Below are 72,089 nucleotides of genomic sequence, written 5' to 3'. Positions count from 1 at the left end.
GTCAACTTGAGATCTTTCTAGCTTTTTGATGTGGGCATTTAGTGCTATAAATTTTCCTTTTAACACTGCTTTAGCTGCATTCCAGAGATTCTCGTGCATTGCCTCTTTGTTCTCATTACCTTTAAACAACTTCTTGATTTCTGCCTTAATTTCATTATTTACCCAGTAGTCATTCAGGAGCAGGTTGTTCAATTGCCATGTAGTTGTGTGGTTTTGAGTGTGTTTCTTCATCATGAGTTCTAATTTGATTGTGCTGTGGTCTGAGACACTGTTATGATTTCTGTTCTTTTGCCTTTGCTGAGGAGTGTTTTACTCCCAATTATATGATCAATTTTAGAGTAGGTGTCATGTGGCAATGAGAAGAATGTATATTCTGTTTGTTTTGAGTGGAGAGTTCTGTAGATACCTATCAGGTCCAGCTGATTCAGAGCTGAGCTCAGATCCTGGATATCTTTGTTAATTTTCTATCTTGCTGCTCTGTCTAATATTGTCAGTGGGGTATTAAAATCTCCCAAAGGAGATTAGATAGCTTGTCTTAGGTACATAACAAGGGAAGGGTCCTGGAGAGCCCATGGCCCATTGGTCAGTGTCTCATTCCCACATAACATAAAAAGCAGCCTGGGAAAAAAATTCAAGCTGCAAGCACAGATAAGGAAACTAGCACAGCGTATTGTGCCTGGAGGCATGCCCATGGCTGCAGATAGAAAAAACCTTTAGCCCATGTGGATAAAAACTTGTACAAACCTCCAGAGCTCACTCAGATAAGGGAACAAGGCCTGGTATAGAAATGCCTTTGTCCTTTGTATAGTCAGTGGAATCCCAGGAAAAGTTTCTTCTCCTTTTGTGGGCATGGGCACAGTGGGCTCCAGTGGGTTCCGGTGGGCACTCTACTTTCCTTTGTTAGGACTATAAGTCCGGCTTCTGTGAATCATCACTTCAGCTCCTGATTGTTCCTGGGCCAAGGTCCCAGGCCAAGCTGAGTCATGTATTTGCCAAGGCAGCCCGCAGACTAAGCACATTTTTTTCTCTTCCCAGTCCATAAAATCCCTTGACCCCAGCCTCATAGTGGGTATTCCCATTTGAGACCCCGTCTCTGCTGACATAGAGCTTTTTTCTTTCACTTATTAGACTTTCACTCTAACTTCACCTTTGTGTCCACTCTCCTTAATCGTCTTAGAGGTAGGACAAAGAACTCCAGGCATTATCTCAGACAACGAAAGGCTTACATCTTGGTGTATTGACCGGGAAGAAGAGAATTCATCAGAAGGGTGAATAAGAGCGGACCTTTAATGTTAACTCTTTACTTTCATTTCTGAGACTTCTTGTCTATTCCAATCTAGTTTCCCTCCATGGAGGGCCTAAGTTGTCATGTGGGATTGGAAGAAGGTCCTAGGGCAACTGAAGATTTCTGGCTGGGGCTACACCCCAGTGTTATCTGAAGGTCTGTAGACTAACTCCAGTCCTTGACAGCCTGTCAGGGTGTCAGCACAAGGATTTCCAGTCTTTTCCTATCGCATTTTCCTTGTTTCCTCTCGCGGTTATCATGTCTCCTATCCCATGGTATACAATGTTGCAGGTGTTTTTGCAACCTAGAAATATAGTCTTGCTGGGTAGAGTCAGTTGGTTTCTTAGTAATAAGGTATGTAATTCGAAGAGTTATTGTTTTTCTGATTTCCTAGAAACAGGGGGAATTCAAGATTTTAGTTTAAGCATTTACCTAGTAAGGTCCCTTTTTTATCCCTCAATGATGGACATTTTATAGCATCATATGGGAGATATTCACCCCGAGTGAATATCCCCCTCTCCATTCGGATTGTTTTTCTCTTCGTATAAGAGTTCATCATTTTCCAAAAATTTAAACAGTTCCTTTATGAGATAAGTTAATTTTCTTATGCTGGGGGGCATGCTATAGGGACAGCCTATCAAACCCCAAAACTATCTTTCTAATTTTTGCCTGAAAAGAATTCGAAGTGTTTACCTAACATTTCTAACCCTACAGTGCCACCTAGGGGAATGGGATTTTTCTCCGTGAGGAGCCGTGTCCGCTCTCTGTCCCAGACTTCTAGTCTCCCAATTCTTTTCCATTTTGGGTCTTCTATCAGTGATCAGACCCCATGTCCTATTTGTAGACAGAAAAACTCCACTTTCAACAGTCAGGAGGAAGACATTTTGATAAGACAGATTTTAGCTTCAGTACTGTCCCCATCAAAGGAGAGGCAGCCATTCAATTTTTACAGCGGTTTTGCATTCAATTACATTGGAATTTAAACAGAAAATGAATTTTACATTTAGAATTTATTCAGTCCCATTCTATGGGATTTTGATTTTTTGCTGGAGCCACCCATAGCAAGGGAAGCCAGAAATGGTGTTAGGACACTCCCTCCATTTAACACTCTTGCCCAGGTCCAACTACTACGTAATCTCTCCCAAGCCTCTGGGGTACCGTGGGAGCCTTCTGGGCTAGGTGGATCTAGGAATCCAGCAGGACAGAATGGTAAGGTTTTGAACAGGTAAGTGTGAATAAATCCTACTGACTAGCTTTTCTGGGACCATGGATAAAAGGTCACACTTGTATCCATAGGGAGGCACTTACGATGGTCGCTGAGACCCAGAGGAGAGGGGGAAGGAGGAGAAGGGGGACACACTTTCTCTCTTTCCCTCCACCCTGGGTCACACAAATGGGAGGAAGAGGAATAAGGGACACCTTGTCTCCCCTTCTCCTTCTAGATGAGTAACAAACCATCTGCAGTTAGTACTCCCCTTGAGTGCATTTTGAATCACTGGAACCCCTTTGACCCTGAGACTCCTGGCTTATATTCTATTGCACAAGGGCATGTCCTTGTTCCCATCTTGGGGATGAACAAACCTGGCTTTCTGAGGGAAGTCTTGATTTCTATACTATTCAACAACTAGATATTTTCTGTAAGTGGGAGGGCAAGTGCTCCAAGGTTTCCTATGTACAGGCTTTTTTTGCTTTTTGGGAAAACTCGAATCTTTGTAAGTATTGTACAGTTGACCCTGCCCTTTTGGCAGCCATGTCAAGCAAGCCTACAAAGGACGATTACCCAAAGTCAGAGAGACAAACCATTGGGGAACCCTAAAATGCAACTTCTGGGTTCCCTACCTGCCCCACTTCTTAGGGGCTCCCAATAGCCAAATCATTAGCTCCTCTGGTTGTGTCACTCAAGAAATTGCCAACTTTGCTGTTGCCCCTGTAGGAAATGTCTGATGGGCATGATGTCACTAGGATTCAAGTTCCCTTCTCATTTCAGGACCTTAGGGGGACCTAGGCAAGTTCTCTGATGACCCTGATAAATATAAAGAGGCTTTTCAAAATTTAACCCAAGTGTTTAATCTAACATGGAGAGATGCTATGCTACTTTTAAGCCAAACCCTAACTGTTGCAGAAAAGCAGGCAGCCTTACAGGCAGCAGAAACATTAGGTGATAAACAGCATATCTCCTATAGCCAGTCTAAAAGTCTTAAAGGAAGAAGTCTAAAATAAAAGAAGGTGAAAAAGAGACAGGATCCCCATTCCCAACAGAAAGAGAAACAGTGCTCCTTGAAAACCCTAATTGGAGCCCTAGTAATCACATAGATAAGTGGAAAAGAAACACTTTCTGATTTGCATTTTAAAAGGCTTGCAAAGATCCAGAACCAAACCTCTTAATTATGCTAAACTGTTCTTGTTGAACCAGAAACCAGATGAAGATTCCCCTGCCTTTTTGGAAAGGCAGAGAAGAGCTTCAGTGAAACACTACTGTCTCCCAATTCAATAGAAAAGAAAAAAAAAAAAAGATTCATTACTCAGGAAGCCCCTGATATCAAAAAGAAGTTGCTGAAACAGGTTCTGTGTAAAGACATTTCAAGTTTTCTCACCCTCAAGTTGAAATTTTGCAATATCTAAATAATACTTTCCTCTGTACCCCAACTGAGGTGGTCTCAAGAAGGTACTAAGGCTCTCAATTTCTTAGCTGACAGGGAATATAGGGTCTCAACATCTAAAGCTCAGTTTTGTCAAACTTCAGTAAAGCACCTAGGTCTAGTCTGGTCAGAAGGAATCAGAACACCAGATGAGGAAAGAATTAAGCCCATTTTAACAGTTAAGGGGATTCTTGGACATTACTGAATTTTGCAGACTGTGGGTACCTGGGTACAGTGAAATAGCTCATTCTTTACAACACCTCATAAAAGAAGCTTAAGCAGCTAGAACTCATTCCCTAACTTGGGAACCTAAAACATAAAAGCCTTAAACCAGATGAAGCAAGCCTTACTTAAAGCATCAGCCCTCAGTCTTCCCATAGGGAAGGTATTTAATCTGTATGTATCAGAAAGGAAGGAAATAGTCCTGGGAGTTTTGGCTGAGGCTTGAGGTCCAGCTCAACAGCCAGTGGGTTAACCATGGGTAATAACTTAACTGTTTGCACCCCACACAGTATAGCAGGGCTGCTGTCCTTTAAGGGCAGTCTCTGGCTAACAAACAATTGCCTCCTCTAATATCAAGCTTTGCTGCTAGAGGGATCTGCAGTCCAGTAAAAGAAAAAACCTGCCCTTGCCTGAACCCAGCCACTTTCCCAGAGTCAACTAGAGAACCTGAACATGATTGTGAACAGGTAGTGGTGTAAATCAGTAAAAGAAATGATAAGAAACACTGTTTGTCTTCTCTGTAAAGTTTTAATTAATGAAAAAGAATTTTCTCAAAGTGTGCTCAGCTTAATTAAGAGTGGATATCCAAGCTATGAATATATTCAAAAGTCCTGTATGTTTTTCTCTTCAAAATCTTGTTTCTCTGGAAGAGGATTTTTTCTAAGTCAACTAAATTACTTTTCTCCACTCTGTCTTGCCACTCTCAGTGCATGCATAAAAGGCCCCAGAATAACTTCTGGTGGCCTGGGACTCCTTGGGAAAACATAAAAGGGAGAAATATAGAAGTATCCATGCCCCTGACTATGCTGGAAAGAGTCAAACTTTATCTGCACCTAGCACATAATTAAAACAACTTACCAGGTTTTACAATCAAGTGAAGAATTGCTAAGAATTACCATTATAATATGTAATTAAAACCACTGGAAGTAAATTTACCCCCAAGGTAAGCAAAACAGTAAAAAGTGTTCATAGTAAAAGTTTATAAAAAGGCATGGAAATATACATTTTGCTTACAGATGAAGAATTGTCCTTTTTTTTTTTTTTTTTTTTTTTTTTGAGCCAGAGTTTTGCTCTTGCTGCCCAGGTGGGAGTGCAATGGCACGATCTCTGCTCACCGCAACCTCCACCTCCCAGGTTCAAGCGATTCTCCTGCCTCAGCCTCCCAAGTAGCTGGGACTACAGGCATGCACCACCACGCCCGGCTAATTTTGTATTTTTAGTAGAGACACGGTTTCTCCATGTTGGTCAGGTGGGTCTCGAATTCCCGACCTCAGGTGATCCGCCTGCCTCGGCCTCCCAAAGTGCTGGGATTACAGTTGTGAGCCACTACGCTTGGCCAAGAATTGCCTTAAGTTAGATAAAATAAAGAAGGTTTAATCAAATTGTGAAAAAAAATTGTAAAAATTAATCTTGCAAAAGAAGTTCTGCGTGTGAACATATTGACTAAATTCAAGAGGGTTATAAAAGGTTTGTGAAAAATCTTACTTCATGATCAAACTGGTTAAGATTCAATAGAATTTTATATAAAATTTCATTAAAATTGAGGTTAACATTAATAGTAAACTAATGCAAGGGTGAAATTTAGCTTTCTCTCTCTTGAGCAGGATTTTCATGTAATAATAAGGGCTAATGAAGGCTTTTGCTTTTTCAAATTCTTAAGTCATCGTTTTGGCAAAACAAGTGACTTATGGTAATCTAAAATTCTATTTAATGATATCAAGTGTTTTAAACCTCCAACATATTCTCCCAAAATCAGATTTCAGTTTCAAGGTTATCTTACCTTATGCCTAGCTTTTGTATGCTGCAGAGGGCCCCTGGAACATCCGGAAGAGAGGTAAACAAGATTATTTAACATGTTTAGGTGCATGGGATTGCCAAGGTGATGTCTAATATTCTTCAGGTTATATTTTAGTGACTAATATTAACCTATGTTCCAAAACTATATGGGATGTCTAAGGCTCTAATGTCTAAATATGTGCTATCAATCACAATTAAGGTTGTTATGTTGGGTTACTGTAAATCACAAAAATAACCAAATTTCTTTGTCAATTGTGTTTCTGACTATATCCAAATTAGGCATTTTGTCATTTAGAGACAATCATTGTCTTGTTTTAATTCTCTTCAAAAGATGGTTTATAATCAAACGGTGGGATTTTAACAGGTTCTCTCAAATGCAGGTTTCTCATAACAGAAAAATGTACAGAACTCATGAAAAGCTAAAATGTTTATGAATATCAAGCAAAACAAGTGTTCATGAAATGGACTAAACTAATAAAAAGCAGAAGCAAGTTTTTGACTTTTGCTTGGAACACTGCTGATCCTTATTTTATTTTTCAGAGTCAAGGAAACTCTTAAAAGCTTTTAACAACTAGGCAAGTTATACTCCTGTGATCAAGATTTGGAAGATGTTTGTTTTTCTCTGCCTAGTTCTTCTATAATTTGGAAACTAGTTATGAGTATTCTTGAATTAAACAATATAGTTGTTTGCATCAGTGCAACAAGAATCCATTTTCTTTTGCAACAAAACACAATTGGAAAAACTGGTTGTTTTTCTAAGGCTTTGGCTAGAAAGGTGTATTTCCCTTGAAGCAATTAACCTGGACTTGCAGAGCCAGTAAAACTCCCTTGAGAAAACTGGCCTCATACCTGTCTATATAGTCCTATCATAAGTTTTTTTTTTTTTTTTTTTTGAGACAGAGTCTCGCTGTTGCCCAGGCTAGAGTGCAGTGGCAAGATCTCGGCTCACTGCAAGCTCTGCCTCCCAGGTTCACACCATTCTCCTGCCTCAGCCTCCTGAGTAGCTGGGACTACAGGCTCCCGCCACCATGGCTGGCTAATTTTTTTGTATTTTCAGTAGAGACGGGGTTTCACCATGTCAGCCAGGATGGTCTCGATCTCCTGACCTCGTGACCCACCTGCCTCGGCCTCCCAAAGTGCTAGGACTACAGGCATGAGCCACTGCGTCCGGCCCATAAGTTGTTTTTAACAAAAATGAGGACTGGAGAGAGAGAAAATTGTGTTTTAAAACTTATACATCTATCATTAACTTCCAGTCTCATTAGTTATTTTTAACTTTTTGCTTGCATTTTAAAATAACCATGCTTCTTCCTGTGAGCCAACCAGCAATCTCCAGTTATGGCTCAGAGGAGACAGAAAGAGATGGGTAATGTAAAAATCTGGATCAATATTCTAGTCTAAGCAATTATCCTGAAGATCCTGCTGGGTCATAGCAATAAATAGAGTGCCCATAACCCAAAAGTCTCTTTGGAAGGATAAAATTAAGAAATCTGACCAAAGCTAAGTCCCATGCACCCAAATCTTAGCAAGCATAACTGTAGCCACTAGTTATCGAAATGTATCAGCAGCTTCAAGATTTTTAAGCTGTCCTTACCCCCCTTGTCTTATTTTAATACATGTCCTCTAATAACCCAAATTGTTTCTTTTCACATACAGGCTGTCAAGCTCCAAATGGTGATGCAAATGGAACCATGCATGAATGCACCTTTCTTTGGAGGACCCTTAAACCAACCTCAAAAACAATCCTAGCTGCTATTCCCTACACAACTCCCCTTTCCAGCAGAAAGTAGCCAGAAAGATCAATGCCGAATCTCCCTAATAGAAGTTAAGGTCTCCACTCCTGAGGGGGGGAATGAAAGGAGTTAGGTAGCTTGCCTTAGGTAGACAACAAGGGAAGAGTCCCAAAGAGCCCCCAGCCCATGGGTCAGTGCCTCTTCCCCACATAACATAAAAAGCAGCCTGGGAAAAAAAAATTAAGCTGCAGGCACAGATAAGGGAACTAGAACAGGATGTTGTGCCTGGAGACATGCCCACAGCTGCACAGATACAAAAAACCTCAGGCCATTCTGGCCCATTTGGATAAAAACTTGCACAAACCTCCAGCTCACTCAGATAAGGGAACAAGGCCTGGCATAGAAAATGCCTTTATCCTTTGTATAGTCAGTAGCATCCCCAAAAAAGTTTTTTCTCCTTTTGTGGGCATGGGCACGGTGGGCTCCAGTGGGTTCTGATGGGCACTTTCCTTTCTTAGGACTGTAAGTCCAGCTTCTATGAATCATCACTTCAGCCCCTGATTGGTCTTGGGCCAAGCTTTCACTTCAGCTTCTAATAGGTCCTGGGCCAAGCTGAGCAGCCTCTATGATTTATCATTTCAGCTCCTGATTGGTACCTGGCCGTGGTCGTGGACTAAGCTGAGTTACACGTCACCAAGACAGCCTGCAGACTGAGCACATTTTCCTTTTCCCAGTCCAGTCCAGACCACCTGAACTCTCCAGAGCCAGCATGATGGAAAGACTAAGTTGGCTGAACCACAGAAACGGCGGCCACCTCTCCCCTCCAGGGGCTCCATCCAAGGGAAAGATCAGAGTTCTGTTGTATAACTCTGGCTGGTGTTGCTGAAATTCCCACAGGGAGGTCTCGCCCAGTGAGAAGGAATGAATCAGGGTCCCACTTAAAGAAGCAGTCTGGCCATGATCTGGTTGCATTGTGGGGAACTCCTCCCAATCTGGACCACCTGGACTCCCCAGAGCTGGCAGACTAGAACGGCCGACTCAAACCACAGAGATGGTGGCCACCCCTCCTTCTGGGAACTTGGCAGTCTCCAGCTGCTGTCACTGGCTGGCTGGAATTCCAAGCCAGTGGTCCTTAACTTTGCTAGGTGCTATGAGAATGGCACCCATAGAATGACACCACTAGGCTCCTGAGATTTAGCCCCCTTCCAAGGGGAATGCACACATGGATCTGCCACCTTGACAGAATTCTTAGGGCCAAAGTATGCAAACCAATTCCCGGGTCTCTGTGCGTGCCCAAGTGGCTGCTCTGCTGAGACTGCACAGCTCTGTCTTCGGATCCAAGACCCTGATGGTGTGGGCTCACGAAGGGATCTCCTTACCTGCATGTTGCAAAGATCCGTGTGCTAAGTGTGGTTTCCCAGGTGGGGTCACACAATCACTCACTACCTCCTTTAGCTGGGGATGGGAACTTCCCTGGCTCTGTGCCACTCCCAGGTGGGCCATCGCCCTCCTCTGCTTTTCCTCATTCTCCATGGGTCAAGCTGTCTGATTAATCAGTCCCAATGCAAGAGCCTGGATACTTCAGTTGAAGGTGCAGAATTCACTTGCTGTTTTTTTTCCTCTTCGTGAGAGCCATGGACTGTAGCTGCTTCTAATCAAGCCATTTTGGCCAGTTGTTATTTTTGTTTAGAGTTTGTTGAGATTCTTTGATCTCTGAGAGTAGAATTTGCATAAAATTTGCAGCATTTTAACCATTAATTCACCAAGCAATTTTTCTGCCCTAATTCTTTTATGGACTCCATTTGCACATTTATTTGGCTGCTTAAAATTATGTCACAGCTCATTGATATTGTGTTAATTTTTCCATCTTTTAATCTCTTTTATTTTTAATGGTTTCTATTACTATGTCTTCAGGTTAACTAATATTTTCTTCCAAATATTAATATACATTCAACCCCATGCAGCATATTTTAATCATTTCAGACATTGTAGTTTTTATCATTAACAGGTCAAATAGGGCCCTTTTAAAACATGTTTCTTCTATTTCTCTACTTAACATATGCAGCCTTTCCTGTAACTTCTTGAAGATATAGAGTAGTCTTGTTAACTGAATATTCTTATCTGCTAGTTTTATCATCTGAGTCATTTCTGGTGTGGAATTGATTGTGTTTTATCCTAATTATGGGTTATATCTTTATATTTCTTTTCATATCTGGTTTTTATTACATGTCAGACATTGTTAATATTTCTTTTTAATGATGTATACTTTTGTATTTTAAAAAATATTATTAAGTTTTGGTCTAGAATATAATTAAATAAATTAGACACATTTTGATCTTTTGGGGTCTTGTTTTCAAGCTTAATTAGGCAGAACTAGAACTGTGATTTAGTCTGGGATTATGTTTTTTCTTTTTTTCCAAGTACTAGGTAAGTCAACTCTTAGTATTGTAATCAATGTGCCATGACTGATGTGCCTTTTTACTCTAGCTGGTAGAAATAGGCAAAATAACTGACTCTGCAAGAACTCAGTACTGTTCCCTATCATCCTTTTATCTTTCTCCTCACCAGTACTCTGCATTGCAAACTCTAGCTGTCTTGGTTTTCCTGGACTCATTCTTTGTCTCCTCAACTCAGGGTATGTATTGGATTCTGATTGTGTTCCCCTTCCCTGTACTTCCCTGTAAAGCACTAGACTGGGGCAATCACAGAGCTCACTACATTTGTAGAAACCACTGTCTTTCAGTACCTGATGATCAATGCCTTTCATTGTCTCTGTTTTACTTATTTTGTTAGTTTTTCAGTTGTTTTAGACAGAAAAATGAATCTAATCCTTGATATTACATTTTGATTGATTAAAGTTTCCGGTTTGATGTTTAAATTCTTTATTTTTTTCTTTTTTGGCTTTGAATACATTTAATTCACATGACAACTTTGTGATGGAGGAACTGTTATCTGTACTCTGTTTTTATAGAAATGGAAACTAAGGCTCACAGGCGTTAGGTATCTTGTCCAAGATCGCACACACAACAAGAAAGGAGCAGAGCCAGGATTTGAATCTAGGCTCCATTAGCCCCAGAACATTCCACAACCTTAGCCCATCCATGCTGTCAAAGGACAAAATTGGAAAGCATGAATGTGAGTAAAGAAGGAGTTGAAGGAACAAAGACAGGAGAATTGCCCCATGAGCTCAGTGCTCAGTGGTAAGCTCAAAGAGGAGACTAGAAGTTATATTACCACACAGCCATGTCCAACTCCCAGGACATTTAATCCAAAAGCATTCAGATTTCTGGAGAAGCTGAATCCTAGGATCTTTGTAACCAGGGCCATGACTGAGGGTATTTCCTTCATCCTGGTGCCAAGAGATGAGAGGTCTTCACCCTCTTCCTGTTTGCCATGTGTTTGTGTTGGTGATTCTTCCCGTCTGGAAGCACATGAACAAAAGCAACAAGATGAACAAAGGCATTTATCTCTGCTATGAGAACCTCTCTGGAATCCCAGTTCCTCCTCCCAGACTTTTATAATGATGAGTCCATTAGCTGGATACCAACTCTTATCTTTGCAGGGTTGTTTTTCTTTTGTTTCCCTATCAGTCCTAAGTTAATCCCTATAGCAGATACTGTTGTTGTTCTTCTACCTCTATTTGGCCCTTCTTTCTTTAGTAATAAAACCCCTAAATCTAAGCTGAGATCAGGAGAATCTCAAATGAAGACTACATTTTCCAGCCTCCTTTGTAGCTAGGTGTGACATTGAGACTGTGAGAAAAAGAGATTTAAGAGGAAGCAATGTGGGCAAATTCCAGGTTGTGCCTTCCAATCCCATTCTCTATTGTCCTGCTGGCTGGAATACAGATCCAGCTCATGAGGTCTTCATCTATGAGGGTCAGGGAAATGCCTTTAGAAATGATGGAAGTAAAGACAGAAGAAACCTGCGTTCTTAGCACTGAAGCTGCCCTATCAGCTTTTGGTTGCTTTTACTCAGACTGGCACATCAGAGTTAAACTACTATCTTGCTTAAGCCACTGTAATTCTGGGGTCGCTGATATTAATGAATACAACATCTTTTCCTCTTATGACTTTGCTTTTTTAATTTTTGGTTTTCTTATTTCAATAGGTTTTTGTGGAACAGGTGATGTTTTTTCATGTGTAAGTTCTTCAGTGGTGATTTCTGAGATTTTGGTGCATTCATCACCCGAGCAGTGTACTATGTACCCAAAGTGTAGATTTTTTATCCCTAGCCCGCCATCACCCATTCCTCTGAGTCCTCAGAATCCAATGTATTATTCTTATGCCTTTGTGTCCTCAGAGGTTAGCTTCCACATATGAGAGAACATACAATGTTTGGTTTCCCATTCCTGTGTTACCTCACTTAGAATAATAGTCTCCAGTTCCGTTCAGGTTTTTGTGAATGCCATTATTTTGTTCCTTCTTATGGCTGAGTAGTATTCCATGGTGTATATATATCACATTTTCTTTATCCACTTTATCCATTTTCTAGATCCACTTCTAGAATCTGCTTTATCCACTTGTTGATTGATAGGCATTTGGGCTGGTTCCATATTTTTGCAATTGCAAATTATGCTGCTATAAACATGCGTGTGCAACTATCTTTTTTGTGTAATGACTTCTTTTCTTCTGGATAGATACCTAGTACTGGGATTGCTGGATACAATGGTAGATCCACTTTTAGTTCTGTTTTTGATAGTGTTTTTACTAGTTTCCATTCCCACCAACAGTGCAAAAGTTTTCCCCTTTCACCACATCCCTGTCAATGTGTATTATTTTTTGATTTTTTGAATATGGCCATTCTTGGAGAAGTGAGGTGCTATCGCTTTGTGGTTTTGATTTGCACTTCCCTGATAATTAGTGATGCTGAGCATTTCTCCACATGTTTCTTGGCCATTTGTATATCTTCTTTTGAGAAATGGCTATTCGTGTCCTTAGCCCACTTTTGATGGGATTGTTTTTGGGGACTTTTTTGTTTGTTTTCTTGCTGATTTGTTTGAGTTCTTGTAGATTCTGAGTATTACTCATTTGTCAGATGTATACATTGTGAAGATTTTCTCCCACCCTGTGGGTTTTCTGTTAACTCTGCTGATTATTTATTTTGCTGTGCAGAAGCTTTTTAGTTTAATTAAATTATTGATCTAACATTCATTTAGGCATTGCAAGTGAGTTAGAGATTCAACTTTCCATTTTTTCTAAGCCCCAAGCCAGTTGTACCAATACTACATTAAGGTTTTTAACATTAAAATAAAAATCATTGTTCAAAAGATAGTTATATGAATGGAGGTAAGGCAATTTAAAAAGAATGTCCATTACAATAGTAATAAAAATGATTGCCAACCATTTATCAACAATCACCAAAGACAGTGAGAAGTCATAGGCCACTAACACTCAAGTCAAATCTCAAGCAGCATTCTGACTGGTGAAAGGAGAGGAGTGTGAAAGTGAAATGGAGAAAAGTGCAGGGCAATCTGGTAAAAATGGCTATGGTTAAAATTCCCCCAAAAGAGGAGGTTAACATCAGAGCTACACAAAACTCTCACTATCCAGGCCATTTTTTTTTGTCTTGGGCGATATGGTCAGACACATTATGTGGGTCACACTGATAATGGTGAAACTGGACTCAAAGTCAGAAACTACAAGTCCAGGGGGGCTGAACTCAGCTCATATGCTCATATGTGTTTTGCTTGGACCTGAGAAAATTCTTTTTTCTTTTTATTTCTGAATTCATTCACAATATTTTATTGATACATAATAATTGTACATATTTGTGAGGTACATGTGATAATTTGATACATGTATAAAACATGTAAAAATTAATTGAGGGTAATTTGTATATCTATCCCTTTAAAAATGTATTTCTTTGTGTTGGGGACATTTTGAATCTTTTAGAGTTTTCAAAATATAAAACACATTATTAACTATAGCCACCCTAATATACTAGTAAACAATAGAGTTCATTCCTTCTATATAACTGAATTTTTGTACCCATTAACCAACCTTTCTTCATTCCCCTCCCCATACATATTTCTTAGCCTCTGGTAACCATCATTCAACCTTCTATCTCCATGAGATCAACTTATTTATCTCCCACATATAAATAACAACATGTGATATTTGTCTTTCAGTGCCTGGCATATTACACTTAATATAAGGACCTCCAGTTCCATCTATGTTGGTGAAAATGACAGGATTTCATTCTTTTTACGGCTGAATAGTATTATATTGTGTATGTGTACCACATTTTCTTTAGCCATTGATCCACTGATAGACTATTTGCCATATTTCTTAATGGGATATTTTACCTTAAAAACATCTTAAAGTCTTACTACTCTTGAAAAATAAAATTTATAATACTAAATTCACTTTCCCACATGAAAAATATTTGGATAGGCCTCTGCATTTTAATTTACTAAATCCTGTTAGGTTCCTGGCCTTTATGGGCAGTTGAACTTGCACCACTGGGCTAGTGAGGGAAAGTGGGTTTGAAGTGGGTTAATCACAGAGGTAGAGCAGAATAGTTAGAAATAAGACTGGAAAGAAATGACTGACTCAAAGTAAAAAGGTACATATAGGGGGTAAAGGTAGATTAGCATGTATGAGTGACCAACTTATGTAAAGTGCTGTGAAATTTAGTCATTTTAACAGCATTATGATGTAGATATCATTGTCACCATCATGAAACTGAGGCACACAGTGGTCACATAACTTACCCAAAGCCGTCCAGATAGCAAGTTTCTAATGAAGAATTTAAGTACTTGTATAACAACACCAACATTTTTCACCTTCCCATGGGGTCCCAAATCTGGTTATGGCAACAGATTAATCTGTGGCACTTTAAAAATACAGATTTACAAGTACTACTCCCACAATCTGATGCAGTTAACTCAGTAGATCTGTGCAAGGATTCTAGAATCTGCTTTTTGCAAAGCTTCATAAATAATATTGATGCAGCTAGTCTACAGACTAATATTTGGAAAGCATTTACTCAGTCTTTTTTTTAAATTTTAATTTAAGGGCTTTATCTTTTTAGAAATATATCCATACTATTATTTCTATAATTTATTTTTGTGTATGTGTGTTTTTCCTTTTTTAACTTTTATTTTAGGTTCACAGGTACATGGGCAAGTTTGTTACATAGCTAAACTGTGTGTCATGAGAGTTTGGTGTTACAGATAATTTAATCACCTGGGTAATAAGCATAGTACCTAATAGGTATTTTTTCTGATCTTCCTCCTCTTACCACCATCCACCCTCAAGTAGGCCCCAGTGTCTGTTGTTCACCTCCTAGTAGCCATCTGTTCTCATTGTTTAGATCCCACTTATAAGTAGAGCATGTGATATTTTGTTTTTTGTTCCTGTGTTGGTTTACATAGAATAATGACCTCCAGCTCCATCCATGGTGCTGCAAAGGACATAATCTTGTTCTTTTTATGGTTACATAGTATTCCATGGTGCATATTTATTACATTTACTTTATCCGGTCTACTATTGATGTACATTTAGGTTGATTCTATGTCTTCACTATTGTGAATAGTGCCACAGTGAACATACACATGCATGTGTCTTTATGGTAAAATGATTTATATTCCTTTGGGTATATACCCAATCATGAAATTGCTAGGTCAAATGGCAATTCTGCTTTAAGTTTTGGAGTAATTGCTACACTGCTTTTCACAATGAGTAAATGAATTTACACTCCCACCAGCAGTGTAGAACTGTTCCCTTTTCTCCACAACCTCACCAGCATCTGTTATTTTTTGACTTTTTAATAATACCTATTGTATTATTCATGTATTCTGCTTGATCTCCCCAGACATGCAGAACTGTGAGTCAATTAAACCTCCTTTGGGTATTATTAAATGGGTATCTCACTGTGGTTTTGATTTTCATTTCTCTAATGATAAGAGATGGTAGGTGTATTACTCTGTTTCCACAGTGCTATAAAGATACTACCTGAGAGTGGGTAATTTATAAACAAAAAAATGTTTAATTGATTCACAATTCTGCATGGCTGGGGAGGCCTCAGGGAACTTACAATCACGGCAGAAGGTGAAGGGGAAGGAAGGCACATCTTACATCGCCACGAGAGAGAGAGAGAGAGCAGGGGAAACTGCCACTTTTAAACTATAATATCTTGTAAGAACTCCCTCACTATCATAAAAACACCAAGGGGAAAACTGCCACCATGATCCAATCACCTCCCACCTGATTCCTCCCTTGACACAAGGATATTACAATTCTAGAGGAGATTTGGGTGGGAACAAAGAGTCAAACCATATCTTTCTGCCCTTGGCCCATTCCAAATCTCATATCCTTTTTACATTTCAAAACCAATCTTGCTTTCCCAACAGTTCCCCAAAGTATTAACTCATTCCAACCTTAACCCAAAAGTCCAAGTCCAAAGTTTCATTTGAGAAAAAGTCCTTTCCACATATGAGCCTGTAAAATCAGAAACAAGTTAAGTACTTCCAAGATGCAATGAAGGTACAGGCATTGGGTAAATATTATCATTTCAAACGGAATAAATTAACCAAAACAAAGGGGCCACAGGCCCCATGAAAGTCTGAAACCCAGTGGGGCAGTCATTAAATCTTACTGCTTTGAAATGATTTCCTTTGACTTCACATCTCACATCCAGGGCATGCTGATGCAAGGGGTGGGCTCCCACATCTTTGCACAGCTCTGCCCCTGTGGCACTGCAGGGTACATCCCCTGTGGCTGCTTTCATAGGCTGGCATTGAGTGCCTGTGGCTTTTCCAGGTGTGTGATGCAAGCTGTTGGTGGATTTGCCATTCTAGGGTCTGGAGGATGATGACTGTTTTCTCACAGCTCCACTAGATAGCGCCCCAGAGGGGACAGAGGGGACACTGTTTGCGGGCTCCAATCCCACATTTCCCCTCTGCACTGCCCTAGCTGAGGTTCTCTAGGAGGGCTTCACCCCTGCAACAAACCTCTGCCTGGACATCCAGGCCTTTCCAAACCTCCTCTGAAATCTAGGCGGAGGTTCCCAAGTATCAATTCTTGCCTTCTGTGCACCCACAGGCCCAACGTCATGTGAAAGCCACCCAGGCTTGGGGCTTGCATCCTCTGAAGCAACTGCCCAAACTGTACCTTGATCCCTTTTAGTCACAGCTGGAGCTGGAGTAGCTGGGATACAGAGGCTGCACAGAGCAGCAGGGCCCTAGGTCTGGCCCAGAAAACTATTTTTACCTTCCCTCCAGACCTGTGATAAGAGGGGCTGCTGTGAAGGCCTCTGACATGTACTCCTTGTTACTTATGCAAATTTATGCAGCATGTTTGAATTCCCCCCTAGAAAATGGGTTTTTTCTTTTATAGTACATGGTCAGGCTGTAAATTTTTCAGGCCTTTATGCTCTTCTTCCCATTAAAACATAAGTTCCAGTTTCAAACCATCTTTTTGTGAATGCATATGACTGATCACTTTCAGAAAAAGGTCACATCTTGAACACTTTGCTGCTTAGAAATTCATTCTGCTAGATACCCTTAATCATCTCTCTCATGTTCCAAGTTTGACAGATCTATAGGGCAGGGGCAAAATGCCACGAGTCTCTTTGCTAAAGCATAGCAAGAGTCACTTTTCCTCCAGTTCCCTAGATATTTCTCATCTCCATCTGAGACCACCTCAGCCTGGACTTCATTGTCCATATTACTATCAGCCTTTCAGTCAAAACCATTCAAGAAGTTTGTGGGAAGTTATTTTCCAGTGCTTTTATAGAACTGACCAAACAATGAGACACAAAACAATACTCAATAAATGAAAAAAAAATTATAACAACTACACTGTTAGACCATGGCACAATATAAATAGAAATCAGCACTAAGAAAATTACTCAAAACCATACAATTACATGGAAATTAAACAACCTTCTTTTGAATGACTTTTGGCTAAATAACAAAACTAAGGCAGAAATCAATAAATTATTTGAAACTAATGGGAACAAAGATACAACATACCAGAATCTCCAGGACACAGCTAATGCAATGTTAAGAAGTATGCTTCTAGCACTAAACGACCACATCAAAAAGTTAGAAAGAGCTCAAATTAACAACCTTATGTCACAACTAGAAGAACTAGAGAACCAAAAGCAAACCAATTCCAAAGCGAGCAAAAGACAATATATAACCAAATTCAGAGCTAATCTGAAAGAAATTGAAACACAAAGAACCGTAAAAAGATCAATGAATCCATGACTTCATTCTTTGAAAAAATTAATAAAATAGATGGCTAGCTGGACTAATAATGAAAAAAAGATTTAAATAAATACAATTAAAAATTACAAAGGGGATGTTTCCACTGACCTCACAGAAATACAATTAATTATCAGAGACTGCTATTTTTACCTTTATGCACACAAACTAGAAAATCTAGAAAAAATGCTATGCCTTTCATGAAGAGATCTGATTGCCACACATCCTTTGAACTTAATCCTCTGAGGAACTGAAGGAGTGAGTGATGTGAAGAAATCTGTATTTCAGAAATATCCCTCTGGCAGTGGCAGAGTTGAGGATAAATTAGAAGGGAGAGACTGCAGACAAGATCAATGAGAAGATTACGGTAATAGTCAAAGCAAGAAATCATGAAGCTTGAATTAAAGCATTAGCAGTAAGCCTCATTCCAGTACTGTTTTCAGAATCCATGCCTTCAGAGGCAAGACTATGTTTGGGCAAGTTTCTTTTGATACTTCTACTAAAAAACCTGAGCTAGTAGTGCACAGGAAGTATCTCATATTAGCTTGCATGAGCCCAAATGTACACATGTGTTCTCAAATTTGTTTTTTGTGACAGCTTATGGTTAGTCTGAAATCAACCAAGGTGGAATGCAAATCAGAAATCAGGGCTTCATTTTTTTTTTTTTTTGAAAAAGTGTTGGTTGTTAGAGATTTCTCAATTCACCACTGAATTGAAATTCCCTTGGAAAGGGGCTCAGGTAAACTTTATATACTAAATTCTCAACTGTAATGAGTAATGTTCTAATGTGGCTCCTGTATTCTCTTCGATAACAATCTTGTTTGGGTTCAAAGCTCATCATGCACAAAAGTATTAATTATTTATATATTTAAAACTCTTTATGCATCTAAGTTTATGTATGCTCATTCATGTTTCATGTTCATTCTCATCTTCTTGTAATGTAATTTTATTTATAAATTTATAAAGCATTGAAAGATTATAGTTTTTAGTATTATAGATAAACTTTTGTCCAAAGAAACTCAGAAAAAAATTTACTTATATTTCTTTTCACTCTTTTTAAAATATCTGTTCTAAAACAGCACATTTTATAGCAGGGGAAATGCTAGTATTCCATAACATAATGGCAAGGCACTCCTATGTTATAGAGAGGGCAGGCTGTTAAAAAGTTAGTGGTATACAAACATTTTCAGTGGAAACAACACTTATTGCAAATAACACCTTATGTAAATGAAATAAAAGATTAGTATAAGGTTGTCGTGAAATATCCTCAAAATTGGCAAATATTGCCAGTTTGCTCTCAGAGAGTTAACAGCAAACTCATTTTAACAGCATCTGCACTCTTTCTAAACTATAGTTCGTGAGAAATGATGTTTACAACTTTTTAGTTTTAATGTGTAGATATGTTGCAGTCTCAGAAGTAAATGAAGTTTAAGTTATTTTTTGTTCCTCTTGCTCAACAAAATCACTCTCAGTGGCATGAGTTAAGAAATAATACATCAAGGGATCTTGTACAGTGGACTATCCAACTTCTTTCACACCAGGCTTGTTTTATTTTCTCCTTTAAACCAATGTGACTGAAAATTCTAACTATGTAAAAGGTGTTAGGTGATGGTGAAAGTTGTTGCTTTTAGTAAATTTTCTATTGGAAAGCCCTACATAACTGCTTTTTATTAGCATATCATATTCCTGGAAAACCATATATTTTTTCAACCTTTGAGATTCCTACTTTCCTACAGGAAGTAAGTGTCTCTGCTCAGTAAGTAGTAAAAAGAACTATATGTCTCTTATTTGGGCAAATTCTGTAGATAATAAATATTCATAGATAATGAAAATATCATTAACCACATTTAGAAATGAAGGGTTTTTGGAGAATCTTTGGCCAGACTCTCCTTTTCAAAAAAAATTAAAAGAGAAAATAACATTGGTGATACGACAGTAGGCTCTTGCTTCTCTTAATAAACCTATTTCCAGAGGGGACAAGATGGCTGACAAGATGCAGCCAGGAAGCACCGTTCCCATTGAGAGAGACAAAATTATTGAGTAAACCACCATTATTTGGGCAAATATTCAGAAAAAAAAGGCTCAGAGTGGATGAAAAAGAAATACTGAGGCCAACAGTGAAGAGAGAGGAAGCTGGGAAACTTCCATGGGGTGCCTAAATGCCAGGGTTATTTCCCAGCCTCGAATGGCTCAAGGGTAAGGAGTGAGTGAGTGAACTGAGAAACAGTTCAATCTCACCATATACCCATGAGATCCTAGCTACAGGAGACTCCACATCTCTCATGGATGTGTGAGCTGGCAGTGGGAGCTCTTCTGGAAGCAGGTAGAGACAGGCCTTCAGGTGGCATAAAGCCTGGGAGCTTTTGTGTGCTGAGAAGCTTGAGTGGAGAGCAGCCACAGATGCTCATCCCCTAGGTCTCCCCATCTCCCTCTGGGAGGCGTGGGCCCCAGCTGACCTCTGAGCCAGGATAGAGTGGAGTCAGCTCCCACCAGGACTGTGGCACAACTGCTCTGCAAGCCCTCCTGCCCACCAGCCCCTCCCAGGGCCAATGCCTAGCCACCCTACAGGAACAGATGCATGGTGCAGGTGGTAGCCCAGCCTGAGTCATTGCTGCACCTGAGAACTGTCTCTGATTACCTGGGAGCACATCAGATACCTCACCACAGCTGGAACCCAAACCCCAGCCATGGGAAGCCCCAGTACCCCAGAGCTACAGTATGCAGCTCAGGAGTATAGAGCCAAGATCTGTGGCTGGCACTCCAAAGGGGGTTGAGCCCCCACAATCAGAGCACTGAGGGGGATTAGATGTGTAGGCCTCTGGGCTAGCGCAGGAGTGGGGTGTGCCTTCCTCCACAGGGCCAGTCCAGAGAAAGTGTGGCATATCTCCCTACCACAGCCTCTGACCTAGGAGGCACTGTAACCCAGAACAGCTAACAACAACAACAACAAAAGCCACTGGCACTATGCCAGTAATTGGAGGGGCCCCTCCAAGGCCCAGGGGCATACCTGGTGAGGAGGCAAACTCTGTCCTACTCAATCACAGAGCATGACTGTGAATATAAGGAAGTACAACAGTGCCACACATTTGGTTGTTAAAATAGTTACCAGTTATTACTCAAGCCCATCTACTGGATTGCAACGCAAACTATAATACCAAAAATTTATCCCACTAAAACATACACCTGTGAAAACAAGTGCAAAAACTCACCCACACATACAGATTCTATTCAGGGCCCAGGCCCTCTGAAAGCATCCAGAAATGAAGCTAACTAACTAACTATACTCAATGTATACCACAGTTAAAGAATATCAACACTCCCAGATGAGAAAGAATCAGCATAAGGACTCTGACAATCCCAAAACCCAGAGTGCCTCCTTATGTCAAAACAAGTAGACTAGTTCCCCAGCAATAGTTCTTAACCAGACAGAAATGATCAAAATGACAGATAGAATTTAGAATCTGAACGGCAAGGCAACTTATTGAGATTTGGAAGAAAGTTTAAGCTCAATACATAGAATCCAATAAAATGATCCAAGAGATGAAAGAAAAAGTAGCCATTTTCAGAAAGAACCAAACTGAACTTCTAGAGCTAAAAAACTCACCACAGAAATTTTATAATACTATCACAAGTATTAATAGCCGAATAGACCAAGCTGAGGAAAGAATCTCAGAGCTTGAAGACCTATTCTCTAAATCAACTTCGTCAGACAAAAATAAAGAAAAAAAAATTAAGAAAAATGAACAAAACATCTGAATAATAGGAAATTATGAAAGAGACCAAATCTATGATCATTGGAATTTCTGAGAGGGAAGGAGAGATAATAAGCAACTTGGAAAATGTATTGGAAAATATAATCTACAAAAATTTCCCTAGTCTTGCTAGAGAGGCTGACATGCAGATCTGACAAATACAGAGAACCCCGGCAAGATACTACACAAAAATGACCATCTCCAAGGCAAATAGTCATCAGATTCACCAGGTCAACATTAAATGTTAAAAACTCTTAAAATAAACTAGAGAGAAGAGTCTAGTCACCTACAAAGGGAACCCAATCAGGCCAGCAGCAGACCACTCAGCAGAAAATTTACAAGCTGGAAGATTCAGGGCCTATTTTGAGTATCTTAAAGAAAAGAAGTTCCATCTAAGAATTTCATTCCTGCCAAACTAAGCTTCATAAGTGAACCAGAAATAAATTCCTTTTCAGATAAGCAAACATTGAAGGAATACATTTCAGCTAGACCAACATTACAAGAGGTCCTTACGAGAGTGCTAAACATGGATTCAAATGAATGGCATCTGTTACCACAAAAACACACTCAAGCGCATAGCCTCCAGGCACTATAAAGCAAGTACACAATCTAGTCTACATAACAAATAGCCAATAACATGATGACAGAATCAAAATCACACATAATACCCCTAACATTTTATGGAAATAAGTGAAACACACCACTTAAAAGACACAGAATGTCAGGCTGGATAATAATACAGCACCCAACCATCTGTTGTCTACAAGAGACCTATCTGACATGTAACAACACTTGCAGGCTCTAAGTAAAAGAACAGAGAAATATCTACCTTACAAATGGAAAACAAAAAAGAGCAGGAATTGCTATTCTTACATTGAATAAAACAGACTTTAAACTAATAAAAATGAATAATCATGAAGAAGGGCATTACAAAATGATAAAGAGTACAGACTCTTTTATTCCAATGGGAAGCCTTAACTAGACTAAATATATATGCACCCAATATTGGAGTACCCAGATTTATAAAACAAGTTCTTCTTGGCCTATGGAAAGACTTAAGACAACTACACAATAATACTGGGAGACTTCAACACCCCACTGACAGCATTAAACAGATCACCAAGGTGGAAAACTCACAAAAAAAATCTGGATTTAGGCTGGGCGCGGTGGCTCACACTTGTAATCCCAGCACTTTGGGAGGCCAAGGCGGGCGGATCATGAGGTCAGGAGATCGAGACCACGGTGAAACCCCGTCTCTACTAAAAATACAAAAAATTAGCTGGGCATGGTGGCGGGCGTCTGTAGTCCCAGCTACTCAGAGAGGCTGAGGCAGGAGAATGGTGTGAATCCGGGAGGCGGAGCTTGCAGTGAGCCGAGATTGCGCCACTGCACTCCAGCCTGGGTGACAGAGCAAGACTCTGTCTCAAAAAAAAAGAAAAAAAAAAAAAAAGTCTGGATTTACAGTTGACACTTTATCAATTGAATCTGACAGACAGCTATGGAACACTACACACATCAACCACAGATTGCACCTTCTTCTCATTTGCACATGGAACATTCTAAGGTTGACCACATGCTTGGTCATAAAGTAAGTCTCAATAGATTTAAAAACCCTGAAAGTGTACCAAGCACATTCTTAGATCACATTGCAATAGAAATAAAAATCGCATACCCAAAGGAATATAGATTATTCTACCAAATAGACACATGTATGTTCATCCCTGCACCATTTGGAAAGCACAGATGTGAAATCAACCTAGGTGCCCATCAATGGTGGATTGGATAATGAAAATGAGGTACATGTATGCCAGGGAATATTATGCAGCCATAATAAAGAATGAGATAATGTACTTTGCAGCAACAAGGATCGAGCTGGAGGCCATCCATGATCCTAAGAAAATTAATGTAGGAACAAAATAACAAATACTTCATATTCTCACTTACAAGTGGGAACTAAACATTTAGCACACATGGTCATAAACATGGGAACAATCAACACGGGGTACTCCAGAGGAGGGATGGAAAAAAGGGAGCATCAGTTGAAAAAACCACCTACTGGGTACTATGCTCACTACCTAAGTCCAATAAGCCTATGTACCAATTCTACACATGTACCCTTTGTGTTTAAAATAAAAGCTGGCATTAAAAAAATCTATTTCTAACCATGTCCCTTATAACGTGCCAAGGAAAAGATGAGATTATTCAAAGAATTTTTAGAAAATTTACCATTTAAAAAAATCATATGCATTTTAAAATGTAGAATCAAAACAATGCAATAGTGGCAGTTATACTTTAAGTAGAATATTTTCACTGAATTATCTTTGATATCAAAAGCATGTCATCCTTATCAGCATACATATACACATTAGTCATATAAATATTTAAAACAACATAAGTCCAAATGTTGAATTTGCATTATTTATGTTACAGCATTATTTCCCAGTGTTAATAATACCTATTCATATATAAACACTACTCCCTTGAGGAAAGACTATAGCATAAAATTATGCTAATCAGCTTAATGATATACTATAGCTTCTCAGAATAAAGTATTTTTTATATTGCCAGTAGTCAACCATTCAAAATGAAAAGAAAAAATAATTAACCAACATGATGTATGCACAGGTCTGAATTTGAAGCCCAATTCCACTTCTATTTAGGGTTGTAATCTTGTGCTAGTCGTTTTTCCTCTTTGTATTTTCAACTGTAAAATAAAGTTAATAATATAGTTATCTTGTAGAGCTGTTGTGTTAATTAATTGAAGTACATATGTAATGCCATCTAATAGTGTTTAGCACATGGTAAGTGCTCTATAAATGGTAGATGATATTTTTACACTGTTATTGTTACTATAGTAAAATATGCATGTAGGATGTCAACTTACATGCTCAGAGACTATTCTGTAACTTAATGTCATAAATTTTTATTTCTTAGTAATACAGTTGGTAGAGAGATGGCATGGCCTAGTTCTAGAGCACATTAAGAAAATGTGCTCTAGAACTAGGCTACCTGGATTGTTATCTTGGGTGTACTATTTACTAGCTGTTTGATTCTTTTCTGTGATTTGGTTTCATTAACATAACTGTATTTATCACAAAGAATTATTGTAAAGCTCAAATGAGTCAAGTCACTTAAAATACTTAGCAATATTCCAGGCACATAGTAAATACTCAAAAGTGTCAAAATCATAAAAAATGTAACAATATATTATTTTTATTGAAAATAGCTAATGTATATTATAAAGCTGACTAACATACATTTATGCTACAGCAGTTTCTAAAGGAAATCTTGGTTTATTTAAGTAGCATTTTAGTAATTATTAATAGTGGATAACAGTGATATTACTGTTATCTGAGTTGGCTTGGCAAAACGAAGTCTGTCTTCTTGTGTTCATAGATCATGTTTATTCTTCATCCCTGTACAGGCTACTTCTGTTCTTTGGGGACAAGATATCATACCAAAAGGGTAATCCTGTCTAAGCTTTGGGAGATATTTGTAATTCAGACAAAGGCCCATGGCCTGTAGACAGAATCTAATTTCAGGAGAGTTAGTAGAAGTTGGTAGTTTAATTGGGCCTCCTGACTGGCTGAAGAAAAAGCCCAAGGAATAAGAGGGGAGTAGAATTGTAAGTAACTGAGTAGAATTGATTGATTGTAGTATGAAGGTATGTAGCATTATAAAGTGGGTAAAAATAAGAGTGGAATAAAAGTTCTGAAGTTTAGGAACCACACAAATAACTAAGTATAATCCTCATGGTCTCTATATCCCAGGTACTAGGTGGCAGCTAAAACATTCAGGGGATTGGAAAGGCAATGGAAGTTTGGAAAGCACATAGGTGTCCTAACTTGTTACTGGACCACTAGATCCTGAGCTGTATTCAATGGTGGGGCTGAAACTGTACACATTCTGCCTAAGTACTGGCAACCTATGGGACCAACCAAGAGATATATTTAAAGAAGGAAACAAAGGAAAAGCAAATAAAGTAACAACTTAAAATGCATTTCCTGGATCTTTCCGGTATGATTTCATCTGAAGAGGGGCCCCAGATGATAACAATACATGTAAAAGCCCATCTCTTAATTCCAATAAAGATGCTATCTCATTGTTCTATCTTATTTGCCTGTTTAAAGGTAAGCTATCTCCTAAACACCAATATATTACAACATACTTTTCTAGACGTTGAATAAAAATATTGTGCTGAATAGAATTTAAGTAGGTGGAATCACTCATTCTCATTTGTCTATGTGGCTGTCACTTGTGGATAGAAATTTAATTGCTTTGATATGATTGGCTTTTCACAAAACTCAGTTTTTCCATAGGCCAAAGAATGGCAGGAATGAAACAGTACTAGTTCGTTTACTCAATGGGCCATCATCCAGTGCAGAAACAAAAATGGGTAAAGTTCCTCAGTCACATCCAACTCAGCCATAATCACATCACTACAGACATAGTGAAGATTCATAGGTAATACAATCTTTAAGAATTTAGATGGCTTTATTCTTAGTATTGTTGATATCACAACTATACTTAAAAATTAGATTGTACTTCTTAATTAACTATCTTTAAAGGAGCTTAAATAAGTTAGAAATATGAAAAGTACTTTAAATTTGTTAAAATATTGCTGTTTCAATAGATTTCATTTTGAAAAACATGCATATATAATGTATATAGATAATTATGTGCAAAAGAAAATATTCTTCATAATTAAAATTGATTTAAACCAATGTAATGGTTTATTACCTTTACATTACATTAGATTTAATATGCTGAAAGTGTTTTTTTACTATTTTAAAACTTTCATAACATTTTTTCTAAACAGACCCAATTTATATTTCAATTCAATATTCTTTTCAATTTATATTTTAGGTTCAAGGAGTACATGTGCAGTTTTGTTACATGGGTAAATTGCGTGTTGTGGGGTTTTGGTGTACAGATAACTTTGTCACCCAGGTAGTCAGCATAATACCTGATATGTAGTTTTTCAATCTTCTTCATCCCCCCACTATCCACCCTCAAATAGGCCCCCAGTGTCCATTATTTTCTTCTTTGTGTCCATGTGTACTCAATGTTTAGCTCCCACTTATAAGTGAGAGCATGTTGTATTTGTTTTTTTGTCCCTACGTTAATTATCTTAGGATAATGGTCTCCAGCTCCATCCATGTTGCTGCAAAGGACATAATCTCATTCTTTATTATAACTTCACAGTATTCCATGGTATAAATATACTACGTTTTCTTTATCCAATCTACTATTGATGGGCATCTAGGTTGATTCCATGTCTTTGCTACTGTGAATAGTGCTGTGATGAACATTCAAATGCATGTGTGTTTATGTTGGAAAGATACAAAAAGAAACTATAGTGTGAGTGGGTGTGGTGGCACTTGCCTGTGGTCTCAGCTACTTGAAAGGCAGAGACAGAAGGATTGCCTGACCCCAGGAACTTGAGATTAGTCTGGACAACATAGCGAGATCTCATCTCAAAAAATTTAAAAATATATAAAATAAAGAAGGGGCTTCGAGATGGGTGACTAGAGGCATCTCATACTCACCACCTTCACTAAGAAAAAAGAAAATAGGGGGTAAATAATTACACTTCAAATACATAACCCAAGAGAGAAAACTGGTATTCAACAGAAAAGTGACAGGAAATACCTAAAGCAAGGAAGGAGAGGAAAGTGATGTAGCCTGCTTAGTCAGAATTGACTGGTAGCCAGGAGAAACTCCCCAATGAAAAGAAAGGGTAAAGAAGAGATTTCTCAGTGGTTCACATTTCCACCATGGGCTCCTGCCTTTTTAACTACAGGAGAGCCCCTAGAACCACATGGGCCTTGAAACTAACATAGGGTGTTGCTGAGAAACTGCACGGTGTTACTGCTCTACCACACCCTCCCACAAGTCTTAAGAAACTACAGCATGGTGCCATTTCGAAAGCCCAGCTCACAACTGATTGCATTGTCCTGGGGCCCAGCGGTGATATGGCTAAGGCATGAGCAAGGTTCAGGTCACCACTGCAGGGGATGAGGCATGAGCAAGGTGCAAGCCGCTGCCACAAGGACTGAGGCAAAAGGAGAGCTTATAATCCTTACCTTCCAGCCTAGGTTGCTGCTACTGAATGTGGCCCCACCCTCCCATGTGCCAGGGCAATAACGTGACTGTTACCATATTCTGCCAGGAGTCTTGGGATTGCCCCAAACCTTGCCTACCATAGCAGGCACTTGAAAATACCACCAGTGGCCTGAAGACAGTCTGCCCAATCTAGCTTTACCCTCACGCCCAATCCCAGAGCACATAGTCCAGGGCCCTGGGGATTTCCCAGCCTAGTTCATCACCACTGGCACACGAGCACTTCTCCTAGAGGCCTTATTTTATAAGAGTTACTAGTCTAAATGAAAATATAGTATCTAGCACATCGTTTCCCCTTCACATATACATCTAAACAATGTAAAACATGGATCCAGATACATTTACATAAGATTTAATTAGAATTCCACACACTGTCATTTCCAGGTTTCATTCTTCAGTATTAATATTCTTAGCCATCTATAAGGCGTTGCTTTCCTGGGAGCAATTACAAAGCTTGGATTCTACTTGGTTTCAAGTATTGCTTTCTGGTTGAGTATTACATTTGAACTAACATAATGAATATTCAACATGAATGTCATTTTGTAACCTTTTAAGCTACTTTGTCTCAACAGAAGAGAAACACTCTACTGTTTGTAACAGAAAACAAACATAAAATCTAATTGGTTATTATACCAATCAGATTATTTTGCTTGGTAGTTTTCTAAAAATAACTTAATGGGGGCACAAAGACAATAGTTCATACTCATAATGAGCTCATGTGATAACCATGGCTATACGAGAACATAAATTAGAACTTCAAAAAACATCCAGCTGTTTATCAACATTTTCCAGCAAATATATTTATTTTGCAGTATTTTCTGCTTCCAATATAAACAATTGTAAGTCATCAAAATGTTTGAATGTGCACTCATGGCAAGTGGCAAGTACATGTACACTAGAGTTGGGCATATTTGTGGTGGTTTGGGTAATGCTTCAAATTGGTAAGAGAGGGTTAATGATACTTAATAAGAGCAGCATAGGAACCTAGGAACCAGAAATCTTAAACTGGTATCAAGGGGTCTGTAACTACAAAGTGCAAGGCTTTATCACACTGATTAAGGCATGAAAAACACTGTAACATACATTTTCAACAGGGGCACTATCTCCTCAAAGGGGGCAATAATTGATTCTTGAGGGGCAAAAATATTTGATAGTACAATGGTTTGTGACCCTCGAAATGGCCACAGTATATATTATAAAAAAGATATATAGTACATCTGTGGTATTAAAAATTCACAGTGCATGGGGAAACAATTACAAAAAGTATGTAAACAGCCTTTCAAGGGAGGAGATAATGAATAAAAGGGTTGAGAAACACTGCACTGTAAGATGGAAAATACTGTCTATAGTACAAGGAATAAGAATCTGACCATGTCTATGTGAGTATTTCCTTTTATATTAGACTGTGAAATTGGGTAGTTCTGTTTAGTATGCATATCTTTATGATTGCACTGAGGTGGGCAAGGGGTGAGGAAAAAGAGTGGAATGAGATTTCAGAAACATAAGGTCTTGAATGAATAAGCTCTCCTATTCTCATTCACATCTTTCTCTGCATCATTATATTGAATTAATTTGTGTGTTTGTAGTCACATAGAATTTCTCAATCTTTGGACAAGATTATAGAATTGACTGTCATAAATTCCCAAAGGTAGGAAAATAATAAGATACCAAGAAAAACTCCAGAAAGTGCTAAAAAATTTCTGTAGTGCAATGTCAATGTCAAAGTCATTTATTGAATTATTTATTTTACTGAGGGCCATTCTCCAAGTAGTGTTGTCATAGGTTTCTTCTATTTGCTCAAAGTCGAAGAAGAAAGTCATAGGCATCAGCCCTTTGGGTGGTTTATTAATGAGCCAGCCCCTCTTAAACAAGTCCTACACTAGTGCAGCTGTGGATTTGGCTCAAGATGATTAATCTATGTAAAAATTCCCCTCCCAGACCCCACAGTTTCTGATTCTGATAATACAATGTCTGATAAAACAAATGAGATTTGAAACATACGGAAAAAAATAGGGTAAGTCACGGTCATTATTTTTTATGATATAATATATTAATGATGAGCAGGTAGTGATTGCCAAATGCAAATTATACATAACACAACAGCAAAAAAGCCAGTCTTTTAAGAAATGTTTTCAAATTTACTGTGACAGCATTCATGGTTAGTTCAGGGAAATGATGTTTGGGTAGATTGAAAATGATTTTAAAAGCACTGAAGTGCAAACTCTAATATAAATGGTCACTGATAACGGTACTCTAAGTAGAAAAATGCAGTTCAGTTTAAGCTCAGTACATTCCTAAATTATTCCAGATAAGTTTATTCAGATTAATAATAATAAAGCCTTAATAATCTTCTACCTGGTTTCCCACTTCTGAGTATTTCTCTCATTGTTGCATCCACGATAGGTCAAGATGACTTATTAACATTTCTTTACAAAAGACTAATCTAAAACAACAGCTAGGGCAGTGTTTGTGGATTTTCATAGATTCCCTCTTACGGAAATTTAAAAACCTTACATGTACTGGGTTTAATTGGGATAACTATATTTTTACTGCCTGTTACTTATGATAAGTAAATGATAGAAACAAACCTATTTCCACACAAACTACAAATATATAGGTATTATGTTAGTAACATCACATTTGCTAAGGGTCAAAGCACATAGAAAGGTGCGTTTGACAGATATGTATAATATTAGATTAAGATAAAGTAGGAAAGCTTTTTTATTTCCATTGAGTGTGATATAGATATTTAATTTATTAGGAAAATAGTATAAATAGCCAAGTACAGTGGCTCGTGCCTGTAATCCCAGCAATTTGGGAGGCTGGAGTGGAAGTATCGCTTGCTGTCAGGAATTTGAGACTAACCAAGGCAACATAGCAACACCCCATCTCTACAATTTTTTTTTAGTTTGCTGGGTTTGGTGGTGCATGTCTGTACTCCAAGCTACTCGGGAGGCTGAGGCAAGAAGATGGCGTCAGTCCAGGAGTTTGAAGTTAGAGTGAGCTATGATCATTCCACTGCACTCTAGCCTGGGTGACAGAGATAGACCCTGTGTCAAAAATAAAAAAAAAAAGTAGAAGAAGAAAATATTATAAAGGTAGTCTTATAAGTGCGCAAGAACTGTGAAATTATCCAATATTAATGTACCAAAAATAATATGTCCTTTACAAATTTGAAGTGTAAAATTTTCACTAAACCCTTAGTGTTTAATCTCATATCAAAGAATTAAAATTGTACTACCCTTTGAGAAAAGATTAGTCATTCTTTTTACAATGACAGATCATGCTCAGGGAATAAATTATTTAAACACTGAACTATTCAAAAGAAACAAAGGTGGTATGGGAGTTTGTGGAATTTATATATAATACCATGCATAGTTCTGTGGCACTGCCAAACACTTTAAGTTGAATTCTTCCTTGTCATTAAAATCTAAAATGCTAAATTTATGTCTTGCTCTACATCATGATAGAACTGAGTTATTCATCCTTTCTGTCTTTGCATTTCCATGGAAATCATTTATATCTACAGTTGATCCTCATTATTCACACATTCAGTATGTGCACACCTCACTAAAATATATTTGCAACTGCATAATCAATACTCACAGTGCTTTCACAGTCATTTTTCAACATATGCAGAGTGGAAGAAAATTTGACTCAACTGCCAACATGTCCTAAGCTACGGTCCAATGAGGCAACAGTCTGCCTTCTTGTATTAGCTGTCATCATGTAAACAGGTGTCCTTTTTGTAGTCTATTTACTGCCACATTTTCCACATTTTGTTTTCTGTTGGTCATTTCACTACTTTAAAATGTCCCCCAAGCTTAATGGTGAAGTGATGTCTAGTGTCCCTAAGCAAAAGAAGGCTGTAATGTATCTTAGAGAGAAAATACCTCTGTTAAAAAGCTTCATTCAGGCCTGAGTTACAGTGCTATTGGCCATGAGTTCAATGTTAATGAATTAACAATATGTATGAAATAAAGCATATTTTAACAAAAACACAAATAAATAATGTTATGTATTGATCAGCTGATGAAAATATTATGACCAGAGGTTTGCAGGAATCTGACCCTGTATTCTGCATTGGAACAATAGTTCTGTATTCACTAATTTCAGTGTTTGTATTAACTTTACAGAACACAACTACTCTGAATAATGAGAATCAACTGTACTTCTAAAGGTTTTCACTAGGATTAAAGAAAATAATATCTACAAAACATGTAGCACAGCATTGTATTATTGTATTAATACTGTGGGTGTTAATCGTGTGGGTAGTTTCACAGACTAAACTGTTTTCAAAAAGTGCAGGAATCGTTCAGGCCATTGGAATGACATATCCATACTTCAATGCACTAAATGACTCCTTTTGCCTCAGAAAATGTGAGAATGTAGCTCAATAGCCCCTACATAAAAATAGCATTACACCAACCAGTGACCTACTAAAAAGAAATATTTTAAGTTGAGTGAAAATCTGTTGTCCTTTGTCAAATCTTGTCCTAAATAACACATCCTTCAAATTCCATCAGATAGCTTTTTTTTAAAGATGTATTTATTTTCTGACTTTAAATTCACTTAGCCTTATGTATTTTCTAACTTCTCCATGGGCTTGTCTTTATGCCTTAGCGATGAAAGTAACACAGGGTAATTTAAGAGTTGCTAAAGTTTATTACTAACATCATAATTTAAAATAATATACTGTTTATCTATAAACTCTTCCAGATTGCAAAAATACATACGAAATGAAACAACAAACTCAAGATAACTGATTAAAAGAGATCCCTATGTATATGTGAGTGAGTGTACGTGTGCATACAATTAATTAGTGATTTCCTCAACTGCTACATAGAAATGGCATTTTTGAATTTTGAAAGAGTAGACTAATGTTTATATATACATGTGACAGATTGCTGCCAAGATAACTGTCAATATTTTTGCTTCAGACATTATATATTCTTGACAGCTGAAAACTCAAAACTTAGTTTTACTGCTTTTCTAGATTTCAAGGTTTTATATTGTTGGCACTCATTAACTGCTTTGTTATATATTTTTAGTGCCAGAATAAGCCTTAAAAAATAGTACTCTTTTGAAGGGTCATAAAATAATGACTTCTACTATGGAAAGCTAAATGTTGCCCACCATTATGAAAAAAAATTTGAAGTCTTTAGATGAGCCTGGAAATCATGTACAGAAGCTTCTGGTTTTGTCCCTCATATCCAACCAGATTCTAACAACTAATAGTTTATCCCATTGTAGTGGCCCTGCAAGGATAGTGTTTCTCTAAATGTCTTAGAATTTTGCTTTGAATCTAGCCATTGCAACCAATGAAAAACAAAAAGATAGCTGGTTCAATCTTTTAATATTCAAACTCAGAAAAGTTTAAATAATTAATGCAATTTTTTAAGATAAAATGCACTTTGCACTTATTTTATTCTATTATTAAGCAACTCAAGTCTACGACTAGTTCAATGCTAACCAGTTTCTAAATCATATGATAGAATGGGCAAGAGTACATTATAGTTAACTTTAAAATCAAATCAAATTTACCTTCTGCCCCATTCCCTTCGCTTTATTTTTGAATTCTCCCTCATTGATCAAGTGTCCAATGCTTCCCAACTACACCTACCCCTATTTAGGACTTCCAATTGCTTTTGAAATTTTTTCACATAGATAAAGAACTACCTCCTTTCACACACGGCAGTGGGAAGGATAAAGGATGGAGAGATTGCTACAATGACAGTGACCAGAGAGGAAAACATAATTTTACTTTTTCAGTTCTGCCAAGGACAGGTTCAAGGACAGACTGATCTTTCTGAAATATAGGACATTTGCTCCCAGGCATTCCTACCAAGCTGAATACATGCATTTATTAAAATGTAGAAGACTGAATTCAATTATATGATTTGTCCCCTAAATGGCATTTAAAAGGGCCATATGATTATATTAGGTTGGTGCAAAAGTAATTGTGATTTTCGCCACCGGTTATATTGGATCGGAGCCCACCATAATGACCTCATTTTAACGCTATAAAGATCCTGCTTTATTTTTTTCTTTTTTTGTTTTTACATATGAGGTCTTGCTCTGTCACCCAGGCTCAAGTGCAGTGGCATGATCATAGCTCACCATAACACTGAACTCCTGGGCTCAAGCCATACTCCTATCTCTGCCTTCCAAGTAACTAGGATTACAGGCATGCACCACTCGGCCCAACTATTTTTTTTAGAGATAGGGGTCTTGCTATGTTTTCCAGTCTGGTCTCAAGCTTCTGGCTTCAAGCAATCCTCATACCTTGGCTTCCCAAATTGCTGAGATTACAGGCATAAGCCACCATGCCTGGCCGCTACTTTCAAATAAGGTCATACTCTGAGGTTTTGGGGGTTGGGAATTCAACCTACCTTTTTGTGGAGACACAGTTCAATCCATAAGTGATTTAAGAAAAAGTTATATTAACATTCATTTAAAAAGCTGAAGTGGCTATATTAATATCAGCCACAGATTTCAGAGCAAAGGATATTACCAAGGATAAGGAAGGTTAGCTCATAATATTAAAGTTATCAATTCATCAAAGAGTAATAACAAAATAAACTTGTATGTGCCTAACAATAAGTACCAAAATGGATAAAGCAAAAACTGATAGAAAACCAAAGAGAAATAGACAAATCTATGACTACAGTCAGAAATTTCAATACTTATCTCTTTATAATTGGTAGAAAAAGTAGACAGAAAATCAGCAAGGATACAGTAGATGAACAACACAATAAATCAATTTGACGCTGTCAATATTTATAGAATATTTCAACCAAAAATAGCGAAATACACATTATTTTCAAATCCACATGGACGGTGACCAAGATACACCATGTTCTGGGTGATAAAACAAGTCTCAATGAATTTGAATGGATTTAAGTCATATAAATTATGCTATCTGACGACAGTGAAATTAAGTTAGAAAACAATAAAAAAAATTATCTGGAAAATCCTAAATTCAAGTACCACAATGTACCATGCTTCTAAATTACCCATGAGCGAAGGCTGAAATTACATTTACACTAAGGAGCATTGTGGAATAAATTAAAATGAATACAACATACCAATATTTGTGAAATGCCACTAAGTCAGTACTTAGCAGGGAGGATTATGACACCAAATGCTTATATTAGAAAAGAAGAAAGTTTTCCAATCAAGGACCTCAGTTCTACCTTAAGATACTGGAATAAGTAGAATGAATTAATTCTGAAGCAAATATAAGAAAAACAACTTAAGATCAGCTTGGAAATTAATGAAATAGAAAGCAATAAAACAATAGACATGAAAAACTGCTATGCTGAAAACGTCAACACATATCTGAAGCCATGTAATTTTCAGCAATATGGACGGAACTGGAGGCCATTATCTTAGGTGAAATAAGCCAGGCACAAAAAGACAAATATCATATGTTGTCACTTATATGTGGGAGCTAAAATATTTGATCACATGGATGTAGAAAGTGGAAAGATAGATAACAGAGAATGGAAAGGGTGAGTTTTGGGGAGAAGGGAGAATGAAAAGAAGTGGATTAAAGGATAGAAACATATGGTTAGACAGAAGGAATAAATTCAATGTTTGATAGTAGAATAGGATGACAATAATTAACAAAAATGGTTTCACTTGGTTGATGGACACCATAAATATTCTGACTGGATCACTATACATTATATACAAGTAACAAAATTTTACATGTACTCCATAAATTTGTACAAAAAAAGGTTTAAATGAAAAATTATTTTTAGTCAGTATGGCTTTGGTCTCATTACTACCTTAGTAAACATGCTTTGACATATTTTTTTAAAAAAAGAAAGAAATTCTTAATAAACGGAGAAGTACTGTGTGTGTGTGTTGAAAGACTCAGTAATATTAAGACTGTTAAATTACTTAATGATATACTGTTAACAATACTTAATGATAATATTGTTAATATTCTTCCTGAATGGTACCACAGATTCAACAAAATTCCAATTAAAATCCCAGATGGATTTTTGTAGAAAATGACAAACTGATTCTGAAATTCATATGGAAATACAAAGAACCCATAATAGCTAAAAGAACTTTGAAAAATAACAAAATTGGAGCAAAAACACTGTCTTATTTCAAGAGTTATAAAGCTACTATAATCAAGACATTGTTCTATTGATATATAACTAGATATGTGCAGCAGAATAGTACAGATATAGACCTCCACATGTGTGAACAACTTAATTTTGACACAATGCAGAGCCCTTTCAGTGGAGAAACGGTAGTCTTTTCAGTAATGATACAAGACCAAGTGGCTTTACATATCTTTAAAAAGTAGCCAGGAAAGGTTGCTCACTCCTGTAATCCAGGATTTTGGGAGGCCTATGTGGGAAGATCGATTGAACCCAGGTGTTTGAGACTAGCCTGGGCAACATAGTGAGATCTCTCCATCTCTACAAAAAAACAAAAACAAAATAGAAAAACTGGCATGGTGGTACATGTCTATAATCCCAGCTACTTAGGAGGCTGAGGTGGGAGCATCTTTTGAGCCTGGGAGGTCAAGGTTGCAATGAGCTATGATTGTGCCACTGCACCCCAGTCTGGGCAACAGAGCAAAACCCTGTCTCATAAAATAAAACTAAATAATATAATAAAAATAGAGCCATTCTGCTCTTAGGTTTTTATCCCAAATCAATAAAAGTGTATGTCCATACAAAGACTTGTACATGAATATTCACATAGCTTTTTTTTTTTTGTAATCCTAAAACTAGAAACATCTAAATTTCCAGAGAATATATAAAAAGGTATGAAGTACAGGTTGGAATACTGTACAATATAATGGAATAACTCAGCAATAAAAATGAAAGAAATGTAGATGCAGGTTACAACATGAATGAACTTCAAATAATTATGCTTACTGAAAGAAGAAAGATACGAGGAGTAAATACTTCATGATTCCATTCATTTTAAACTCTAGAAAATGCAAACTATTCTGTAATGACAGAAAGCAGGTCAGTGGTTACCTGTGAAAGTTAGGGTAGAAGGATGACAAAGGGTTACTAAATGTAAACTTTTTTTGGTGGTTAGATGTATTCATTATGTTGATTTTGCTGGTGGTTTCATCACTGACTATATGTCAAGAGTGTCAAATTATATATTTAATACATGTGCATTTAACAATTCCAGAAGAAGTCCAAATGGATGTTTGAATACAAGGAAACCACAGGATTGGCAAATGAAATTTAGATTATTTACCATATGTAAAAGAAGACTTTGTTTAGCAAGTAGTATGATGTTTATTAACATTTGAAAAAATATGAGGAATATCTTTTATAGTGAGGATAATACGAATATCCCTGAAGCAGTTAACTAAAAAATGACTCTAGAAGAACCATTTTTATGTTATCATTTTTGTGTCATATTTATGAAACGTGACTCTAGGTAAAAAGAATTTGTACATACTCCTACTTATATATTTCCCAAAGTGGGTGAGGTTACTATGTATTCTTCCACATCATAATGAACATATGATATGTCTGGAGGCTGTGCTATGATCATGCAGTATAGCTTCTTCTCAAGAAAACCCCACCAAGGAATGGCTCAACAGCATCTTTGGAAAGAGTTGCATATCCCCACTCCCTAATTAGAAATAAGGACTCAACTCATTTACACTTTTAGATTAACTTGTCTACCTGAAACTATCAATAAATTGCCTTGCTGATCCAAGTTGTCATTCAGCCTCAGATATTAACCTCTCAGGTACTGATGTCCTATATTTGGTGAGATGTTTTTAGTTTTTGGATTACAAAAAAAAAAGCTATGTGAATATTCGTCGTGTACAAGTCTTTGTATGGACATACACTTTTATTGATTTGGGATAAAAACCTAAGAGCGGAATGGCTCTATTTTTATTATTTAGTTTTATTTTATGAGACAGGGTTTTGCTCTGTTGCCCAGACAGGGGTGCAGTGGCACAATCATAACTCACTGCAACCTTGACCTCCCAGGCTCAAAGGATACTCCCAACTCAGCCTCCTAAGTAGCTGGGACTAAAACACTGTCTTATTTCAAGAGTTATAAGCTACTATAATCAAGACATTGTTCTATTGATATATAACTAGATATGTGCAGCAGAATAGTACAGATAGAGACCTCCACATGTGTGAACAACTTAATTTTGTACTACTAAAAACATCTCAAATATATTAAAAATATAAAATATTTTAAAAATATATTAAAAATGGTACATTTGTATAGGGCACTTACCATGAATGGATCTGGCAAGACTGGAAGTTACTCTGGGTGAGTCAGTGAGTGAGTAGTGAGTGAAATCAAGCAAATATATATTTCTTTTGGAATTAACAAATGTGTAAAGGCCTAGGACATTACTGTACACTCCTGCAGACTTTATAAAACCTTAGACTTAGGCTGTACTAAATTTATTTTAAAAATTCTTTCTTCCATAACAAATTAATCTTTGCTTACTATAATTTGTTTTTTGTTTTTTACTCTTTGCAATAACACTTAAAACACACACATTGCACAACTGTACAAAATACTTTATATTTCTGTATCTTTATTCTATATGCTTTTTTTCTACTTTTAAATTTTTGTTTTTTTACTTTTTAAGCTTTTTTGTTTAAAACTGAGACACAAACACACACATAAGCCTAGGCCTACACAGGGACAGGATCATCAATATTACTGTCTTCCCTCTCCAAATCTTGTTCCACTGAAAGTTCTTCAGGGGCAATACCACAAATGGAACTGTCACCTCCTATGATAACAATGTCTTCTGGAATACCTCCTGAAGGACCTGCCTGAAGCTGATTTACAGTTAACTTTTAATTTTTTAATAAGAAGTATACTTTAAAATAACATTACAAGTATGGCATAGTAAATATATAAACCAATAACATATTTATTTATTATCACTATCAAGTATTATATACTGTACATAATTGTTTGTGCTACACTTTTGTACAACTGACAGTGCTGGTTTATTTACACCAGCATCACCATAAACATGTTAGTAATGTGTTGTGCTATGATGTTATGATAAGGGCTATGTCACTAGGCAACAGGAATGTTTCATCTCCATGATAATATATGGGACCACTGTCATATATGTGGTCCGTCATTGACCAAAATGTGACTATATGACACATGATTATGTGTGGGTATATATATACACATACACAAACACACACATATATGTGTATATATATAACATATACTTTATTTGAAGCATACACACATACATATATACTATATAAAATATGCTTTGTTTGAACTGTTCGTACATTTCATGGAAACAAAGGCTATTAGATGTTTATGACTGTCTCCCTTCTTTAAAGATAATTGGAAATATCCTCTGTTTCTGCGAATGTCATTCAGCATACACATATCCAGCATCCAACCACCAGTGTGAGTTCTGACAGCTCCTGCCAAGGTAGTAATATTGCTTGTAATTGCACTCAGCTGGGCTTTCAATACCCTGAGACAGGCAGGAGAATCAACAAGGTCAACTCATTTATCTATGGTGGCAGTGGCACCAGTCTAATATGACAGTACACGAAAATATAGGCTTTAAAAATCATGGCTTTAGAAATAGAACTAAAATGGAATGAAAAAAGTTAAAGTCCCAAAAGATATTTTTTCAGTTATTTTAAAAACTGTTATTTAAGATTAGAAAATATCAAAACATGCACATAAAAATCATTCAAATAGATTTTTTATTTAAGCATACACACAGGTAATTATTCAAATAAGTGGTGCTACTATTAGGGCTATAACACTGTCTTGCCCTTTGCATCAAAGCTCAAGAAATATTTATAGTTTATTTATGTATTCTGCCCATCAGAAAATGTATGAACATAAGCTAATTCTATGTTATAAAAATGAATGGTACAACTCTGGGAGCCAGAGGGAGCTTATTCCTGCATTGTCTTCATCTGCCTTTTGATAAAAAGGACTATTTCCCTGGCAATATAACAGGTAGGGAAATACTTCATCTCACGGTCAATTGCTGATCCATTTTTTTATGACGTTCACTAATTTTCCTCGAAGAATACTGAATATAACTTCTTTTCATCACTTTATACTTAATACTTTGTTTTCACATAAAAGAATGCAGCATACATCACTGGATTGACCTGGTTATATAATATTTATTCAACATTGAACCTGTGGCTGCCATTTTAAACCATCTCAATAAATCTAAGATTACTTTTATCATGGTTTGTTTCTTAGAGGACTGGATACAACAATGTCAGTTCAATAATCACAGCATAAAGAGTCACTTTCTTCATGAACAATTGAAACAAAATGTCATATACAAACATCCTGTATTGGACAACACCAAGCAAAATTGTTCTAAGATTGAAAATGTCTGAGATTCTTATTGGAACTGACTGAATGATGAAAATGTGTATATATTTGTTGCCCCAAAGCAACAATGCTGATAATGAACTGCAACAATTTTCATGCACAGTATTCTTAATAGTGATTCGGTAGATGTACACAATGCAAGATGTTCTAAAAGTATGCAGGATGAATTGCCTTTCTGGCATTTTATACATTATCTGTTACAAATTTTAACACAATCATTTTTTGTAGATCCAGCCATTCAACATTTAGGCTCTTCTCCACAGAAAGCAGCCTTTTTGTCTCACAATAAAGAGAACAGTTACTTAAACAGTGGTTTCAATTTTCCACTATAACCTACTCACTATACATTCTTGACAATATAAAGAGAAACACTGGCCACCAAACATCTATTCTCCCACTAAGATTAGTATTTTCACTGAGTAATATTTTAAGACACATCATTGTATATATTATACAGGAGTCTTGATTCTAGTCAATGGCAGCATTACAGTTATGGCCTTAAAAATGGCCTTACATATTTAGTGAGCATATATTGTGTACCCAGTGCTATGGGAAATACTAACAGAGAATAAGGCTTTTCTGGCCTTATAATGTAGTTAAAGAGAAAAGGCTAACACATTTCATCATTTAACAAGCATTTATTGAGCAACTACTATATAACAGAATCACTGCTGGGATACCACATGATCACAAAACCGTAATCTGGATATGCTCAAGATACTATGGGAAAATAAAGAGGAGACATATGACTGAGAATGAGCATTGGGAAGACAAGAAAAGACTCTCAAAAGAGGTGAAGTATGAACTGAGCCATGAATAAATGAATAGGGATTCAGCTGGCAAATTAGGATAGAAAACGATAAATGTTGAGGCATGGAGGATGGTTCAGGAGAATCAAAATGGATAATAAAGTCTAATGTTAAATGACGACTCGAAGATTTTCAACCTATAAAAAAACAAGAAATCTGTACAATCAAGAGGACAGCACACTTTTGATAGTTGCTGGTTTTGGAGAACAATAATGGGCTCCTTTACTGTTCTTTATTTGAAGTGATGGTAGGCAATCTGCATGACAAAATACTGCTAGAAAATGCAAATACAGGAAAGAAGCACAGGTGGACAATCAGGGCTGGATTTGGAAGCTGTGTAAATACAGTCACGCAGAAATAACTCATCATGTCTCTTTGTGTGTCTTACCAGACATTTCAATTCACTAAATAATTTCACTAATACTTGTTGAACTCATGGCTTCTAGGCACCATACCAATGGGGCCCTTAAGTTAATCCCCCAGTGTAATCCCTAGATGTAAAACGCTCAATGCAAATTTTGTGATAGAAAATAATATTGCTTGTCAATTGCTAAGTGTTTGTGGAAAACCTGTTTCTCTGTGATTAATCTACTACAACTCTAAGAGAGGCAAATAACATGAAAATTAGAGTCTGTCCTTTTGCAGTTTCAAGATAACTAACCCATCAAGTTTTTCACATTAGTCTAATGCCGAACTGGTTTGCTGAATACAGTGTCAGCAAAAAATAGTGAAATTAACTGCATAGCAGAAGTAAAAATGATATTTTAAAAAGCTCTCAATTACCTGCCACAATAATCACTGGAGTGCAAAATGATGCTCCAGAGTCACTGTAAGATTGCATGACCTCTGCAGCTTCTAAAAGCAGATGAGATTATGATTAGCATAATTTTGCTTCTGTACATTCCTTTAAAATCCCATTTTTAAAAGTTAAATTTATGAATGCCAGATGTAATAACATCCTATCACTTGAAATTGCAACTAAATCTTCTTGGTGATAGAGGTTAAACCACTCATCTACTTCCTCATGATGTAAGTAAGACTGTTAATTTAACCAATTTATAAAGGAGGCAAAACCCACAATTGGTCTTCTCATATACAGGGAAAATATTTATACTTTTATAAGCAATCAGCTATTTTTGGAAAGCATCCATTTGGTTTTGTTGAAAATCTGAAAGTGATTAGTTCTTACTAAATTTAATTATTGCCATCAAAACCCTGAATTCAAATAGCTCTTTCATTTATAGGTTTCTGTTAGAACATTCAATGCTTTCTTTCTTTGAATTAACCTCCCCGTCTTTACAAATGTCAAATTAACAAAAATATCTAGTATCTGAACAAACGACTATTCATTTTTTAGACAATATGGAAAGGACAGGTCTGGATGTCATGCAAGGAAAAATGCAGGCTACACTTACGCTTAGGAAATGTGCCATCTCCAAGAAAGATATTGGTGTTGGGAACATCACAGTACATATTATATTCAGAGTAGGCAGTGTAAATGAGTTTAAGGCTAAGATGGATATACGCTTGGAATCAATACAGTTGGATATGCTTGCTGAATAGCAAGATGCACCTGCTGAAAGGCAGCAGGATAATTAGATTGATATTGTCTCTTTCCAGTAATAAATTCCACGTTTCAGAGTAATATCTCACGGCTGGCTATTGAAACAGTGGTGGCACAGCTAAATTCATTGGCACAGAACACAAGACTTTATTAGTCAACAAATGTGTTTCATGACTCATCATGGACTCACTAATTGATTAGATACTGGCTGCGTAGAAAAAAATTACAACTCTTTCAAAGAAGGTTTTAGAATTGCATTAGCAACACTGATTAATCACCACACTCACCTACTGAAAGAATGTAAAAGTTTTCCCAGTAGTCATTGCTTTTCAGGACAGAGGAAAGAGTTTAGTAAATATATTCACATGTAATAAATGCAGAGTACAATCATCTCATCAATGCCATATCAATTTTGATCCCGGTGTGAAACTATTTGCCACCTTTCTTTTGTCCCCCATGACACATCCAACCACAAATGAATACTAGAAGGCACTGGAAGGACAGCTAACTCATATTTAATACATCAAGGTGACCTTAGCCTGACTCTTCTTGTGATGCATAAGAACAACTACAGTGTTTTTTTTTTAATTGTTTTTGGGAAACAGTAGGTGTATATATTTATGAAGCACATGAGACATTTTGGTAGAGGCATGCAAACAGTAATAATCACATCATGGAAAGTCTTACCTCCATCACCTCAACCATTTATCCTTTGTGTTACAAACAATCCAAATACACTTTTTAAATTATTTTAAATGTACAATTAAATTATTATTGACTATAGTGCTACAGTTGTGATATCAAATGCTAGGTCTTATTCATTCTTTCTAAGTATTTTTTGTACCCATTAACCATTCCCATCTGCCCCCAACCGCACATTACACTTTCCAGACTCTGGTAACTATTCTTTTGCTCTCTATCTTTTAGTTCAATTATTTTGATTTTTAGATCACACAAATAAGAACATGTGATATTTGTCTTTCTGGCTTATTTCACTTAACATAATAATTTCCAGTTCCATCCATGTTATTCCAAATCACTGTATCTCATTCCTTTTTATTGCTGAATGGGACTCCATTGAGTACGCATACTAAAAATGTTTGTATCCACTTACCTGTTGATGGACACTAAGGTTGCTTCCAAATCTTGGCTATTGTGAACAGTGCTAGAATAAACATGGGAGTACAGATATCTCTCTCATGCACTGATTTCTTTTCTTTTGGGAATATACCCAGCAGTGGGATTGTGGGATCATGTGGTAGCTTTATTTTTAGCGTTTTGAGATATCTCCAAACTCTTCTCCATAGTGATTGTACTAATTTAAATTTCCAACAACAGTGTCCAAGGGTTCCATTTTCCCCACATCATCACCAGCATTTATTGCCTGACATTTGCACAAAGCTATTTTAACTGTGGTGAGATGACATCTCATTTTGGTTTCAATGTGCATTTATCTGATGATCAATGATGTTAAGCACCTTTTCATATGACTGACATTTTTATGTCTTCTTTTGAGAAATATTTATTCAAATATTTAGCACATTTTTCCATCAGATTATTAGATTTTCTTCCTACAGAGTTATTTCTGCTCCTTATATATTATGGTTATTAATCCCTTGTCAGACGGAAAGTTTGCAAATACTTCCTCCCATTCTGTGGGTTGTCTCTTCACTTTGTTGATTGTTTCCTTTGCTGTGAAGAAGCATTTTTACTTGATGTGATCAGATTTGTCTACTTTTCTTTGGTTGCCTGTGCTTGTGTGATGTTAGTCAATACATTTTTGGCCAACCAATATCCTGGAGAGTTTCCCTGATGTTTTATTGTAGTAGTTTATTTATTTATTTATTTATTTTTTGTTATTTTATTATTATACTTTAGGTTTTAGTGTACATGTGCACAATGTGCAGGTTTGTTACATATGTATCCATGTGCATGTTGGTTTGCTGCACCCATTAACTCGTCATTTAGCATTAGGTATATCTCCTAATGCTGTCCCTCCCCCCTCCCCCCACTCCACAACAGTCCCCAGAGTGTGATGTTCCCTTTCCTGTGTCCATGAGTTCTCATTGTTCACTTCCCACCTATGAGTGAGAACATGCGGTGTTTGGTTTTTTGTCCTTGCGATAGTTTGCTGAGAATGATGTTTTCCAGTTTCATCCATGTCCCTACAAAGGACATGAACTCATCATTTTTTATGGCTGCATAGTATTCCATGGTGTATATGTGCCACATTTTCTTAATCCAGTCTATCGTTGTTGGACATTTGGATTGGTTCCAAGTCTTTGCTATTGTGAATAGTGCCACAATAAACATACGTGTGCATGTGTCTTTATAGCAGCATGATTTATAGTCCTTTGGGTATATACCCAGTAATGGGATGGCTGGGTCAAATGGTATTTCTAGTTGTAGATCCCTGAGGAATCGCCACACTGACTTCCACAATGGTTGAACTAGTTTACATTCCCACCAACAGTGTAAAAGTGCTCCTATTTCTCCATATCCTCTCCAGCACCTGTTGTTTCCTGACTTTTTAATGATCGCCATTCTAACTGGTGTGAGATGGTATCTCATTGTGGTTTTGATTTGCATTTCTCTGATGGCCAGTGATGATGAGCATTTTTTCATGAGTTTTTTGGCTGCATAAATTTCTTTTGAGAAGTGTCTGTTCATGTCCTTCGCCCACTTTTTGATGGGGTTGTTTGTTTTTGTCTTGTAAATTTGTTTGAGTTCATTGTAGATTCTGGATATTAGCCCTTTGTCAGATGAATAGGTTGCAAAAGTTTTCTCCCATTCTGTAGGTTGCCTGTTCACTCTGATGGTAGTTTCTTTTGCTGTGCAGAAGCTCTTTAGTTTAATTAGATCCCATTTGTCAATTTTGGCTTTTGTTGCCATTGCTTTTGGTGTTTTAGACATGAAGTCCTTGCCCACGCCTATGTCCTGAATGGTATTGCCTAGGTTTTCTTCTAGGGTTTTTATGGTTTTAGGTCTAACATGTAAGTCTTTAATCCATCTTGAATTAATTTTGGTATAAGGTGTAAGGAAGGGATCCAGTTTCAGCTTTCTATATATAGCTAGCCAGTTTTCTCAGCACCATTTATTAAATAGGGAATCCTTTCCCCATTGCTTGTTTTTGTCAGGTTTGTCAAAGATCAGATAGTTGTAGATATGCGGCATCATTTCTGAGGGCTCTGTTCTGTTCCATTGATCTATGTCTCTGTTGTGGTACCAGTACCATGCTGTCTTGGTTACTGTAGCCTTGTAGTATAGTTTGAAGTCAGGTAGCATGATGCCTCCAGCTTTGTTCTTTTGGCTTAGGATTGACTTGGCGATGCGGGCTCTTTTTTGGTTCCATATGAACTTTAAAGTAGTTTTTTCTAATTCTGTGAAGAAAGGCATTGGTAGCTGGATGGGGATGGCATTGAATCCATAAATTACCTTGGGCAGTATGGCCATTTTCACGATATTGATTCTTCCAACCCATGAGCATGGAATGTTCTTCCATTTGTTTGTATCCTCTTTTATTTCATTGAGCAGTGGTTTGTAGTTCTCCTTGAAGAGGTCCTTCACATCCCTTGTAAGTTGGATTCCTAGGTATTTTATTCTCTTTGAAGCAATTGTGAATGGGAGCTCACTCATGATTTGGCTCTCTGTTTGTCTGTGACTGGTGTACAAGAATCCTTGTGATTTTTGTACATTGATTTTGTATCCTGAGACTTTGCTGAAGTTGCTAATCAGCTTAAGGAGATTTTGGGCTGAGACAATGGGGTTTTCCAGATATACAATCATGTCATCTGCAAACAGGGACAATTTGACTTCCTGTTTTCCTAATTGAATACCCTTTATTTCCTTCTCCTGCCTAATTGCCCTGGCCAGAACTTCCAACACTATGTTGAATAGGAGTGGTGAGAGAGGGCATCCCTGTCTTGTGCCAGTTTTCAAAGGGAATGCTTCCAGTTTTTGCCCATTCAGTATTATATTGGCTGTGGGGTTGTCATAGATAGCTCTTATTATTTTGAGATACATCCCATCAATACCTAATTTATTGAGAGTTTTTAGCATGAAGCGTTGTTGAATTTTGTCAAAGGCCTTTTCTGCATCTATTGAGATAATCATGTGGTTTTTGTCTTTGGTTCTGTTTATATGCTGGATTACATTTATTGATTTGTGTATGTTGAACCAGCCTTGCATCCCAGGGATGAAGCCCACTTGATCATGGTGTATAAGCTTTTTGATGTGCTGCTGGATTTGGTTTGCCAGTATTTTACTGAGGATTTTTGCATCAATGTTCATCAAGGATATTGGTCTGAAATTCTCTTTTTTGGTTATATCTCTGCCAGGCTTTGGTATCAGGACGATGCTGGCCTCATAAAATGTGTTAGACAGGATTCCCTCTTTTTCTATCAATTAGAATAGTTTCAGAAGGAATGGTACCAGTTCCTCCTTGTACCTCTGGTAGAATTCGGCTGTGAATCCATCAGGTCCTGGACTCTTTTTGGTTGGTAAGCTATTGATTATTGCCACAATTTCAGAGCCTGTTATTGGTCTATTCAGAGATTCAACTTCTTCCTGGTTTAGTCTTGGGAGGGTGTATTTGTTGAGGAATTTATCCATTTCTTCTAGATTTTCTAGTTTATTTGTGTAGAGGTGTTTGTAGTATTCTCTGATGGTAGATTGTATTTACGTGGGATTGGTGGTGATATCCCCTTTTTCATTTTTTATTGCATCTATTTGATTCTTCTCTCTTTTCTTCTTTATTAGTCTTGCTAGCAGTCTATCAATTTTGTTGATCTTTTCAAAAAACCAGCTCCTGGATTCATTAATTTTTTGAAGGGTTTTTTGTGTCTCTATTTCATTCAGTTCTGCTCTGATTTTAGTTATTTCTAGCCTTCTGCTAGCTTTTGAATGTGTTTGCTCTTGCTTTTCTAGTTCTTTTAATTGTGATGTTAGGGTGTCAATTTTGGATCTTTCCTGCTTTCTCTTGTGGGCATTTAGTGCTATAAATTTCCCTCTACACACTGCTTTGAATGTGTCTCAGAGATTCTGGTATGTTATGTCTTTGTTCTCATTGGTTTCAAAGAACATCTTTATTTCTGCCTTCATTTCATTATGTACCCAGTAGTCATTCAGGAGCAGGTTGTTCAGTTTCCATGTAGTTGAGCAGTTTTGAGTGAGTTTCTTAATCCTGAGTTCTAGTTTGATTGCACTGTGGTCTGAGAGACAGTTTGTTATAATTTCTGTTCTTTTACATTTGCTGAGGAGAGCTTTACTTCCAACTATGTGGTCAATTTTAGAATAGGTGTGGTGTGGTGCTGAAAAAAATGTATATTCTGTTGATTTGGGGTGGAGAGTTCTGTAGATGTCTATTAGGCCCACTTTGTGCAGAGCTGAGTTCAATTCCTGGATATCCTTGTTAACTTTCTGTCTCGTTGATCTGTCTAATGTTGACAGTGGGGTGTTAAAATCTCCCATTATTATTGTGTGGGAGTTTAAGTCCCTTTGTAGGTCACTCAGGACTTGCTTTATGAATCTGGGTGATCCTGTGTTGGGTGCATATATATTTAGGATAGTTAGCTCTTCTTGTTGAATTGATCCCTTTACCACTATGTAATGGCCTTCTTTGTCTCTTTTGATCTTTGTTGGTTTAAAGTCTATTTTATCAGAGACTAGGATTGCAACCCCTGCCTTTTTTTGTTTTCCATTTGCTTGATAGATCTTCCTCCATCCCTTTATTTTGAGTCTATGTGTGTCTCTGCATGTGAGATGGGTTTCCTGAATACAGCACACTGATGGGTCTTGACTCCTTATCTAGTTTGCCAGTCTGTGTCTTTTAATTGGAGCATTTAGCCCATTTACATTTAAAGTTAATATTGTTATGTGTGAATTTGATCCTGTCATTATGATGTTAGTTGGTTATTTTTCTCGTTAGTTGATGCAGTTTCTTCCTAGCCTCGATGGTCTTTACAATTTGGCATGTTTTTGCAGTGGCTGGTACCGGTTGTTCCTTTCCATGTTTAGTGCTTCCTTCAGGAGCTCTTTTAGGGCAGGCCTGGTGGTGACAAAATCACTCAGCATTTGCTTGTCTGTAAAGTATTTTATTTCTCCTTCACTTATGAAGCTTAGTTTGGCTGGATATGAAATTCTGGGTTGAAAATTCTTTTCTTTAAGAATGTTGAATATCGGCCCCCACTCTCTTCTGGCTTGTAGAGTTTCTGCCGAGAGATCAGCTGTTAGTCTGATGGGCTTCCCTTTGTGGGTAACCCGACCTTTCTCTGTGACCGCCCTTAACATTTTTTCCTTCATTTCAACTTTGGTGAATCTGACAATTATGTGTCTTGTAGTTGCTCTTCTCGAGGAGTATCTTTGTGGTGTTCTCTGTATTTCCTGAATCTGAATGTTGGCCTGCCTTGCTAGATTGGGGAAGTTCTCCTGGATAATATCTTGCAGAGTGTTTTCCAACTTGGTTCCATTCTCCCCGTCATTTTCAGGTACACCAATCAGACGTAGATTTGGTCTTTTCACATAGTCCCAAATTTCTTGGAGGCTTTGTTCGTTTCTTTTTGTTTTTTTTTCTCTAAACTTCCCTTCTTGCTTCATTTCATTCATTTCATCTTCCATCACTGATACCCTTTCTTCCAGTTGATCGCATCGACTACCAAGGCTTCTGCAATCTTCGCGTAGTTCTCGAAACTTGGCTTTCAGCTGCATCAGCTCCTTTAAGCCCTTCTCTCCATTGGTTATTCTAGTTATCCATTTGTCTAATTTTTTTTCAAAGTTTTTAACTTCTTTGCTATTGTTTTGTATTTCTTCCCATAGCTCAGAGTAGTTTGATCGTCTGAAGCCTTCTTCTCTCAACTCGTCAAAGTCATTCTCCGTCTAGCTTTGTTCCATTGCTGGTGAAGAACTGCGTTCCTTTGGAGGAGGAGAGGTGCTCTGCTTTTTAGAGTTTCCAGTTTTTCTGCTCTGTTTTTTCCCCATCTTTGTGGTTTTATCTACTTTTGGTCTTTGATGATGGTGATGTACAGATGGGTTTTTGGTGTGGATGTCCTTTCTGTTTGTTAGTTTTCCTTCTACCAGACAGGACCCTCAGCTGCAGGTCTGTTGGAGTTTGCTAGAGGTCCACTCCAGACCCTGTTTGGCTGGGTGTCAGCAGCGGTGGCTGCAGAACAGCGGATTTTCATGAGACCACAAATTCAGCTGTCTGATAGTTCCTCTGGAAGTTTTGTCTCGGAGAAGTACCTGGCTGAGTGAGTTGTCAGTCTGTCCCTACTGGGGGGTGCCTCCCAGTTAGGCTGGTCGGGGGTCAGGGACCCACTTTAGGAGGCAGTCTGTCCGTTCTCAGATCTCCAGCTGTGTGCTGGGAGAACCACTACTCTCTTCAAAGCTGTCAGACAGGGACATTTAAGACTGCAGAGGTTCCTGCTGAATTTTTGTTTGTCTGTGCCCTGCCCCCAGAGGTGGAGACTACAGAGGCAGGCAGGCCTCCTTGAGCTGTGGTGGGCTCCACCCAGTTGGAGCTTCCTGGCTGCTTTGTTTACCTAAGCAAGCCTGGGCAATGGCGGGCGCCCCTCCCCCAGCCTCGCTGCTGCCTTGCAGTTTGATCTCAGACTGCTGTGCTAGCAATCAGCGAGACTCCGTGGGCATAGGATCCTCTGATCCAGGTGCGGGACACAATCTCCTGGTGTGCCGTTTTCCAAGCCCGTTGGAAAAGCGCAGTATTAGGGTGGGACTGACCCAATTTTCCAGGTGCCGTCTGTTACCCCTTTCTTTGACTAGGAAAGGGAACTCCCTGACCCCTTGCGCTTCCCGAGTGAGGCAATGCCTCGCCCTGCTTCGGCTCGCACACAGTGCACTGCACCGACTGTCCTGCACCCACTGTTTGGCACTCCCTAGTGAGATGAACCTGGTGCCTCAAGCGGAAATGCAGAAATCACCCGTCTTCTGTGTCGCTCACGCTGGGAGCTGTAGACTGGAGCTGTTCCTATTCGGCCATCTTGGCTCCACCTCCGATATCAACTATCTGTAGTAGTTTTATAGTTTGATGAATTCAATTTAGTTTGGAGTCTTTATTCCAATTTGATTTGATTTTTGTGTAAGGCAAGACATAGTGGTCAAATTTCATTATTCTGAATATGAACATCCAGTTTTCCCAGAATCATTTATTGAAGAGATTATCTTTTCTCCAAAGTATGTTCTTGGCACCTTGGTTGAAAATGAGTTCATTCAGGTGTGTACATTTGTTTCTGGGTTCTCTATTCTGTTTTATCGGTCTACGTGTCTGGTTTTTATGCCAGTACCATGCTGTTTTGATTACTATCATTCTGTAGTTTAATTTGAAGTCAGGTAATGTAATTCCTCCAATTTTGTTCTTTTGGTTCAGAATAGCATTGTCTATTCTGGGTCTTTTGTGATTTCATATAAGTTACAGGATTGCTTTTTATAGTTATGTGAAGAATGTTATTGGTATTTTGACAGGAATTGCTTTGAATTCATAGATTACTTTGGTTAGTATGGACATTTTAACATTATTGATTCTTCCAATACATGAACATGAAATATCTTTCCATCTTTTTGTATCCTCTTCAATTTCTTTCATCAGCATTTCAGAGTCTTCATTGTTTGAGATCTTTAACATCTTTGGTTAAGTTAACTCTTAGGTATTGAAATTTATTTTTGGCTATCATAAATGGGATTCATTTTTAAATTTTATCTTCAGATTTTTCATTGTTGGCACATAGAAATGCTATAGATTTTTTGTAAGTTCATTACATATTGTGCAACTTTACTGAATGTATCAGTTCTAAGAGTTTTTTGGTGGAATCTTTGGGATGTTAAAAACAAAAAATACCATATCATCTGCAAACAAGAATAATTTGACTTCCTTTACCATTGGATCTCTGTATCTTTCTCTGGTCTAATTTATCTAGCTAGAACATTTAGTACTATGTTGAATAACGGTAGAGGAAGTGGGCATCCTTGCCATGTTCCATATATAGGAAGAAAGGATTTCCATTTTTTCCCATTCAATGATACTAGCTGTCAGTCTGTCATATATGGCTTTTATTATGTTGAGGTCTGTTCCTTCCATCTGTAGTTATTTCAGGGTTTTTATCATAATGGGATATTTAAACTTTATTAAATGCTTTTATAACATCAATTAAAATGATGATATAGTTATTGTTCTTTATTTTCTTGATAGGATGTATCACATTGATTGACTTGCATATATTGAACTATCCTTGCATCCAAGGGATAAATCCCACTTGGTCATGAGGAATGATCTTTCTAATGTATTGTTGAATTCGTCTTGCTGTATTTTGTTGAAGATTTTTGCATCAATATTCATCAGAGATATTTGTCTGTAGTTTTTCTTTTTTGATGTGTCTTTGTCTCGTTTTGGAAACATGGTAATATTGGCCTCATAGAATGAGTTTGGAAGTATTCCATACTCTATTTTTTGGAACAGTTTTTATAGTATTGATACTAATTCTCCCTTGAATGTTTGGTTGAGTTCAGCAGTGAAGTCATTGGTTCTCAGGCTTTTCTTTACTGAGGTATTTTTATTACAGCTTTTATCTTGTTCCTTGTTATTGACCTCTTCGGGTTTTGGATTTGTTTATGGTTCAATCTTGTGGGTTGTACATTTCTAGGAATGTATCTGTTTCATCTAGCTCAGGGGTTCCCAAACCCTGGGCCATGGATTGGTACCAGTCTGTGGCCTGATGGGAACCAGGCAACACAGCAGGAGGTGAGCAGTAGGCAAGTGAGCATTATTGCCTGAGCTCCACCTCCTGTCAGATCAGCAGCAGCATTAGATTCTCATAGGAGCACAATCCCTATTGTGAACTGTGCTGTGTGAGGAATCTAGGTTGCATGCGCCTTATGAGAATCTAATGCCTGATGATCTGAGGTGTAATAATTTCATCCTGAAACCATCTCCCCACCACATATACTTGCTCATAGTAGCCACTAATGATCTTTTGCATTTCTTCAGTCCCATTTGTAATGCCTCCCTTTTCATCTCTGATTTTATATGGGTCTTATCTTATAGATTTAGTTTTTTTTAATCCAGTTAAAGTTTTGTCAATTTGGCTTATCTTCTTAAAAAAGCCAACTTTTTGTTTCATTGATCTTTTCTTATTGCTTTTTCATTTCAAATTAATTTATTTCTGCTCTGATCATTATTATTTATTTTCTTGAAATAATTTTTGGTTTGGTTTGTTCTTGCTTTTCTAGTTTTTTAAGAGGCATTACTAGGTTATTTATTTGAAGTTTTTCTTCTTTTCTGATATAGACACTTATAGTTATAAATTTCCCTCTTAGTACTGCTTTCCCTGTATTCCATTGTTTTTGGTATGCTGTGTTTCCATTACCATTTGTTTCAAAATATTTTTCAATTTCCTTCTTATTTATTCATTAAACCCCTGGTCATCAGAAGCATATTGTTCAATTTTAATGTGTTTGTATAGTTTCCAAAATTGCTTTTGCTAATAATTTCAAGTTTTATTTCATTACAGTCAGAGGAGATGCTTGATATAATTTCCATTTTTAAAAAATATTTTAAGACTTATTTTGTGACCTAACATATGGTCTATCTTTAGGAATGATTCATGCACTGAGGAGAAAAATGTGTATTCTGCAGCCATTGGATGAAATGATCTGTAAATATCTGTTAGGTCCATTTATTCTACAGTGCAGATTAATTCTGATGTTTCCTTGTTAATTTTCTGTCTGGAAAATCTGTCTAATGCTGAAAGTGGGATGTTAAAGTTTCTAGCTATTATTGTTATTGGGTTCTTTCCCTTTAGCTCTTATTATATTTGCTTTATATATCTGGTGCTCCAGTGTTGAATGCACATATATTGTCATATCCTCTAACTGAATTGACCACTTTATCATTTTATTTATATATATATATTTATTTTGTCTCTTCTTACAGTTTTTGTCTTGAAATCTACTTTGTCTAAGTATAGCTACTGCTACTCTTTTTTCATTTGCATTGGCATGGAATATAATTTTCCATCCCTTTATTTTCAGCCAATGTGTATCTTTATAGGTGAAGTGCTTTTCCTGCAGGCAACAGGTCGATGGATCTTGTTTTTTCATCCATTCAGCCTCTGTATGTCTTTTCATTGGAGAGTTTAGCCCATTTACACTCAATGTTATTGTTGATAAGTCAGGACTTACTCTTGCCAGGTTGTTATTTGCTTTCTTATTGTTTTGTGGTCTTCTCTTCCTTCTTTCCTTCCTTGCTGCTTTCGTTTTAGTGAAGGTGGTTTTATCTGGTGGTATAATTTAATTTCTTGATTTTTATTTTTTCTGCATCCATTGTATGTTTCTTGATTGGAGGTAACCATGAGGCAGGGAAATACTATATATAATCCATTATTTTAAACTGATGAAAACTTAATACTGATTGCGTAAACACATACCCAAAAATCTAATTAAAACTCTACACATTAATTTTGCCCCCCACTCCACTCCACTTTTAAACTTTTTTTCCTATTTATGTTTTACTGTACTATCTTTGTCTTGAAAAGTTATTGTATTTATTATTTTTATTGGTTCATCATTTATTCTTTCTACTTAAGAGTAACTTACACACCACGGTTACAGTGTTAACCTATTTTGTGTTTTTCTGTGTGCTTACTATTACCACTGAGTTTTGTAGCTTCAGATGATTTCATATTGCTCATTAACATCCTTTTCCTTTAGATTGAAAAACTCCCTTTAGCATTTTTTGTAGGACACATCTGGTGTTGATAAAATCCCTCAGCTTTATTTGTCTGGGAAGGTCTTTATTTCTCTATCATACTTAAAGGATATTTTTGCTTGATATACTATTCTAGGGTAAAAGTATTTTTTCATCAGCACTTTAAATATACCATGCCACCCTCTGCTGACCTGTAAGGTATCCACTGAGAATTTTGCTGCCACATATATTGGAGCTCCATTGTATATTACTCATTTCTTTTCTTTTGCTGCTTCTAGGGTTCTTTCTTTATCCTTGACCTTTGGGAGTTTGATTACTAAATGCCTTGACATAGTCATCTTTTGAGTGAAACCTGTTTGGTGTTATAATAACCTTCTGGAACGTGAATGTTGATATCTTTCTTTACATTTGAGAAGTTCTCTGATAGTATGCCTTTAAAAAATCTTTCTTCCTCATCTCTTTCTCTACATCCTTTTTAAGGCCAATAACTCTTACATTTGCCCATTTGAGGCTATTTTCTAGATCTGGTAGGCATGCTTAATTGTTTTTTATTCTTTCTTCTTTTTTCTCCTCTTCCTGTGAATTTTAAAATAGCCTGTCTTCATGCTCACCAATTCTTTCTTCCGCTTGATCAACTACACTATTAAGAGACTCTGATGCATTCTTCAGTATGTCAATTGCATTTTTCAACTCTATAATTTCCACTTAATTCTAAATTGGTTATTCTAGTTAGCTATTCATTTAACCTTTTATCAAAGTTCTTAGCTTCCTTGCATTTCATTAGAACATGCTCCTTTAGCTCGGAGGAGTTTGCTATTACCCATCTTCTGAATCCTACCTCTGTCAAAGGTTAAAAGGAAGTCTATCAAAAAAAGGGGAGGGGGCTGTGCAGTCAATAACATTTTTTAATTTTTTGTGGAAGGCTGGCTCTGATTCTACTGTGTAAAATGCAAAGTGGTTGCTTCTTAGCAGAGATACCATAGGCACTGGGCCCACTTACCTTGATGAGACAGAGAAAGTGTGACTAATCCAACTTCAAATGTTTAACTCGGAGATAATAACTCTGTATTACATTAAAATCTATAAGTGAAAAAAAAAAGCCTATATCGCTTTTGTTTGAGTCCAAGCTTTGTCTCTTACTTGTGATTAGGCTGAGAATAATACATAGTTGTTCTGTCTTGGGTTAATACCCTCATTCAAAGATCCATACTGAAGGGTTTTTGTGCTAAATTGTAGTCTCTGAGAGTCAGATTTAAGGAAAAGGTTTTAAAAAGGTTGCTGCGATATAAAAAGTAGCTAGTTGGTAGTGTTGAGTAGTGAAATGAGTAAAGAGGGGTTTCAGTGTCACAGAGACCCTTATTAGCTGCACCAGTAAAATTCAGGCAAACTGTATTGAAGAAAAGTTCTAGGAATACATGAATCATGCATATGAAAGTGCAAAGCATTAGAAATTTATTCAGTTTGTTATAAAAAATAGTACAGTATCTTGTTTTCCTAGGTTCAATTATGATCTTGCTCTCTCTCTCTCTCGCTTCTCACTAAGTCCAGCCCCAACCCTCACTTTGGGAATCCCATCTGTTCCTATGTAGTGGTCTCCAAAATCTCTACTGTTGACTTCATCTTTTCTTCTGGCTACCAGCTCCTACCTTTGCTACCCCAATAGCTTCAGAACTATTCTCTTTACTTTCTGCATCTGTAGCAGCTCTATTATATCCTACACACTACTTTACACTTAGAATTCCTAAAGTGAAGGGAGATCTGGTTATGTAGTACTCTGGCTCAAATACCATCCAGTTCTACTTCACGGAAGTTTTCTGGATCCTCCATCTTCATGTTAATTCAGCCCTCCTGTAAAAATTACACCTTTCTCAAGGCACTTCCTATTACTTTCTGGCTAGTTACTCTTATAATTAGAGTTACTCTTGTACTAGCAGCAGTTGCAACATCTGACTTCTTTATTTTCTACCTTTACAAACCAAATTTTGCATTCTGAAACAAGAGAAACATAGGAACAAGAGAAACAGAAGGAGGAAATACCAAATTCATAAGCAACAGAGAATGTGGGATACACTGAAAATCAGGAAACCCAGGTTCATTATAAATCTAGCTTTTCCACCAACTTACGTGGTGCTCCTAAACAAGTTACTTGTTCTATCTAGAATATATCAGTTCTCTTCTACTTAAATGATATACAAAGTACTGTATGCTTCTAAAAGTATAAATGCAACATTTGCTAGCTCCACCAATTACTGACTGCATGACCTGGGGTAAGTTACTTAGACTTTCAGGCCCACCATTTCCATGTATGAAAATGATACCTCCTACTTCCTACCTGAAGATTAAATGAGTTAATAGATTTATTAAGACAATGCCTGGCACAGTAAGTCCTTAACAAATATTAACTATTAGTATTAATTTACTTAAAGCTTGTGACATTGTTTCCGTCTGGTGTGTTTCTGAAGTGGGTCTTGAATAGAAAGGACATTCTGTAAATTAAGCCCAATCATTCAACATTGTTTATCCTCAATAACCAGTAGAGAGTAAACCTCTTCTGCAGTAACAAACACACACACAGACACACACACACTTTCCCCATACTGGCTCTGATCAACTTATCACAAATTCAATGTTTTGGGTTAGGCATTGTTCTTTTTAGTAGATTTTCTATTAAAATGCAAATTCCTCAAGGATAATTAACACATTAAGTGCTTCACACTTTAAATGTGACTGATCTTGTCAGATTCTGTTCTCTCAGACTGAAAAAGGCTCTGCTGAATGAGGCTCCTGGATAACTAGTGGGAGGTCAATCTCTTAAGCTGAACTTTGCTGCTTCACAATTTTGCCATGGGCTGAAACTGGCCCTAACACATACTGTTGTTTTCACATGCAAAAATAATCCTTGAGTTTTCTAGGTTGTTATTTCCAGATGCACTGTAGAAAAAATAGATTTACAAACCCATACTTGATACTGCTGGAAAGTTTGGGCAAAACTGGTTGAGAACTTTGTTAGGAATGGTTCATCCTTAAATAAAGGTTAACCTTCCTCTGTTGCAATAGTTACCCAGACAATTTATTATCTGCCATGAAACTGCTCAAAATTGTTGTTAACTTCATAGCTGTTTTCATTTTAATTCTGAATTATTTGCTCTTAATTGCAATCAATCTGTTCACAAACCCTCTTCCTTTGAATGTTTTTTGGACATATAACCTATCCTTCCTTAAGTTCTGTTACCTTGTTCTTTCCTGAGCACAAACACACTAAAAGTGCCTTAGTTTTCTGCCATAGCACAGGCATTATCACTGTCTGGATGGCATTGTCAGAGATGGCCAAAGGGAAGAAGAAATGGAAAGTATAAAGCCCCATGACAAGTAACACTGCCTTATCCTCCCTCCTGATCCTAGCCAACATTTGCAGACAAATAAAATCAAATCACCCTGAATATCAAGAACATCATAAAGGAGACAAGAATGCCAGCTTCAGGGGAAGAGAAGAAAGGGGAAATAGAAGGAGAAAGGGAGGGATGGGAGGAATTATGACTTTCATACCTGCCATTGCCTCTTTGTGGAAGAATAAAGTCTTTCCTGCCAGTTACTGAGGCAATACAGGTTCACCCTCATACCACCACATCCAATTCAGGCACTAGAGAGAGGGGACCCCATCTTTTGTACTTTGGGAATAGCTCTGGACATTGCCATACCAATCTTTTTCCTCTATGTCCATTTATTTCAAGATCCACCTAAGCGTAAACCTCTCCTTAGTCTCTTTGTAAGTCAGTCTCATAACTTTGGGCAAGTCATTAACCTTCTTCCCATGTATTCATCTGTAAAATGTGGCCTAATACATGCAGTGTTGCCCAAACTTCAGTCAAGTGAATAGCATCTTCGCAATTTCTGCCTTATCTCTACACTATGTGAGCTATTATCTTAACACTTTTTCTTTTAAAAAACCTAACTTTGGGCCGGGCGCGGTGGCTCACGCTTGTAATCCCAGCACTTTGGGAGGCCGAGGCGGGCGGATCACGAGGTCAGGAGATCGAGACCACAGTGAAACCCCGTCTCTACTAAAAATACAAAAAAATTAGCCGGGCGTGGTGGCGGGCGCCTGTAGTCCCAGCTACTCGGAGAGGCTGAGGCAGGAGAATGGCATGAACCTGGGAGGTGGAGATTGCAGTGAGCCGAGATTGCGCCACTGCACTCCAGCCTGGGCGACAGATCGAGACTCTGTCTCAAAAAAAAAAAAAAAAAAAAAAAAAAAAAAAAAAAAAAAAACCTAACTTTGAAAACCTCATACTTGTCCTAGGAAATGATATCAACAAAATACCAAAAGTGATATGCTAGTTGTATCTTTGCAATATATTTTAAAACAAATACATAATTTTTAAAATAAAAAAAATCCATCAAACCCCTAAACTCATTTTTTTGTGCCCACTTCCTTTTCTGAGGCTCTAGCATAGTTAAAACACTACCCAGGTTTGAAAATGAACAAGTATGATTTAGAAAACTGGCTTTGTCCTTTATTTTATGCTTCTGGCAAGTCATCTATGCTTAACACATAAAGTTAAGAGGGTTAATTGAGAAAGTGTATGCTTGGAGTTGGCACTCAGTAAATGTTCGTTTCTCTTTGTACTCCAGTTTTCACATCTGTTAAAAGCACTTTAGTATAAACGGAAGGAACATGGGCTTTGGTATTTGGAGAAGAGGATTAAAATCCCAGCTATAGTTGCTTAACCTTGAGCCTCAGTTGTCCCATTTGTAACTGGAGATTGATAATAGCTAAATTGAGTTGGATGGTTGTGGTCAGAATCAAATACCATATTTGTAAAGTGATTAAAACATAAAGCACTATATAAATCATAACCATCAATATTATCTATCAGTATCTGCAGTACCATATATCTACATCACAGGAAAAATGAAATTAGGTATTAGTAACTGAAACAATATAAAACAACCCTATTATCTTCCATTTCAGATTATGTCTCTCATCCTCTTCTGTCTGATAATTTCCTTTGTAAAACAGTCAAGAATCCACTTTTTATCACAGAAGCTATTACTGAAACAAGGAAGTATAAATACCAGCATGAGAATGAAATACCAAGTAAAGCAGGGGCCTTCAAAATAAGGCAAAAGAGTTAATATTTGTAAAGTGATAGAAATAGAGCCTGAAAGAGTATGCACTCTATAATTGCACTAAGGGTTAAATAAAATAGAATAAAAGAACTGTGGAAGTATAACAAAAATAAAAAGAGAAGAGTGATGTTATTATTGAATAATCAAAGACATTCCCATGACCCTAGATGAAAAGACATATGTGTCATTGTGAAAGAATTGAGGTTAATGGAGAGGAGGTAGCACGGATGGAAGGAAACATGTGTCCTCTGTTATTAGAGAGTAAAAGGTAAACTCACCAACTGGCCTGCAGGGATCTTTGGCTTCTTTATAGCAAAGAAAAACAAACAAAACAAAATAAAAATGAAACGAGGGTTCACAAAGGGCTGGCTGCCTCTTCCCACTTGGAGGTGAGAGTGCAGGAACTCAGCAGCCTTAGTAATGAATAATAATGTAATCCTTTAATTGCTCAACCTTAGTAACAGGCATTGATAGAAGACATCCCATTTTTCTTTCCTGAGCCAGATATTTTTCTATTATGAGTTGCTTTATTTTTTGGTCTAGTGCAATGTTAGTCGACTAACTCTGTAGAAATGATGAACACAGGCCCACCTAATTAAAGGGAGGCTTCAAATTGTAGTTAAACGTAGCAAAGCATTTTCATTCATAATGGGCTGGTGCACTAAATATAAAATATGAAACAGCTTGATTCAAGACAGCTTATATTTTGGGGAAAAATAATTTCTGAAATTTATAAAAAAACATTGTTTTGAAGTAAAAAATACTTTTCAAAAGAAAAGCTTTTTGATTTCAGTGAACAGATGTACACATTATAAAGTTGTAAGTGAAAAAATACTAATTAAAATGTAGCTTCATAAATTAAAAAAACGAGTAGGCAGAATATAGTTCACAGTAGTCTTTCAAAGCCTCAAATTACATTGTTCTGAGAAGCAACTTGTGTGATATTAGTTACCATGAACCATCACGAACCAAATAAAAATTTTTTGAAAATTCATTGTCCATGAAAAATTACTTTCAAAAGTAACTTGGCAATAATGAGCTACCTAAATAACAATGTTATTCTTTGTTTTATGTCTTCCTTTTCCTATTTTATTGTATTTTATTATTTGTTCTTATTTGCTTCCTCTCTTTTTACTGTGAGTCTCATTTTAGCCTTCTTTTCATTTTCTGTATTTTTTAAATTTCCCATGCTATTCGGTTCCCTTATTCTTGTTTCCTGATTTATAGCTGCACCTGCACCTCCTCCACCTGTGTTTATAGTCCCTATTTCTTTATTTAATGCAAGAGCAGTGCAATAGAAAAGATAAAAGCCCAGCTGAGAAGTCCAACTGGTCCAATATTTTGTAGCTTGCCCAGCAGGGTAAACCTAGTAGGACAGAGCATTACGACAAACCATAGCAAATTGGTTCAGCAATTTAAAAGTTTCAAAATAATCAATATAATTTACCTGTGATCATATAGATACAACTTTAGCATCTAAGCTTCACAAGCTAGATCTACACAATCAAAACAATACAAGGATTTTTTTGAATTATTGTAGTGATGTCAGACAAAAAGTCCATCATTAACTCCCTTTTTTGACTAAAAATTTTTCCAAAGTGACTCTACCTAACATCAGATATTAAGTCAATACTATTTGAAGGCTTCAACCATTCACATTAAAGAGATAATTAACAAATAAAATATTACATTTGCTATCTCATTAACTCTAATATGCAGAAAAATGAGTAATTAGTATAGAAAAGTCATAATTGTATTACAGTGGCGACATTATGCATTATTTCCATTTAAAATTTTATTTTTAATTTGTATATAGTCTATGAAGCAATTAGATTCCATTTTTAAATAGCAAAATAAAATACATCTCGAATGTTTGAATATTATCATTTTGGCTACTACAAAGTTATTTTATTCTTGAAGTTTCAGAAAGATTCTTAGATAACTAAAATACAGGACCAGAGAAAAATTAATGACCAGCAGTTCACTTTAAACATATTTCACCTTCTTAACTAATCCACAAGGCACACGGCTTTTGCTACAGTGAAAATTCATTTTTTGCCAAAAGCAAAACAAATATTTACTTTTAAAATAATTTTTTGAATCTAAAGAGTACAAGCCTGAGATTTGTATATATTGCAACAAGTGATTTATCTGGAAAATGTTCTTATTCTGTTATATAATCTATATTTATATGCTTGACTATTTAGTTTATCCTAAATGAATATATTTAATGTCTTCATATATTTTCATTATCTAAACTCAGTCTACCAGAGTTTACCAGCACAATAAGTCCCCACCTAATGTGGTTGATAGGTTCTTGGAAACTGCGACTTTAAGGAAAATGACATATAACCAAACCAATCTTACCATAGGCTAATGAATACAAACAAGAGTTAAGTTCTTACGGTATATCTCTGGTAACAAAAGCATCACTAAACTCCTAGATAAAGACTCAAATTTCTTCTAATTGTGTTTGTCACAATTATTGAAATATATTATTGAAATAAAGGTGCGGTACAACTACATTTAAGAACAATGAATAAAAAATCAGTCAGATCATTATTTACCTGCTTTTTCCACTTTAGGGTCACAGGAGGTCTATCTGTCAGCTCAGTAAGCCAGTAGGGAACCACCCCTGGGCAGGATATCATTCACACACACCCAAGCTTACACACACTGGGACTATGTCAGACATGCCAGTTACCCTAACAAGCATATATATGGGATGTGGGAGGAAACCAGAGTACCTGCAGAAAATCCAGCAGATGAGTAGACTGTGGGAACTCCATGCAGATGGTGGCCCCAGTCAGAATTTTTTTTTTTTTTTCTCATCAGCATTATCAATGAAACCATGTTGAACAAAACAATGTTATTCAAGGATCTGTGGTACTATACAAGAAAAATCTAGATATGTTCACTATTTTTACAAATTGTACAAAATGCTTAGAGATCAAAAGTTTCTCATAAGAGATGAAGAATAAAAAGATAAAAACTTATATTTCTATAGGACATCATACTTTAATCCAGTGAGGTAGGTATTTTTAAAATCTTTCCTCTTATTTTCCATAGATGAATATACAAAGGTCAGAAAGATTATATAGCTTGTCAAGATTACATAGTCAGAGGCAGCACAACTTGAATGCGGTTTCTGGACTCGATTTTCCTCTTGAATATATATAAGATGTCCTATATACAAGTTTCCAAAAGAAAGCATTCCATTTAGGGTAATTTGTGTAGTACAGGATATATTGTAGTTCAGACACACCTAAAATGTATCAGACATCTACTAAACAACACAATTTAGTGTTTCATGAAATTCACTATCTTGTTTAATCAGAGAAGTTGGAGAATGCTTCGTTAAGAGAATAGTATCTGAAATGGGCCCAGAAGTGTTTGCTATTGAGTCTGGAAGGGTTTGACAGTTGGTGTGTAGAGTTTAAATTTTCATTTAGATTCAGATGAAGGAACAAGTAAAATTGAACAAAGAGAAAGAGACACAGTGCCCCTACATGAGAAGATTCAATTTTATAAAGATAAAAATTATTCCTAGATTTATGTATACATTCAATCAAAATCCTATGACATGTTTTTTAATTCAACAAATGACTTTAAAATGCATACGGAAAAATAAGCATGTCATATTAACCACGTTAATATTAGAAAGAATAGTGCTGAAGGTCCACTTGCTTTATGAGATATGCTAAATGAAATTGAACTGGATGTGGCAAGGAAAAGACAGAAATTGAACTGAGTAAAAAAATCAAGATAGGATCTATACATTTATTATAAATTCTTATATAATAAAATTGGTAGTTCACATCATTGAGATGAGGATCAATTATTCAATCAATAGTGTTAGAAAAGCTAGCTGTTCATTGATAAAGGAGGTAACAACCTCTCTAAATCATGAATTCCAGATGAATTAAATACTTATATGTTAAAAAATTAAACTAAAATATAAGAACATATACATAGGTGTGTAAAACCTAGACTGGGAAAGGTAATTCTTGGCAGAACATTAAAGGCAGAATCCATAAAGGAATACAATAGCTATGATTATATCATCTTTAAATATTTTGACGTCAAGGCATTATGAACAATAATAAATGGCAAACTACAAACTGAGAAAAAAAAGGGTGCACCATTTGTGACAAAGGTTTAATAACTTAAGTATTTTAAGAGCTATTTCAAGTCCATAAAACATGAGAAGTCAATAAAGGACATGGAAAAGTGGTGGAATAAAACAATACACACAAACTAACAAGAATCAATGTCTATTTAAACCTTATGATATGCCAAACATTGTGCTCATAACTATAAGAATTTTCCCATTTGGTCCTCACAATAATCCTATGATGAGTATAGTGTAATATCCACATTTGACATATGAGTAAACCGAGCCTCAGAAGGGGGAACTCACTTGCCTTAGATCACAGAGTGTTGGTAGTTGAGTCCAGGTCTCTTATTCCTGAGCTGGCTTTTAATCACTATGGTATATTGCATTTCCAGTTAAAGAATAAAATTATGTTCAACTTCACTAGTAATCAAATAAGCACAAAAATCTGGTATCATCAGTCATCTACCAAATAGGCATTTTTTAAAAAAATTATATAACTATTGGCAAGAATGCAGGGAAATAGGCACTCTTGTAAACTGCTGGTTGGAAGATAAACTGGTACAATCTTTCTCCAGGTAGGTTTGATAATATATATTATAAATAATAAAAATGTAAAAAACACTGTCAGCTTTGTAGAATAAGTAAATATACGTGGAAATAAATTAATAATGTCCATAGCCCTTTTCCATGCTTGTGACATTGTTGTGTGACAGACAGAAGAGTACATTTCCTTCTCCATGGTATCACCATGGAAGTGGAGAGTTTGTGTAAGCACAGTAAATTGTAACCTTTCACAGTGGATAGTCAACATCGACTGTTTAAAACTTATGTATTTAGAAAGAGAAATAAAGGCTTGTTTAAATTTATAATGGTTACCACTAGTAAGACTAAAATACAGAAACTCTTTAAAAGTGTTTACCTCTGGGGAGTAAAAAAAGTATAAGTTTACTTTAAATTTTAGATTACTTAGATGATTTGAGTTACTGTTTATTTTAATAATGTACTGATATTATTTTAATTTCAAAATCTAGTTTAAAACAAAAAAGGCATCCAAATCCATAGAAGATTTGTTATATAAATTAGCATATTTTTCTAATGGTATAATATGCTGTCACTGGAAAGAATAAAGTAAGATCCTATGTAATTACATGAAAAGATGACAATAATAAAAATAGCTAAAACATTCATGGAGAGTGTGCTTTACCTCTGGCACTGTTTTAAGTTCTCTATGTATGTTCTCATTTAATTATCTCCTAACGGCTTTATGATAAATTTCAGACACAGGGAAGTTAAGTAAATTGCCCAAGGTCACACAGGTAGCAAAAGACAGAACCTGGATTAAAACCCAGGTGGTCTGGCTCCATAGCCTACATTTTTAAGTAATGCAATCTACTGTTTTAGTAGCAAATGAAAAATTAATTGCAAAGCAATATGTTTTCAAAAACCCTGTGTGAATGTGAGCAATGTGCAAAGTTTGCAGGATGTGGAGGGTATATGTGGAGTGTGTACAGTGTGCGAAGTCATCTGTGTGCATGTGGGTTTAGATGTGTGTACACGTGACATGAGTATATAGAATTTGGAAGGATATACACCAAAGTATTGTGGATGAAAGAAGAGAAAATGGATCTTTTTCTCTTAAATTCCACATTTTGTGGTGTTCTATCTTTTCTTTGATCTTATATCATTTTTAATGAAATAATTAATAGTATCATTAAAGATGCCCAAATGTTAAACCAAGCAATTTTATTTCTAGAAACTAATTTTAAGAAAAAAATAGGCAAAAGTGTATATTAAAAAGACTCATATTGTCTGTCTCTTAAGTGTGGGATGTAAAGAGTGGCTTTTTTTTTCAAATAAATACAGTATAGAACAGGGAAAAGAAGAAGAATTTTACAATGGAGAAAGCTTACAGTTCAGCCAGTCTATCAAGGTCAACATTAGCAGTCATAAATCATGTTGATAATATGTACTCTTGGCATGATATAATAAGAATGGCACTTTACCTCCGTGATCTTCCTCCCAAGAAAGCACATCCCAATCTAATCATGAGAAAGACATCAGACATCCCAATAGATGGAAACTGTCAAGGCCATCAAAAACAAGAAAATTCTGAGAACCTACCACACCCTAGGGCAGCCTAACTAGAAACTGATGACTAAATGTAACATGATACTCTAGATGACATCCTGGAACAAAAAAAGAATTAGGAAAAAATAAATAGATAAATCTGAATAAGGTAGGAATTTTAGTTAATAAAAATCCATAGTTGGTTCATTAATTGCAACATGTTTCATTCTAATGCAGAATGATAATAATAGGGGAATCTGTGGGTACATGTAATATATTTGCAATTTTTCTGTTATAGAAGTAAAGTTTATTTTAAAAATTCCAAGTTAATCACACTATTATTTATAACGGCAAAAATAAATCAATAGATAAATGAAATAACCCAAATGCATAAAAATCAAGAAGTGGTAGAATAAATATTAGAATATCCATATGATGAAATACAATGCAGCCATTTAAAAGCATGCCAGAGAGGAACCATTATTAATATAGAAAAACAATATATTTCCTATTGCAAAATTTAGGCTACAGAATAACACAAAGAATCTGATGCTTCCCTTAATGATAAAAACTGTACACATATATAAGCAGAAGTAAAATGATTAAAGCAAAACAGATAATTATAAACAGTTGTTTTTTAGGGCTTTGAAATTATAGGCATTTATTTTCCCTTTATGATTTTCTTTGTTTTCCAAATTATCTTCACTAAACATATTTTACATTTGAAAAAAATTGCATGTTTTAAAAAATATATCAAAGTCAGTTTGGAAAAAAATTCTCAACCCTTACATCATACATAAAAAATGAATTCAAAAAGGATTCACAGACAATAAAAGCTAGCTAGAAGTAAATATAGAAGAAATATTCACAGCTTTGGAATAGGCAAATTTTATTAGACATATAAAGGATTTATAAAGTACTATTTATAAAAAAAGATAAGCTGGACTTAATCAAAATTTTAAAACATCAGTTATTTGAAAGACATTAAAAAAATAAAAAAGACAAGATATATGAGGGCATGTAAATATGTGTGGTATATATCTGACAAAACACTTGCATAATTATATATAAATAAATCATGCAATTTAATGAAAAGTAGACAAGAAACCCAATTAAAATATAACAGACAGTTTATATAAGAAAACATATGGATGACCAATTAGTAAGTGAAAGTATACTGAGAAGCTATTCATTAGGGGAATGTCTACTTAATACTACAATAAGAGACCATGAAACACCGGGGCAGACAAAATGGACTCTACATGGCTAACTGAGGTGCTCAAAATTTAAACAGAAGTAGAGAGCCATGGCTGGGTGAGGTATTGGTCACATACTCTGTGTTCTCAGAAAGATGTTGTGAAAGTATCACAAGAACTCCCTTTCTACAATTAATCTGAACCAGTTTATGTTGTTTGCTAGTGCCAAGATAAAACTGCTGCCAGAACAACCCCCACAACTGGATTATTGAAACAAACATCTGACAGAGACATCTAATTTGGGACTTGGAAACCAATCAATCAGAGCTTACCTACCCCAGCCAGTCAGGATCCAACTGTATCAACCAATCAGTGCTTAGTTGTGCTGATCAATCATAACTAAGTAAGTTTCAATCCCTCATTTGCATAAATGGACCTTATTGGAAACCTGGGCAGGAACTTTTGTTATAAAACCCAAAGGGTCTCCTTGTTCTCTGGAAATCACCTTCATTTTACACTGAATGCTGTGTCTTCCTGGTTTGCAAAGTGTTCATTGCAATAAAATACCTTTCTTCTAAATTCCTTTTCAGAGAGCTTTTGTTCACACATTTGTTATTTGAAAGACATTGTTAAGAATATGAAAAAGACAAGGTATGTGAAAAGGGGGAGGGAAAAATACGTAGTACATATGAGATAAAAGAATTATATCAGTATATATAAATTATACAACCTAATAAAAAGTAGATAAGCAACCTAATTAAAAACTAACAGACACCTCATCTAAGAAAATACATGGATGACCAATTAATAAATGAAAATATGTTAAGAATCTATTCATCAGGGAAATGTCAACTTAAAACACAATGAGGTACCACTAAACGCCACTAGAAATTATAAAGCAAAACAACGGACAAAACCAGGTGTTGGTAAAGATGTGGAACAACTGGAAATCTTATTCATTGCAGGTAGGAGTATGAAATGCTACAACCACTTTGAAAAATAATTTTGACATTTGTTATAAAGTTAAGCATGCACTTACCCTGTAATACGGCAATTCCATTTTTAGATATTTACCCAAGACAAATGCAAACATATGTTCACAGAGAGACTTGTAAGTGAATGTTCATGGCAACTTATAGTAGCAAAATTCTGGAAACAATCAAATGCTCATGAACAAGAAAATAGAAAAAATAATACGTGATATAATTATGTAATGGTTTACCATTCAGCAATAGCAAATAATGCACTACTGGCACATGTTATATAGCATGGATAATGCCAACAATCATTATGCTGAACAAAAGAAGATGGATACCAGAGTATACATGGATAAGATTCTCTTTTATATTACAATTAAGAAGAGGTCAAACTAATCTAGAATGATAGAATGTTGCCTGGAGTAGGAAATGGGGGACTGCAAAGGGTCTTGAGGGAAGTTTTAGGGTTGATGAAAATGTCCTAAGTCATAATAGGGATGGTGGTTACATGGGTAAATACATTTGTCAAAACACATCAAACGGTACCCTTAAAATGGCTGTGTTTTATTGTATATAAATAACACTTCCAAAAGCTGACATTTAAAGTAATAGATGTAAATATTCTACATCTTCTCCTGGGATTATGAAATCTAATTATCAAATCCAGGGAGACAGGATTATTTAATCCATTGTTTCTAGGAGACAAAAATAGCTGTCAAGCAAAAACAGCTACCCAGGAACCCCTAATTACTGTGTGGTAACAGTCATTAAAATTAGAAACAAGAGAAGAAAGAACCACTTGAACCACTTCAGAGGGAAAGATGGTGGATTTTGTTATGGACACCGTTCTTTGAAACTGTAGCAAATGAGTCAAAAATCCACAGCTGTGGTAGCTACCTCTGGGAAAGGAGAAGCAACAAAATAAAACAAAACAAAAAAACCCAAGCGTCCTATTAAATAGAAGAGGCCTCTCTTCTGCCCTTTGCCAAATGAGTTTCTTGCCTTGACTTGGCCACATGCCCGTTTAATAATCCCACAATTCAATAGGCAAACTGCAGCATTGGCCGTGTATGTACCAAGGGACGGCGGAGTTAATCTCTGGGGAGAAAGCACCAGGCTACGGATTTTTACATTTAGATTGTCATTCTGGTTAGGCACAGGATCCTGCAATACTTATTTTGGTAAAATCCCAGTATACAAAACTTTCTTGCATGATTTCCTCATTAAAACGTAATGAAAAAACATTTTCAACATTAGAATTTGCTCTTGGGCATCATGTGAAAAATCTGATTGACTATGTTAATATCTATTGTTATTTATATTGAAAATAAGATCCTGAAGATATGTTTAGATTATGAATTTTAAAATGAGACTTGAGTGGAAATAAGGATAGAATAGAACTCAAAACAAGGGAGAGTTAGTTATTATTCTAATGTAAGTGTTGCGTGGTTATGATACCCTGAATCTGTTTCAACGGGACTGCGTTTGCAGCTGACAATTCAAAAGAGCAACAAAAACAACAGAAAATCCAACAATAAAATAAACTCCCAGAACAGCTGCAAATAATCTTTGTTGCTCTTTGGACCCCCCACTAGCTTTTAGTTCTTAGATTTCATAAACATGTAGCTACATTATAATAAGTGTTACTCTTTTTCATTTCTGTACAATTTTTTACACGTTCACACCGTATGCCAAACATACCTACGCATTGAAAAGTTTTAAATAAACTGAAGGAAACAGTACAGTTACCACGGAATAAAACGAACGAAACAAATATGGAAGAATCCAGAAAGAGGGGTACAGAGAAAGGAGGGGAAGGCTACAACATCATATTGATGTAAAAAACAGTCCACATCCTTAGGATGCTGAAAGGTACAGTGCAGGCTGTGTCAAAATGAAAACTCTCACAGTAATACTCACAGTTTGATCCATTTATCCCCACCCAAACCTGCAAATAAAAACAAAGAGAGTAAAGATTATTGTTGAAAGAGATACTAGCATGTTAATATAATGACTTGTATGAAATAAAATAAAAACGTCAATCAGGAAAAACTCTCTTTTTTATGTTATCTCCTTTCAGCAGAAGAATGAATGAATAAAAGTAAAAAACATGTTTTCAGCTTATCATAAAGCATAAAGAGAAATTAAATGAATCATTTTGGTTAGCTTGCCTGTTCCCCATCCTAGCCTCTTCTATTCCTAGCGAAAGGGTTTATTTATTTATTTTTTCTCATAATGACTCAATCCTACCTCAGCACTTCAGCTCCTATTTCGAAAGATCTCTGACAGCTTCAGGTCACTCCTGCTGCGGTCTTATTCTAGCCCTAATGGGCTTGACTCTGTCCTTTGTGATTCTGACTTTCTTGAGCTGTATCTGTATCTCATGGCTGGATTTTTATGTGCTACAGCCCGGTCTCTCAATGGTTGACTGCTAATCCTAATGGATTTTAGTCCTTGGCTGATATCCAGAGTTCTTGGGTTCCTTTCTAGCACTCCCTTTCGTCTCTCTGAGATTGTTGAAAAGTATTTAGGGTGAACTCTGGGAATCTACATATGTTTAAAGCTTCCCAAATGATTATGATTTCCACAGATGTTTTAGAAACTGTCCTTACTTAGTTCAACCATCTTTAGGGAGGTCTCTGACATTTACTTCCAGACTAATCTCCGCCCATTTATGTTTTTCAATCTAACTGACTTTTACCTCTTTGCCGTCTCATCATTAATTTGGATCTTGCCTTACCACTATTCCTTTTATTCCTTCTATAAAACTTCTAGATCCAAATCTGACTTATTGGCATAGCCAGCTTTTCTCAATATGTGGTCCCTGGAACACCTGCATCATATATCATGAGGTGAGATTGCGGTTCTTAGTAAAATGCAGACTCCTCAAACCCACTACAGATCTAATGAATCTGAATCTCTTGAGATGGGGCTTAGTAATTTGCAGTTTAAACAAATACCATAGGTAACTATTATGCACTCTAATGTTGAAGAACCACTAGCATTGTCCTTTATTCCTTAGTGGAACTAGGACATAATAGTGAAAAGGCCTAGGCACAAATCCCCTTGTTCTATTATTTTGGGTGAGTTGCTTCACTTTTCTGTTTTCTTATCTAAAAAAAATAGTGGTAATACTACCACATAGGTCACAGAATGGTAGATGTCCATTTTAGTCTAAGTGATTTAAATGGATCCAGTTCATCTGTAAAAATGTGGAATGAGAAAAAAAAGCTACAACAACGACAAAAAGTCTAATAGAGATCAGTATTCACTCACTCTTTAGTTTCCATCATGCTAACCTTTACCTTTCTCATATCATCTACCCCTCACTCACTTCACTACAGCCACAATGGCTTCCTGGATTTTGCTCAAACACCCTGATAACTCTGTAATTTCAAGACTTCTACATGTGCCTATCCATGTAGAATTGTCTTGGAAGGGTTTACTCACAGACGTCATTCATTTCATCTCTTCATTCAGCTCTTTGTTTCATTATTACTTCTTAAAAGCGTAATCCCTAACCACCCTACTTGAATAGTCCACCACTCCCTTTCATTCTATACCCCCTGAACCAGCTTTATTTCTCTTTGCATTTACTACTGTGACATAATTTTATGTAAATGTGCATTTGCTTTCTCTTTGCTCATTTCACCCACTAATATTAATCTCCATGAGTTCAAGAGTTCAAGGGCTTTCTTCTTTTTTTTTTTTAGACCGAGTTTCGCTCTTGTTGCCCAGGCTGGAGTGCAATGGCGTGATCTTGGCTCATTGCAACCTCCGCCTCCCAGGTTCAAGCAGTTCTCCTGTCTCAGCCTCCCGGAGTTCAAGGGCTTTGACAGTTTGGTTCTTTGTGTATACATAGAACTTGTAATAGTGCTTGACACATAGTAGATGCTCAACAAATACTTGATAAATGAGCAACTAAATATGTGAACTACCAATATTTCAAAGTTACTTTGCTCACCATCATCTCTGCTTCAAGTACATTAAAACTAAATGCATCTATACATCAGAATATACCATAAGCTAAGATAAATGGGAAGAGATAGGCTGGGAGAATATATCTGCAACAAATAAAACTGACAAAAAATAGTGTCAATAATATGTTAAATATTACAAATCATAAGAGACAAACTACTCATAGACAAATGAACAGAACAATTAACAAGAAAGGAAACCAGATTGTCAAATACATGACTTAAAAGATGCACAGCCATATTAGAAATCAAGGAAAATAAATGGAGTCGTATATCAGTTTACAGTCATCAGATTGGCAAAATTATAAAAGATTAAGGATAAGTCTTCACGACTATCCTTAGGGAAAGTGGAACTCTAGTACATTATTGACGGGAGTAGGAACTGTTATAACCACTTTGG

The sequence above is a fragment of the Nomascus leucogenys genome, chromosome X (assembly GCF_006542625.1).
Source record: "Nomascus leucogenys isolate Asia chromosome X, Asia_NLE_v1, whole genome shotgun sequence".
Classification (NCBI taxonomy): domain Eukaryota; kingdom Metazoa; phylum Chordata; class Mammalia; order Primates; family Hylobatidae; genus Nomascus; species Nomascus leucogenys.
This window is presented reverse-complemented; position numbering follows the sequence as displayed.